The sequence below is a fragment of the Ochotona princeps genome, chromosome 12, assembly GCF_030435755.1.
Source record: "Ochotona princeps isolate mOchPri1 chromosome 12, mOchPri1.hap1, whole genome shotgun sequence".
Lineage (NCBI taxonomy): Eukaryota > Metazoa > Chordata > Mammalia > Lagomorpha > Ochotonidae > Ochotona > Ochotona princeps.
The window spans coordinates 53,091,718-53,154,976 of record NC_080843.1 but is presented as its reverse complement, the minus strand read 5'-3'; the positions used below and the strand labels follow the sequence as shown (position 1 = coordinate 53,154,976).

The 63,259-nt window shown below is 43.9% G+C and overlaps 3 protein-coding genes across 3 annotated transcripts in view; 1 reads left to right on the top strand and 2 right to left on the bottom strand.

Annotated features, from left to right (window-relative positions):
• The window catches only part of STOML3 (stomatin like 3), an 18,933-nt gene extending 18,684 nt beyond the window's left edge, over positions 1 to 249 (bottom strand). The window contains exon 1 of the mRNA XM_004577505.2: positions 126 to 249. Within this exon, the coding sequence (XP_004577562.1) occupies positions 126 to 177 (52 nt within the window). The 5' untranslated portion in view covers positions 178 to 249. The remainder of the gene's footprint in view (positions 1 to 125) is intronic.
• An 8,557-nt stretch (positions 250 to 8,806) lies between these two features.
• PROSER1 (proline and serine rich 1) lies at positions 8,807 to 34,995 on the bottom strand. Its single transcript, XM_004577504.2, has 13 exons — positions 34,826 to 34,995; positions 32,466 to 32,531; positions 30,739 to 30,807; positions 29,133 to 29,227; positions 25,642 to 25,735; positions 24,209 to 24,319; positions 22,670 to 22,753; positions 20,867 to 20,945; positions 20,259 to 20,354; positions 17,057 to 17,101; positions 12,048 to 13,824; positions 10,994 to 11,144; positions 8,807 to 10,446 (listed from the first exon to the last, which is right to left on the bottom strand). The coding sequence occupies exons 1-13, from the start codon at positions 34,868 to 34,870 to the stop codon at positions 10,324 to 10,326; spliced, it is 2,835 nt and encodes a 944-aa protein (XP_004577561.2). The 5' UTR covers positions 34,871 to 34,995; the 3' UTR covers positions 8,807 to 10,323.
• Positions 34,996 to 36,029: 1,034 nt separating this feature from the next.
• On the top strand, positions 36,030 to 48,079 carry NHLRC3 (NHL repeat containing 3). Its single transcript, XM_004577683.2, has 7 exons — positions 36,030 to 36,143; positions 36,471 to 36,623; positions 36,916 to 37,063; positions 38,978 to 39,178; positions 42,174 to 42,265; positions 46,777 to 46,889; positions 47,806 to 48,079. Exons 1-7 carry the CDS (start codon positions 36,060 to 36,062, stop codon positions 48,044 to 48,046), a joined length of 1,032 nt encoding a protein of 343 aa, XP_004577740.2. The 5' UTR covers positions 36,030 to 36,059; the 3' UTR covers positions 48,047 to 48,079.
• The last annotated feature ends 15,180 nt before the right edge of the window (positions 48,080 to 63,259 follow it).

Here is a 63,259-nt window from a genome sequence, read left to right as displayed (position 1 = left end):
AGCCTGAAGCTAAATGAAACTGAAGCCAGTCTCTGCAAAGTGAGCTCCTGCTTTCTCTCGGTGTATAATGTCACAGCTCCTGTCATGTGTATTAGCCAAGCTGAAGCCACGAGAAAGAAACTTACCCACTAAATTCTCTTTATCCTGCTTCTCAGGCGAAGACATGCCAGAATCCATCTCATTCTTCAGATTTTACACTGGGCAGATATTGATGAGTGAGGAGCCAGGTCTGGGCCCCTGGCGATAACCTCGGTGTGCCTGGACGGCAGGTGAGGAGTCAGACTGCCCGAGAAGAGTAGCACAAACTCCTCTCTGTCGTCAGCACCCCAAGGAGAAGTTGCCCTGGTGGAGGGAGCCTGACAACGTAAACAAAAGCCATTTCTTTCAGGAGCTCAGCCTGCTTTTATTTGTAGAGAGATTTAAGAAGAATACGAGCTTCTGGGGTGTTACTTCCAGTAGAATGTCACAGTGTGCATGTCTGTATCATTTCATTTAGAAAACGCTTCTTTCCACCTGCTGGCATTTGTTCTACGCAGTGAATTGCCCAACATGAAGGACATCTTCTGCGGGTATCAAGTTAGGAAAGTTAATCCAATTCCTTCTGCAAACTGGAGTTGAATGAGGTTTTGAAACATGAATCTGATTATGTTGCCATCTTGCTTAAAACAGTTCAGGATTCTCAACTGTTGGCATGCGGAAGACTAAATACCCGCATGTCTTGCAAGATGTTGCTGGACTCTGCACCTGCCATTCCAGCCTCACTCACCTGACAGCCTTCTTATTCATATTTTCAGTTCCTGCAAAGCTGTGTCTTCTTGCCCCAGGGCCTTTGCACAAGTTAGCATAGGCACAGTTATTTGTTTTGTGTCCATTTCCTCCCTCTAGTGAAGGAATTGGCAAGCATGGTGGGCAACTTCAGTCCACCACCTGTTTTATTTTGTTTTGTTCAACCAAGTGTTACTGGCTCCCAGCCAGGTCTATCTGTTTCAGAATTGTCTAAGCTCATATTTGCACTATACCTGCAAAGGGGAGCACTTGTGACAGACTCCATAACTCAGGAAGCTTAGAGTATTTACTGTTTTCCCTTTTGCAAAAAAGCCTTGCTGACCTTGCCTTCCACTGTAGGTTTCCATGAGGGAAATGACAGTGAGGTACTGCTCCATCGGCAGCATTTCGCACAAACGCAAGCCAAAAGTAGATTTTTCAACAGATACCTGTCAGATCAATGACTAAATAATGTGTCAATGACATCAGCTGATGAAGTTCTTTCTGAAATGTCTTGTCCCAAGCAAATCTGAGCCCACTACAATAATGTAAACATTAATTTTTCTGGTGTTCTGTATTCTATCAAAATACCAGTAATATTTTTTCTTCGTACGGAAACTAAACAACACAGAATGAATGGTTTTCTCCCTGGTTATCTTCAGTCTCCTCATTTTTCTTCTCTCAACCATCTAATTTTCTTTTTGGCAACTACATCTAAAAGTTTCCTAGGTTCGGATGAGCATTTGGCCTAGCAGGTTAGGACCCAGGTCCCACACTGGAGTCCCCGGGTCTGATGACCAGGCTCTGGCTTCTGATCCCTGCATCCTGCTCATGTGGACCCTGGGACTCAGTGAACAGGTTCCTGCCACCCCTTTGTGGCATGTGGATTGAGTTCTGTCCTCCTCATTTAGGACCCTGGCAATGGTGGGCATTTGGGAAGCGAAACAGCAAAGCTACCCATGTCTATCTCTGTCTCTCTCTAACCCTCAAATAAATCAGTAGATACAGAATTTCTTTGTTATAAATACAAAGAAATAACAAATCTTAAAAAAAAAAAATAAAAGCTCCCAGCTTTTGGGTTACTTTTATCAAGTACTTGATAATCTTAATTGCCTATTTCACAAACTTAAGTTGTTATAATGAGCATAGCAGCTAGGTACACTTTGTAATTACAGGGATTCAAGCGGAAGGGCAGCAGGGGACTAGAAACACAGAGAAAACATGTGCCTGCGTGCATGTACACTTGGTCTGCTCTGTTTTCCTCAGCCTTTCTTGCTTGTACAAGGTTCAAAATGGAAATGGTGTCAGGTGCACAGGATGCAGGAAAGGGGACTACCAAACTCCATTGTCTGTAATTTCCCTAGTGCTAATAACAAAAGTACTCAGAATGACTGGCTTTAATACATGTTAACTATTGGGGCCAGGCATGGTAGCCTAGTGGCTAAAATCATTGCCTTGCATGCACTAGGATCTTCCATGGGCACCGGTTCTAATCCCTATAGCCCTGCTTCCCAACCAGCTCCCTGCTTGTGGCCTGGGAAAGCAGTTGAGGATGGCCCAAAGCCTTGGGATCCTGCACCCACGTGGGAGACCCAGAAGCTCCTGGCTTCGGATTGGCTCAGCTGTAGCCATTGTGGCCAGCTGAGGAGTAAACTAGTGGATGGAAGAGCTTTCTGTCTCTCCTTCTCTCTGTAAATCTGCCTTCTCAATACAAATAAATCTTCGAAAAAACAGTAAAATGAAATGTTAACTATTAAGATTGTGCAAGGGAGCTGAGCCACTGTTTCTCAGGACTGTGTTCCTCTCTGTGGGAATGTTGGGTTCATTTTCACAGAACATCTTCTCCCCGGTTTCATGCGAATGCACGATCATTAGAGTGAGCCCATGTGTGTATTTTTGCCATTTCCCTTTTCTGTCAGGTGTGACCCTCAGCAGGGGACAGATGCAACAACTTGAGGCCCATTCCTGGCTCTGCGCAGTCAGCAGATGCCACCTGTTTCTCCCGTGTCCTCACCTCTCACAGAAGGAGCAACCAGAAAACTTTCTGATTCAATCATTTTTCACAGCAAGCTCATACAGTCTCTGCCTGCAACAGGAAGCCCCTTTCCCTGCAATGGGACACCTGCCCACAGCCACGCAGCACTCCAAGATGCCGCAAGTGTTGGCACACATACTTGGACTCCTGGGATGCTTGGTTTCAGTGTGGCTTTGCCACGGCTGTTACAGGCATTTGAGAAATGGACCAATGCATGTAAGCACTCCAGCTATCTCTTACCCTGCTTCTGCCGCTCAAGTAAACAGAGAAAACAGATTTAACGTGTTTGGGGGCTGGTGTTGCGTTGTAGTTGGGGAAAACCACTGCCTGCAATACTGGCAATTCATATGGGCACCATCTGGGGTCCCTGCTCCTGCACAGTGTGCCTAGGCAAGGGAGACCTGGGGGAGGCTCCCAGCTCTGTTGCAACCATGTGAGGAGTGAACCAGCAGACGTGTGTGTGTGTGACCCTCTACGTAATTCTGCCTTTCGAATGAATGAACACATCTTTTTAGAAAATGTGTTTTGGAGGAGCCATTGTTGTAGCACAGTAGGTTAAGCTACTGATGGACACCATCATCCAATGTTGGAGCACTGGTTTGAATTCTGGCTGTGTCACCTCTGATCCAGCTGCCTGCTAACACACCAAGAGTGAACAGTGGATGGCCTAAGTCCTAGGGCCCCTACCACCCACATGAGAGACCTGGATGGAATTCTTGGCTCCTGGTTTCAACTGAGTCCAGCCATTGCAGGCCTTGGGGAGTGAATCATCAGACAGACCCTTTTCTGTTTCTGACACGTCTCCAAATAAATAAATCTTTTTTTTTTTTCTAATGTGTTTTGAAGGTGCTAGTTTAGCTTATTTCTAAATACATTTGTATCCTGTTAGCCAAATGCCGCTGTGCTGGCAAGGCCAGCCACTAAGGTGGCATGGTTCAAAACAACAAGAACAGTAATTGCTCCCTCGGGGTGACTGACAGGATGCTCGAGGGTGCAAGGCTCTGCTCATCCCTTTGGAAGATGACTAAGCACCTGTTTTTCTTCTTCCCGCAAAATGTTGCAAATAACTCAGCCTAGAAAGCAAGAATGGTGTCAAGAACTAATGAGCAGCTGTGGCTTCTGCTGAGGGACCTTCCGAAATGAGCCAGGAGCCCCTTTCCAAGTTTCTTTCTGCTTTGTAAAATGTAAATGATTGGGCTGGTGTGATGGCTCAATGGCTAAATTCTCCTCTGGCAAGGGTCAGGATCCTATCTGGGCACTGGTTCATGTCCCAGCTGCTCCATTTCCCATCCAGCTCCCTGCTTGTGACCTGGGAAAGCAGTATAGGTTCCCCAAAGTCAGGTGGGAGACCCAAAAGAAGCTAAACTCCTGGCTCCTGCCTTCAGATTGGCTCAGCTCGATGTTGTGGTTACTGGGGGAGTGATCCAGCGGATGGAAGATCTGTTTCTCCTCTCTGTAAATCTGCGTTTCCAATAAGTAAATCTTCTAAAAATTGTAAATGATTAGGCCCAGATGATAATTGTTCATCCCCCAGAGGCCACACTTACAGACTTTCCTCCCCTCCATCAAGATGAGAAAACGGCTGTAAGGTGCTTTATGTTTCTGCATGTCTCTGTGTGTTCATTCTACCCATTCCTGCGCTAGTGAAAGTTCTCAATGAGGACAACTTTCGAAAACTTATTTCGTTTCTGCTCTTGACACACAAGTTGCCCATTCTTCGCTACATGTTCTTTCTTGACTGTTCATCTCAGAGCCACTTTTCTTGTTGCTTCTGAAATTTCACTAACTACTTGGAAGGCAGAGTGACAGAGTGAGAGAAAGCAAGGTCAGGCTGAAGCCAGGAGCCACTCCACTCAAATCGCCTGCATGGGTGGCAGGGACCCCGGAACTCAGCTATCCAATGTTCTACCTCCTGGCAGCTTAGTTGGAAAGACAGGTGGGACTGGCCCCAGACACTTCACCCTGGAATTTGAGGACCCCAAGTGACCCAGGGGCTCGCCATGCTTTTTCTTCAAGTGGAAATTATTCTGATTTCTTTACCTTCTTACAGCAAACACCCACTCTTTTCATCCTCATTTATTCAATTCTCAAATTCCCATATCCTGAACAACTAGTCCTCAGATAACTCCACAAATTAACTGACCTAGATCTCCCCAGAATACTAAGTATTTCCAGCTAACAGCTGGTCAAACATCCCTACCCAGATTCTCCTCAATTAAACAGACAATTAGAAAGCTATGTATTGACTTAAAGATCTGGTTGTTGTGAAACTTTCGATGATATGTGTGGAATATAATTTAACATGGATTTACTGAGGAAAATAAACGCCAGGAACAGAGGACATGGTCTGGATTCAATCATCACCATTGGAGATGCTTGCTCAGGTCTCATCCATTTATTTCCAGACACAACCATGGCTTGTTGATTATTCCCTCATCTTTATCACGTGCATTTGTAAACAAAATAGTATTTCGCTTTACTTCCTTTCTAACCTGTGTAAACATACTCCCACGTTCTTCCTCTGTGATTGCTTTTATCTTCCCGTATTACGTCTCTTGGGCCCATGTGGACTTAGATTCCCCTGAATTTTAAGGAAGCTGGACAACAATCACAAGCTTAGAATTCATGTTGCACACAAATGTCTTCTGCTCGCTTTTTGGGCCTTTTTTCTTACAGAATTACACACACGGTCCCTGACTTCTCATGGTTGGTTTTACAACATTCTTGAGTTTACAGATGTTTCCCTGGACTAGTGAGATGGGCTTTCACATTCCCTTGGGTTGCAGGTAGTGGGTAGTGGCAGTGAGCCACAGTTGCCAGTAACAGCTTTACTGGGGAAACACCCGAGTCCCTGCATGGTATTGGTAAGCTGCACTACTGGCAGTTTAATGATGTTAAATAATTTTTAGCTTAAATTGTTTTCAACTTATGATGGGTTTACTGGGGCATAATCCTAGCTTAAGTTGAGGACAATCTATATACACAGATGCACATAAGCATAAATTCATTTAATATATAATGTATGTTTGAGGTGTATGACATTGTTTCTTAGTCATCACAAATCTTTTTACCTTTTTAGATGATGCGTTTGACATCAAGTACATACACAGGGAAGAACTGTCCTCGTCTCCCCCAAACTGCCTTTCAAAAACAAATAAGCAAATACAGGTTTCATGTTCGGTAAAGGAGTTCCCTCTACTTTATTTTCTGTCATGACAAGTTTTGGCTGCCTTTCATCTTTGGTCATTCACATAAACTTGAGAATAAGGTTATAAGCTTGCTGAAAACTGTTGGATTTTACTTGGACTTGCACTGAATTTTGTCTGAGATTTGCTACCTTGAGGGTGTCCCATTAGCAGCCTTGATCACTGTGGAGGTTCCAGTTAAGCTGGTTTTGTGTAAAGACTCTCAAAGTTCTAAACGGTTCTGTATATTATTAATCTGTTGTTGATTTCAAGCTTCTGTCACTATGAAAAACATCAAAAATATTGTCTGCTCTTGCTCACTTCTGAAAACGCAAGTGGCCTTTGACTATGGTGTCCCTATAAACCCAAGATGTAAATCCGAGTGGCACCGTTTTATAGGCTTCCTTCTATCATTTACTGTGTTCTCTACCTCCCAACACCAGCAAGGATGTCTAGCACGATGCAGAATTATCTGTGTCTTCAGCTTGATTCTAAAAGGATGATTTTAACATTTCACAATTAAGAACAATGTGACAAGACCTTTTACAAATTCTCCTTCATTTCTTAGGTTGCTAAGTTATGTTTCTCTTCATCATTATGGTGGCAGCATGTAGTGAAATGCTTTTAAAGACTGAGAAAAAGCTTGGATTTGTAATGTTACTTTATCCTACTATTATATCCAACTGGATTAAGGTACACCACCTTTTAAAAAATGCTGTATTGCTAGTAATTTATGATGCTAATCTCTCGAAAGAAGTTTGCTTGTATTTTTTAAATTTCTCAGCTTCTTGCCTAAGTTTTGGATCAGGATTCTGCTGGTCTTACTTAGAATGACTTGAACTGTGCCTGTTTTTCTCTTGGAAGTTGCCAGGCCCTTGAATAATTCAATCCTCTAAGGCTGTTAAAATGAATCCGAAGTCTTTGGAACCTGTGGCATTCTACCCATTTACAAGGATTATGATTAGAAACATAGTTAATTTCTTAACATGCACTGCCTCTTTCCTACTTACCGATGTGTTTCTGCCAAATAAGAGCTATAGATTGCCACTGGTGGTTGGCTTGTACTGTGACATTTTATCAAACATATTTAAATGACAAACAAAAAAACTGGTATTGTAACGCTCCATCTGAATGCAAGGACCTGAGGAACACCTGAATTTTGGTCAGTCTTCCTAAGTCACTTGCTAATATTTTCTGATACTGAATTTTTTACCTGACCTAATTGGACAAGATCTACCAATACATTGTATCACCTTTTACAAACAAAAACATTAAAAGTCTGACTAGCTGGGCCCGGCATGGTAGCCTAGTGGCTAAAGTTCTCATTTTGCACGTGCCAGAATCCCATATGGGCGCTGGTTCTAATCCCAGCTACCCCACTTCCCATCCAGCTCCCTGCTTGTGGCCTGGGATAGCAGTCGAGGACAGCCCAAAGCCTTGAGACCCTACACCTGCATGGGAGACCTGGAAAAGGCTCTGGGCTCCTGGCTTCAGGTTGGCTCAGCTCCAGCAGTTGTGGCTGCTTGGAGAGTGAATCATTGGACAGAAGATCTTCCTCTCTGTCTCAACTCCTCTCTGTGTATCTGACTTTGCAATAAAAATAAAACAAATCTTAAAAAGTTTGACTTGCATGGGGACAATAGAAGGGAAAAAATAAAAACAAGGTTTGACTTGCAATTTGCAGTACAGTGTTGATACCAACATTTTACAAATACACAGACTAAAGCATCCTGTATATCAAGTAGTGAGGCTTAAAATTTAAGTCCAAGAAATCGTATGAATTAACAGCTTTTACAAATCCTACTGAGGCAGCAGGCCTTCATTAAAGGGGCTACAGAGAAACATCTCTAGCCTTCCCATAATGCCAATCATCACAGTCCTCACTTATGGATTTCTGCTATGATAATACGGTTTACTACTCTCCTTCCTAACTTCATCTGCATTTCAGATCACACTGCATGAGTAGTATAGGCTATTCTGCCATGCTTTGTGCTTTTATAGAGATTTCAAGTCTCATTCAGTGTTTCTGAACTCTATCAAACCGTACGGCAATCCCCTTCTCCCACCACATCTGGCTTCACCAATGTTTTTATAGCATCTGGTAACACAAAATGTCTTCTACTCAGCAAGTGCTTGGCTCAAATGTCACTCTTGTGATTTAGATCTTAAGATGTTAAATTCCTTACTATAGCTCAGGTTACTGGGACTTACCTCAAAGGGTTATGAAACAGACATAAAACCAGTTTCCTGTTATTAGTGGAAGTATCCCCAAAATGTGCTGTACTCTTCCTGCATTTGCATCTTTGATTGCCCAATGTATCCACGAGGCTTGGAACGCACGTACAGGATGGAAAGGATGTCGTTTTTCTGCTCAGTGTTCAAAGGAGAGCAGAATCTAAGCACAGTAGCACCACACTGACTAGACTACACATTCAGGACCGGCACTGGGGCACGGGTTTAAACTAAGGAACTGTGCATACCACACATGGAGTACTGGGCCTAAGTCCCAGCTAGCTGGCACTTCTCGATCCGGCTATCTGCTAGCAAGTTTGGGAGGCAGTCAATGATGGCCCAAGTGCTTGGGTTCCTGACCCTCACGTGGGACACCAGGATAGAGTTCCTGGCTCCTGGTTTCAGTGTGGTTATTCCTGGCTATTGTGGGCTTTTAGGCATTAAAACAGTGGGAACATCTCTCTGTTTTCTCATTCTGTCACTCTGCCTTTCAAAATAAGAAATGATAAATACAGACAGATACTCATCCATCAACAATTTTCTGAATTAACAATATATACATACATAAACACCACAATACAATCTGAAAAAGTTTTATGAGCACAGACTTGAGGAAAAAAAATGACAACTTCTAAATACTGCTATCAGATTACTCATTGGGAACATTCCGTGCCTGACGATAATCAAAGGCATACACCAGTCCATTTCAAGTGCTGAACGTGAATTTTGCATAAGATATTAAATGACTGAACAACAGGTTTAAATTAAGCTTTGTAAATTTTGACAAAAAATATTTAATATATTAACTCTGGCCCATATGAAAAGCATTTCATTAAACACTTATAAAATATTTGTCATATCCATAAAGTTTATTTTTAAAAACTGTTAAAAACTAACCATACAGGAATATTTATTAATATACTTAAAAAGTTTGTTCCCCGTATTGAAGGAAAATACATTTTCAACATCTTCTAGACACCATCTTTACAAAAGTAGAACTTCTAGATGCTGAAATGTACTACAGTAGATCCTATAGTTTACACTTTAATCACTGAATTGGAATTTATTCTTCCTGTCTCTCCCCCCTCCCCTAATGTGGCAGTTATTACTCTTAAGTTAATGACATTCAATCATATTGTACTACCACAGATCCTTAAATACAGTACACACTGCATATGTATTTACTAACAGAGCGAGTCTTCTCCATTTGTTGTCGCATAATTATTTCAGATAAGCATTTGATTTTAAGTACAAATAGAAATACAACATCCCATGACTGTAAACATTCACCAAGAGCTTCCAAAGTGAGATGAGTAACAGAGGCGACCCAGGAGTCAGTCCAGTGTCCCTCAGTCATTTGGATACTGCTGAGACGGCTAACGGGAACACCGAGTTGAAGGCAAATTATCATAAGCCTTCCTCGTACGTCTGTAAGAAAGTAATACTCTCTATATTTTGAGTCAAAAACACCTGAAAGTCATTCTAACATCCACGTTAAGCACCGTTTTCACTTACCTGAAATATATTGTGTTATATTCAGCAGTATATATGATTCTTAACACTAGAAATTAAAAAACAATGGTGGGTCTCCAGTTCCTTTTGTAAGCTACAGAAGGAGTACTGAGTTCCCACTGATGCTAACAGGAGTCACTCAGGCATACCAAGGGTGGGACCTCCCCGAGGGCCATGTGCAACCCCAAAGCTTGAGGCACGGCTATTACTTCTGTCAGCAGCTGCTATACAAGCAGATTTAAGGCTGAATTCGGCTTAGAGTTCATTCTTCTCATTAACGGTCTTTCTATGTAGATCACGTACACAATCAAAAATTTCCTAAAGGGAGGTGTACAGTCCCCAAATGCTTCTGAAGTATTACTCCCCTTACAGTTGAATCATTGTCAGCGTATTTACATATGGAGATGTTCTTACTTAAAGCCATTTTTAAAAATGCATTTGGGATTTGAAAACTCTTGTCCTAATTTCGCCAGGACTGGCATCCTTGTCATTTTCTAACTTGTGGCCAATTTCACATTTCTCAGATTCTTCACTGCAGTTGTGGGGCAATTGTGATGCTGAACAGAAGCAGGAAAAAAAAAATCAAAAACATATTCACTGCCACCCACTTTGAGACAGGCCTGTTTGTAAAGAAAACGGCGTTCCTGGTGTGGACGGGTAACTCGGGAAGCCCTCGGGCTGAGTGGGATAGGTCTCCAGGGCCGCGGCAGAGTGCACCTGCAGGAGGAAGCGCACGGTTAGCACAGCACATGCCGGAGCCGCTCTGCACCTGCTTCCGTCTGCCTCACACACTGGACAATCCCAGCAGCCAAGGAAGAGGACACCTGGGAGAGACCCAGTCTGCTCGCTCTCCTGCCTTTTCAGAAATGTTCCAACTGCCTCAGTGGAGGAAATGTACAGGAATACCACTAAAATACTGAACATTCTTGCAAAGAAAAAGTCTGCTGGCTTTCCAGAGATAACTTTCTGCCACGGTTCACAACTTTGGAAGTTAAAATTTAATTGTGGTTCCATTTTAATGAGTCAGCTTTTCCAAGCTGAGATTTTTTAAAAGAATTGATATGCAAGAAAAAAAAAATCACACAGATGATAATATCCTGCTACTCGCTACTCTTCTGAAAGGAAACAAACATTATCTGCAAATCTGGGGAGAACTAATCATCAATCCTCCAGACACTGTGACAAGAGCCATTTATTACTGCAGTGGCACTGCAGTACTACTGCGACCCGAGCTTGTGCCATGGCAGCAGACACCGCCTCTTACCTGCTGTAGCAATGCTGACTGTGCTGCAGCATTGTGCTGTAACTCTTGCAAGGATGACTGCGAAGGATTCTGGGAAAACCCAGGGATTCCTGGGAGGGACAGAAGGCCCGGGAAAACAGAACTGCCTGCAGCTTGAAGTCCAGATGATAAACTGAAAGAATCAATAGAACAGCAGGTCACAGGAAGTGTCAGACTTGCAAGCGACTGCTGCTGCATCTGCAATGTTAAGGGCAAAGTAAGACGTAGAACCTATTTCTTTTTTGGAAGGAACCATGAAAGTCCAGCCACTCATTGATTTGAAACTTATTTTTCTACTGTAACGCGGGCAATTCCCAATGAAGTCTATGTTTTGCATACAGTTATGCATAGCACAGGAAAGCCTCAGTCAGCAACAGGCTGCAGGGTCATGGTGGTCCAGCACGCTCCACCTTCCAGTAGCCACCTTGCTTTGTAAGTGTGCTATGATTCTGAACAGCACATTATCTAATGATACATCTCTTAGGACATATCCCTGTGGTCGAGAGACGCATGACGGGCCAACGCTGTGCAACAGTGTTAGTCAAACTGCCACCTGCAAAGCCAACATTCCCTAAGAGTGCCAAGTCCTGGTTGCTGCCAATGTTCCTTAGAAGACAGGAGAGAACAGTCCAGGAACCTAGGTCTCTTATCACCCGTGTGCAAGAGGCAGATGGAGTTCTAGGCTCCTGGCTTTGCAGCCATTTGGGGAGTGAACCAGTGGATGGAGGTCTCTATATGACTGTATCAGTCTTTGTAATTCTGCTTCTCAAATAAATAATCCAACCTTTTACAAAACAACTATTTTAAAAACAGAGAGATGAATTATCGTTAAGATTTTCTACTATGTTATAAGCAAGTTAAATGGCCAAATACAATTACTACGATAACACACACTCACATTTTATATATTTATCTTAGTATCTTTCATGAGCTTAAAAAAAATGCACCACCACATTTATCTGAAAGGCTTTAAATAAAACTATACACTACAAATTACAAGAAAAGATTCCATCCTACTTGCAAACTATTCACATACCCAGCTTGTGCAACGAGCGCAGAGTTGAAATTGGAACTGAACGCTGAAGCGAATCCTGGGAGGACAGGGGATGGGGATGGCGCAGTGGCAGCAACAGGTAATGGGGTGACAGCTGCAACCGTGGAGGGTGCCTGCAGCCCAGGGAACGAGGGGAGGGCTGGGGTGACACTTGGGGCACTAGAGACAGAAAAGCCAGGGTAGGAGGGGTTTGAAGATGACAGAGGCCCTTGGGTGACTGAAAAGAGTGAGGGGACAGCAGTGGACAAGTTGAGGGGGAAAGCAGCTGCCGATGCTGGTGCTGCAGCAGAAAGCCCCGAGAGCACAGCTGCTGTGGAGCTGGGATGAGGGGCGGAGGCGGAGGGGGCAGGGGCCGATGAGGTGCCTATTAGTGACCCAGGAAGAGACGCTGATGGGGTAAGAGATGGGTTACCAGTTAAAGGAAAATTATTGGTTAAAGAAGTGAACGGTGGAAGAGCAGTAAACACTGGAGCAATAGGAGCAGAGGAACCGTGTGGTGGGAGAGAAATGGAGGAGAGGGGGTTGGAACCATTTAAAGGAGCACTCAAAGTGGAGAGCCCTGATAATGTGGGGTTAAGGCAAGAGGACAGACTGATGGGCACTGATGTCGAGGGGTATGCACGGCCCAAGGTGCCTGACAAACCTAAAGTGCCATGAGTGGGATTCATGGGATGAGACGGGCCTTTGAAGGCCGAGGGAGTAGGACTCGTGGGCTCAGTTTTGATCATAACTGGGATTGCGGTGACAGCAGGTGTGGATGGAAGGTGCAGTTCTGAAGGACCTGAGTGGGGACCATGTAAAAGGGCGGCAGAGGAACCGCAGCTCACTGGGACAGATGCTGAAGATGCAGGAGTAGCCAATGGAGACTGGACAGGCAAAGTAGGGGGAGCTGAAGTGGAGTTAGCCGCAGGAGACGACAGGCTTGGGAACATGGCCAACCCTGGAGTAGAAGACCTCTGGGGAGCAGGCATGGCGGAGGGGGCATAGCACTTGTTAGGGGCTGAGGCAGCAGCACCAGAGCTGGCATTAGTACGAGAAGACAGTGAAGCCAGCCCGCTTGTCACGGCAGAGGATAAAGCAGAGGGGTTCATTAAGCTGGAGTCATTTGATGTCAAAAAGCCTTTTAAAGCAGACAGGAGAGGACTGTTTACACCAAGCTGACCAGCACCACTGGGAGCGGAACCGCCAGCAATGGTGGGAGTTGGGTTGGATACACCTTGCGATGTTGGTGTTAAAGGCAAAGGGAGACCTGCAAACACTGATGACAATGAAGGGTTGGGATTGCTGGTAGAAGTGGCAGTGGAGCTGGCTGAAAAGGAGAGGCTAGTGAAGGGAGCAGACGTGGAAGTAAAAGTTTCACTGGAATTAAGAGTAGCCCGAGGTGCAGATGTGGCTTGTGGGGCTGGGGTGGGGGTAGCAGAAGACCCTGGCAGTGGCACTAGGCTGGAAAAAACAGAAGGAACAGGAGCAGACGCTGTGCTGTGGCTGGCAGTAACAGGTGCAGGAGGCAGCGAGGGGGTTCGGATCACTGCAGGGCTTGGTGTTGATGGCTGAGGAGCAGGAAGAGCCGCGGAGACCTGTCCCGGGAACACGGGGAGGACAGTGTTGGGTATGTTCATTGCAGACATGCTGGCTGCTGCCGACGCTGCCGTGTGACTGCCTGCCTTGACGGGAGATGCAGTGGGGACAGGAGTTGCAGCAGGTGTGGAAGGATTAGAACCATGAGGAGAGAAGAGCTGATTCGCTGGAGTGGAAAACGCTACAGGAAGGAGAAAAAAGAACAAAAACCAAAACTTGTCTCCACGCTGAGATGTACAACTGAACTTCCATACATAAAATTTTTAAAATATTTTACAAACATCAAAGAAAATGAATGACATGCGCTCTTAACAATATCTAAACTGCTGAATACCCTTTCCCTTTTGCTACTCCAACAGTCCCAGGTGTCCTCTGGACCTGCCCACAACAGCCCTCCAATCCACAAGGAGGAAGCTCCGAAAAACCGAAGCCCACTTCCATGTTTTCCCTTGCTCTTAAGATGTAAATAATTTATTTTAGCTGTGAATAGTGCTGGTGTGCTGGCCTTCCCCACTTCCTGCAAACCAGATATTCAGAGTGAGAATCGCAAGCCAGACTCCTTCAGATCAGAACTTTCCTTTCAAAGGCACATATATAGGCCTTCTAAGATTCATGCCAATTTCCTCAAGACTGCTGCAAATTGAGGGGCCAGTATTGTGGCAGAGGAAGTTAAACTTGCAACCCCAGATGTTAGCATCCCATTCGGTGTTCCACTAACCAATTTAGCTCCCTGCTAATGTGCCTGAGAAAGCAGCCAGAGGCAGCCCAAGTTCCTGGGCTCCTGTTCCCATGTGGGAGGCGTGGATGAAGCCCTTGGCTCCTGGCTTTGGCCTGGCTCAACCCCAGTCCTTGTGGTCATCTGCGGAGTGAACCAACAGATGGAAGATTCTCTCTCTACGTAAATCTGCCTCTCAAATGAATTAAAAAAAAAATATGTAGACTATTAACTAGTGGTGTTTTATTTCTATGCATTTGACCACACTACACCTTATTAACCTACCTGGCCTCTTTTATTCATGAGCTCATCTTTGGGGGTCTTAACATCTAGCACAGATCACAGCACCTGTGTGTTTAGTTAAGTGCTATGTGGGATGCATCATGATGACCCAGTCAGGGATGCCTTCTCAACATTATTTTGAGCTGACTACAGTATATTTATTCTGATAAACTTTGCAAACGAACATAAGCAGCTTCATACAATTTGGGTTCCTTTATGACTGAATTTAGTGACTGCACCTATGGATCTAAGTAGGTAATGTTGTAAGGACAACTAGTATCCAATATTGTACTTGTATCAAATTGTTTCAGTTGGAAATAGCTTGTTACGTGATGAAAACCAACTGAAATAGGTTTCCATGGACTAAGACATTTTAAAATCCATGTATAATCAGGACTGGACATAACAAGGCTGCATGGTCAGTGAAATAATACATTATGCTAACCAGTTTCAGGGTGAGGGGAAGAGCAAACCAGTGAAAAGTCAGAGATAAGAAACAACATACAAATAACTTGCTCTATGTGAAAGTAGAAGAAAGCCGTATTGGGTTAAACATATTTTACAACTGTTTTAAAAACAAAAAAGGCAAGAAAGTTAACAAAGAGCACTTCATAAGTACTTAAACTGCAAATTCAAAACACTTTAAGTCTATACCATATTCACATTGTAAGCAGTGATTTAACGTCAACAAAACTATCATTTTAAATTCAGAGTACCCATGACAATGAATGTATACTATTTATTACTTAGATAAGAATTAGAGGTGATAGGTATTATACCTCATTTTTAAAATCTATAAATAATATATCAAAAATACATAACGTCCACAGTGGTTGGGGAAATGCTGAGAAATCACTATCAAATTTAACATAATTTGAAGTCTAATGACAAAAGCAAGGCAAAGCCAGGCTATCCCAGAGTTCTCTTATAGTAAACTTCATTCAAAATGTTTCCTATAGGGGCTCGGCGGCGTGGCCTAGTGGCTAAGGTCCTCGCCTTGATCCCATATGGCCGCTGGTTCTAATCCCGGCAGCTCCACTTCCTCTCTATCCCTCCTCCTCTCAGTATATCTGACTTTGTAATAAAAATAAATCTTTAAAAAAAAAAATGTTTCCTATAATAAAGCCAAAGTTATACACTCTGTGTGGCTGCAGTTAAAAATGGAACAAAACAAAAATCCTAAAACCCCCGGATGTGTGTTATGACAAGTATCACTTTCCTGTCACCTAATTTGGTTACTGACCATGTAATATAAACACGTTAGCACTCATTTTACTTATTCTCACAATGACCCAGAAAACTCCACTTTCAGGAACAGTAATCTGAGGCTGGTATGGCCAAGAAACTTCTTGAAACAAGAGCAGCAGTTAAGGAGAAGGGCCAAGGTTTGACCCTGTTGTCTTTCAGATACGTCCCTCACCACTGTCTTGGAGTGTCTTTCGTAGTGTTTTTCCACGTGGTTCAACAGGGGAGGGAGGGACTCATCATGTTAAAGTAAAACAGCACAGAAAAGATTCTATTTCCACCGATGGTACTAATGGCTCATAACCTGACTGCTTCCTCTGAAATAAAATTTATTGGTGAGGCTGAGTTCTTTAATTTTCTTTCCAGAGAAGTTAGATGATTTGCTCACGGTCACGAAACTAAGTGGTGCCAGCAGCAGAACACATGGCATGTCCTGTCAACTCACCTGCTGCTCTTGCCACCTCAGACGACCCCCTCCAAAACCCCACAGACCCCACTCCTGGAGGGTGGAACTCCTCCACTGAAACTCCTCTCCATGTCCCACAACAATTCGATTCATGTGTTCCTCTGCCGCCCAAGAACTGAAGCCAGAGTGTCTCACCCCAGGCACTTCCCTGGTAGCCCACAGAAGCTCAACCAGGGGAGACATGCGACACCCGGTGCGGCTGCCATCTGCAGGCCACACGTGGGCTGTGGCTATTCTCACTTGGATTTTTTGTTTTGGTGTCCTTTCCTCATTTCTACTTTAAGTTACAGCTAACAATGCTTATTGAAATAACTACATCTAAGTGTAGAGATGGACAGAGTATCTGGTATAAAAAGGGGGGTTATATCATCCTGTATATTGCTACTGAAAAAGAATAAGGCTTTTATGTCAGAATGTAAAGTGAATGAGGATATAAAGCAACAACACTCAGATTCCATCACAAGTTCTACAAACGTAATAGAAGGTCCCAAGCTTAATTTTAAACCAGTTAGTACTGCAGTTTGTATTGTGTGAACAAAACCTATTACTCTTACGTCACACTTAGTAAATATTAACTAATCACACACTTTAAGCAAGAACTTCTAAAACAGAGACTAAACACACACAACTCAACCTGCGCTCAATGAGCGAGCGAGGAGAACCACAGCTGACTTCCACTAGTTCAGCATCAACTCCGGTACTTACTCTGATTCTGTGTAGGTTTTGACTGACTGGAAAGGTCTTCATTTTCTGTATAAACATAAACAAAAACTGATTTGCAAGCTTTAAGCAAATTACTACCCTATCATAAGATATGGTTTCAAACAAAGAAAAACTCGGAATATAAATATTTATACACACATCATATTAACAAGCATAGTGCACAGAGGAAAGAAAGGAAATAATAAATGGCCCGTCATGACGGCTTAGCCAGCCAATCCAGTTTGAGTTCCAGCTGCTCCACTTCTGATCCACGTCCCAACTTGTGGTTTGGGAAATAGCAGAGAATGGTTCAGCCACTTGGGCCCCTGCACCCATGTGGGAGACCCGGAAGAAGCTCCTGGCACCTGGTTTTGGATTGGCTCAGCTCTGGCTACTGTGGCCATTTGGAGAGATAACCAGCAGATGTAAAATCTCTTTCTTCCTCTCTACATCTTGCCTTCTCTCTGCAAATCTGACTTTCAAATAAAAGTAAAATAAAACTTACAGAAAAGTAAATAAATGAAAACCCTAGCTACTTGAAAATAAAGAATATTGCAAGCGATTTCTCTTCTCCTCCTTCCAAGCCTGTACATCCTCATCAGGTTTTAAATACTGTTATTTTCTAAACACCCTTCAGAACACTTTCTGGATGGATGTGGGCTTGAGTGTGTGCCACCAAGTCAAAAGGACAGCCTGTGGCTTGAGTGCAGAAGGGACCCAGCTGGCTGAGTCAACCACCAGCCACCCTGGGTACCACTGCCTGAAGAGTGGGAAGACTGGGAAATGGGAAGTAGTGACTGGGTAAAAAAATGCTGAACACCTGCCATTCAAGTGGTTCAATCTCATCAATCAAGTGGATCACCCAAATCAACATAAAGGGACTTTGCATACAGCTCTGAGAAGAAGTACACCAGGGGCTGGCACGGAGAGCTAGCAGAGTCAAGGCTGACCTTGGCAGTGGGACGCACTCTGCTCTCCACTCCCACAGGGAAGGAGCAGTCCTGCCTACTAGCCAAGCATCCAGTGGGGAAAGCACAACCAATCATGTCTAAAACTACCATGCAGCACCCTAGAAATCAGCCCTGAGAAGAACTCGCACACCCTGGTGTGGTGAGCAAAGCCAAGACTGCAGCTTGGTAAGGAACTTGCTTACTTGGCCATGTAGCAACAAGTAACAACCACAACAATAAAAATTCATTTGAAGACAGAAAAGGGACTTTTAAAATACATAATGTAAGTTGAGAACACAAGACACAGAACACTCTGGAGAAACAGAATAGAGATGGCCAATAACTTTTGGATACACAAATGTCATTTCAAGTTAGTAAATACACAAAATTAGCAAAGATTAGAGGAAAGCACTACTAGGAACTGAACAACTCTGTAGCTGAAAACAAGAAAACGACAGGTCTCACACAAGCTCAAAAATAAATAAGATATTTAACCAAAAAAAGAAAAGGAAAAGAAAGGAGGAAGGAAGGGTAGGCCAAACATACAAAAAGGCAAATATAGGAAATTTAATCAATAGGAAATAAGAGAGCCAGGAAAGGATTGATGAAAATACAACTAAAGGAATGAAACCCACAAAATTGTCCTAAGCTTTGAAGACCCGAGCTTTCAAATCCAAAGAGCTCACAGAGACACAAGAGAAGTCAATGAAAAGACAGATGTCTAGGTATCCTGGTGAGATTCCTAAAATCTAAAGCTGAATACTTTCTCAATAAGCCGTCACAGACAGACCAAGTGTCCAACAACAAAAAGAAAATGAACTGAAGTAGAGCTTCTTAAATTAACACACGGGGCTTTTCTGAACAAGTGTTCTTCAAAAGACATTTTCCATTGAAAGACAATAAGATTAAACATATCATGACAAAGAACCAAAGAGCAAAAGAAAAAGCAATAAACAAATAAGTCACAGTTTTAAAGAAAAGCAAAATATCAGAAGAATAAAAAGTGTAAAATATTCCAACAGAATTCCTGGAATGATGAAAAATAAAGTATAGAAACAAAACTGTATATTATAGAGTAAGTTTATAATTCTTTATTCACCAAGAATCATTAAGAGCATGGAAGTAATCACTAGCAATACTAACAGTTTCTAAGTTTGAATGGGAATGTGAAAATAACTTTTTAAAATAAAATGGCATTTGATCAATCTACTTAAGTCAATATAAGAAAAATGACAAACTGAACTAAAGCAACAGTACAAGTATAGGGCTGGCACAATGGCTCAGCTGACCAATCCTTTACCTCCAAGTGCTAGTATCCTACATAAGCACAAGTTCCAGTTCCAGCTGCTCCACTCGCCACCCAGCTCCCTGCCTGTGGCCTGGAAGGGCAGAGGAGGACAGCACAGGCCTTGGGATTCTGCGCCTTCAAGGGAGACCTGAACAAGAAGGCTCTGGTTCCTGGCTCCTTGGCTTTCTGTTGGCTCAGCAACTGTCACTGCAGCCACTTGGGGAATGAACCAGTAGACAGATCTTTCTCTCTGTGTCTCTTTTTCTCTATGAATTTGCCTTTCCAGTAAAAATAAAAAATAAATCTTTAAAAAAAAGTACTCTGGGTATCCCAAGTTACAAAAAACTACTGCACTGTCACTCTGCCATTTCAGAGTATTCATTACTAGTTTGTTTTTTATTGTTGTTTCAACTTAGTTCGTTGTGATGGCAGCTGTGCGCCTGCATCAACAACCTTTAGCAGCCCTGTATGCAAGACGTTCCCACTGGTTTTCATGGGACCACTTTGGCTACTCTCCTGTAAGTTTCTACTGCTCCTGATTCTCACGGCACTCACCCTTCTATCTTACCTCTCAGAACCCAAGATGCCATTGCTGTAAACCACGTGGCAACACCACGTGGTTTAATTTTGAAAAAATTGCATAATTCAGAATCAGTGAAGAGAGTCCTGAAACTGTCTTCTCCCTCCCTGGATGTATTTCTCACTGGGCTGTAAGCTCTGCCAACAGGACACTTTGTTCTCCTTTGTATCAGAACACAGTGCAGGATGGTTCTCTAACACAAGCTGAATATGCTGGGGAAAGTCCATACAGGTACAAGTCTTTCAAGATTACGAAAACTGCCCAAGGTCACCAAATATTCACACGCAGAACTATCAGGACATACCATGCCAAATAATTGTCTCAAAGTGTACATTTGGGTAGGAATAAGACATCTAATTTTATCATCCAATAAAAATGTGACTTTACCTGTTCCTGCTGGATTAGGAGTATAAGGAGGTGGAGGGGGCACTCCTGGAGCTATGACATTGGCCAATGGGACCAGACCTGCATTGTTAAAAGCACCTAAAAGGAAAACAACAAACAAACAGAAAAACACAATTTAATGAGTTTGTGTCCAGACTCCAAAAGAACAAATGCAGTTATCCAATTTATTTAAAATTTAGACTTTAATTATACATGAAGGCTTGGTCTACTGAAAATAGAAAACAAACGAGTCCATTGAGGAATGGTACATTTTACTGCATGCTCATTCTAAGTGTAAGCCCACTGAAGAGCAAGGCAGACAGAACCTGCCAGACCTATTTGTATTTTCTGTCAAACATACATACTTGATTATAAAAGTTCTCTACCATTTATCTATCATGAAGCACACATCCCCAACACCCTGCTGCAGCACTGCTGGGGAGGACACGAGTGGCCGACTCCTGGTAAAACTAAAGCAGCGACTCATGCATGTTGCAGGCTTCCAAGGCACAGACCAGCACTTAGTTTCAATTTAATAAATAAACAACAAAGGAGAAAAACAGGTTAAAAAAAAAAAGAAACACAAAAACAAAACACCCACAACTCCTTACTTGGTGCAATAGTTGCATGTGGCCGGCACGGGGGTATTGGATAAGGAACAGGTTTATGTGGATTGTATGTTGAAGGAGGCTGGAAAAGGACAGAAACAATAACCATTAACAACAATTCTCATGGCAAAGTGCATGTTGCCTAAAAATGACCCCAGCGTATCAAATACTACTAAACTAAGAGCTGGTTCAAATTGGAAAAATTTCTTTAATAAACATGGTTCCTATGAGATTCCAAAGGCGGATCCTGACAAAGGTGCTATGAATATCTACTTCTAATTTGAGTCTCAATCATCCCAAATAAATGATTAGACCTTATCCCAAATAGCAGACACATGACACAGCTGTGGTTAAGCCAAAAATTCCTATCTGCTCCTACATATCTAAGATGAGAAACACTTCACATTGTGAATTCTCAGCTATTCAAGAACCCTCGACGGGCACAGCTCCAAGTCCTGAGGCACTCATTCTGTCAGGCCCACCTCGCTTCCACCTTGGAGAGATGCATTAGCATTCAGCATTCTAACAACTTTGTAAAAACCAACTGAATTGATAGAGGTGACGCTCTGCTGGCTCTACCTTCAAACCTGAGAGGGCCTCCCTAAGAGGCCGTTGAACTTGACTGGACAGTGGGATGCTGGACTCTGTATGGAGTGAGCCTGTAATTAGGGAATCCCAACGGAACCTGAGCTGTGGTTATGCATCATCGTGAGGGAATTCACCATGGGGGAAGGGTTTGGGGTGAAGGGGGGAGAATCCCAGTACCTATGAAATTGTGTCATGTAATACAATGTAATTAATGAATAAAAAAAAAAAACCAACTGAATTAAAAATCTAAATTTCACTTTCGGTTCTTTCAACTTTCTGTCTAAAAGGTAACAAAAGAACATTCAAAAAGTGATCTTTGGAAGTTGAAAGAATCCCACACTAAGCCACCTGAGAGAAGAGGGCATAGCTCTTGGGGGTGGGGGCAGGGATCTGGACTCTGGCCCTCATGATGGTGGTCCTGCCTGAAGTGCCAGCTCCATGCAAGGACTGTTCTCCCTGAGTGGCCAGACAGTGGCCATGGGGACAGGCAGGTTGCAAGGTGGCTGTGCACAGGCCCCAGAACTTCAACAGCCCTCAACCCAAAGGACCCTCATTACAATCACTCCCCACAACAGTACTCGGTGCCCCCTGGCTCCATTCCTGTTTCGCTAACACACAGTTTGACAAATCACATCTCCATTCCAGCAAACTCTCCTCACTATCTGAACTGAAAAGCTCAATGTGGCTAAAGAGGAAAAATTTGACTGGTATCATCTTATTCATTTACTCAAAGCACTGGAGGATCTCTCACTCATTCATGAATTTGAGAGATGAAAGACAAGCACAAGAGAGGGCCTGTTTGCACTCTCCCAGAGTTCCTAAATGTTGGAAGTTAGGAACCACACCACGTCCCCAAGCTACCTGTGCTATCACCTGCTGCCTCCCAGGGACTGCAGCAGCAAGTAGCTGGACTGGAAGCGTAGACAGCACTTGAACCCAGATATTCCTATAGGAGGAGTAGTTGTCACAAGCCAAATATTAACTATTAGGACAAATGCTTGTCCGGTCTCATTTTAAAAACCTTAACCCCTAAAGGGCTCTTGAAAGTGTTTATTACCTATATAATATTTCCCTAAACTATTCACCCTTCCACTCTTTCAGAATTTCTAATGTACCTTAAACTTGGCAGTACAGAAAGTGAACTTTTGCTTTGAATAAATGTAGAACCCTATCTAGTTGGACTTGAAACTTGCTTCATTATTTGTTTTCTACACATACAGGTTTGGATGGTCCGAGAATCCACGCAGCTATTCCTTTGCCTTCACTGGTACACTCTTCACCATCTTTTTTCAAAGGGGTTCCCTAGTTAAAAAGAAAAAAAAAAAAAGAAAGATTAAAAAACCAAAAACTAAATCAACAACTTCATTATGATACGGAGCAGAAAAGCACTTTCCTTGGGAGAAATCCATAGACTTGGATCTCAAAACCAGTCAAGCAGCTATGCCCTGGCTGGCTCTACGATTCTGACAGGGAGGGCTCAGTCCCCCCCAGCTATGCAGCCCTTGTAACATGTGCAGAGGTCCTCAAGGGGAAGCAAGCAGGCAGCACACAGACGGGAACACGGTACAGGATAAAGTTCATTCTAATATTTTCCTTCACAAAATGGGAGAAATCAGAAATAGACTTCTAGTGCCACAGCAGGCATGATGCTCAAAGAATTAAGAGAATACCTGAAGACAAAATCACTCATGAAAACAAATGCAAAAACATTGCTATTAAATGTGACAATTTCTGTTATCAAGGGTTCTGCTATCAAGGGCGGATGTGACCTCGCTTACCGGCTCTAATACAGAGTACGTCCAGGTGACTACCGTGTCTATCCCCGGTAGTGCATATCCTAAATGGTTTAGACTGGAACAGAAGCCAAGTTCCAAATAGCGCCCACACAGCCTCACTCTACTTGCCCTTGTGTGGTCTCTTCCAGAATGACTACGATACAGGAAAAATGATGACACTTGGCTTCTGAGGCCAGGCCAGAGGCTGCCTGGGGCTCCCACTTGCTATCTCTCGTATGGTTTGCTCCTGGGAAGCCAGCACCATGAGAATATTTGAGCAGCTCCATGGAAGCCACTATAGCAAGGAACAGAGGCCTCCTGTCAACAAGCAGTGCCAACCTGCAAGGCATGTAACAAGCCACACGGGAAACCTAAGTGGACTCCTACCAAGCTCTCCGATGAGTGGGACCTGACAAGAATAACCCGGCTGGGCTACTCCCAGAATCCCAACTCACAGAAACCACACGGGCTGCCACAGATGTACTGTTTTCACTAAGTATGTGAAACACAACAGAAACAGAACATTCTTCGAGTACTTTCAAAGAGGTCCAAGGAACACTGGGTGATAAAAAAACAAGCTTCTTTCTTATATGATTCCTCAGTACTTTTACTATGCAATATCACTTCCAGGAAGGAAACTGCATAGAGTGTCCCAAAGTCCTAACCACGAAGCTGTCTGAAAAACACCGAGATCGGGCTCACAGTAATCAGTACATCTGAAGTACACTGAAAGACAGACTAAAATAAAATTAGCCTTCTTATTTGTTTGCCTGCTTCTATAGATATTATACAAATAATTTAACGAAGTGTATGCACAATTTATCCATTACTGGTAAACTGAAAAATGAAGTTGCTGATATAATAAAATTCTGTTTTTTGTAGAAGCAATATCAACTGAATATTTTCTGAACACCACTAGATTATGCTACATTTCACACTTAGTCACATGAATTTTCAAATACAGCCATGAAAGTGCACTTACCGGGAAAATACCATTTATGCGGCTCGGTCTGCCTTTGGGATAAGGATTTCCTGGGATGGTTCCACAAGAGGATATCATAGCATGAGGGGCTTTGCAGCCCCCCTTAAAAGCCTGCAATTAAAAAAAGCAATAGTAAAAAAAAAAAAAAAAGTCAAATGAAACGCACAAGATCCTGGAGATCCTAGCTAAAAAGCATGAATTAAGGAACAGCATCACATTCAAGCTGTTCACACAACAAACATCATTCACCACGATGAACGTGACCAAAAGAGACACAAATAAAACCACTTTAAGTGAAATAACATGGCAATGTTATCGATGTTGCAACTAATAAACTTATAATATTGCAATGGACAATGGGTTTTGTAAATTGTGTGTAAAAACATCTATATTTAATCTGTTCCATTTCATCAACCACCAAGAAACAACACATTCCAGAAACACTAAAACCAAGCTGACGGCACAGGCAAGGCAAGGGGGAAATACGACTCATGGAGTGTACAACCTAATCAGGAAAACACAAACAAGCAACAGGACACCGAGCATCCCACCAGCCACACCTTTGAAAAAACAAGAGCTATGTGGATACAAACGTTCATAATTTTACGTAATTATGGCATAAAATAAGTGTTAAGGATTTTAGTTGTGGCTGCTTATTACTGCATTCTCAGCCCCCAAAATGATCTCTCACATTTACTGAAGTATTACTCAGTCAATATTTATTAAAGGAATAAAAACCCCGTATTAGACACATATATCCCAATGGCTCTATGAGAATACCTAATTATACATAAATGTATATGGCTATATTTTACAAGTATGTATGATATTCTATATTTGGTTGCAGTTGTAACTCATATTGGTTTTATAAATCCATTACAACAAATACAATTATATTATCTCAAGGCTGAAGTCCATCTCGGTTTTTGGCCATAGTAAGGAGCTAAGAGTCAAATCTATACCCCGCCTGAGCAGGCTTCTAATGGTTACAGTTTCCAATCATCACAATCCTAGGAATCACCCTTCAAATGACAAATCAAGGTTTCTAGACTTGAACAAGCACTGGTCTTCCCGGGCTTTTGCAGTTTAACAAACTGAAATTCAGCCTTAATACTCATCTATTATGAATTTAGTTAACACAGCCTGATAATCAAATCTGAAATGTCAGATTCCAAAGGGTCTAAGTTAAACAACAAAGTTTGGAGCCATGGCAGCAAAGTTCTCCAGCGGACCAAGCCATCAGTCTGCCGTGGCCTGCAGGCTTCTCTCTGAGCCACCTCTGCCCCTCCCCACGCTCCCTTCAACCAGCTCCCCTGTCACTCCACGGCCGTGAGCAGCATCCCAGCCAACCATAAGAGTCACCAGTGGAAGACAGGCCTGTTGTCCTCTCCGCCATTCTGAAAGACACCTGCAGGGCACTGTTCCCGAAGTACCTGTTCAAGTACTCTCTTGCACCGTTTCTTTTCAGACATGTTTATCCTGAATAAATCTTCAATGGGACGAGAGTTTTGAGCATCGACGATGTTTCTGCCAAGGAAATAAAATTTAGCTTTTCATGTACAGACTTGGACCTACATACTGAGCTCTACAATTTTTCTCATTACACAAACATCTAGCGAACACAGGGAGAAAATGTGATTTTTTACTTCTAACAGCTCAATTTAAACAATGTTTATAAAAAAGCAATATATGAAAAACCCAACGCCAGCATCATACTGAATGGAGAAAAACTGGAACCCTTCCCACTGAGATCTGGAACAAGACAGGGATGTCCACTTTCTCCACTACTATTCAACATAGTCCTAGAGGTACTCGCTGAGGCCATAAGACAAGAAAAAGAAATCAGAGGAATCCAAATGGGAAACGAAGAAGTCAAGCTCTCACTATACGCAAATGATATGATTCTTTATGTAGAAGAGCCAAGAGACTCAATACAGAGACTGCTAGAACTTTTACGAGAGTTTGGTAGAGTGGCAGGATACAAAATTAATGAACAAAAATCAACAGCCATAGTGTATGCAAACAGCCCCAAGATGGAAAAAGATTTAACCAGCAAGATACCATTCAAAATAACAGAGAAAAGTATGAAATATCTGGGAATAAATCTAACCAAAAATGTAGGAGACTTATTTGAAGAAAACTACAAACTACTTAAAAAAGAAATTGAACAAGACCTCAAAAGATGGAGAAACATCCCATGCTCCTGGATAGGTAAAATCAGTATCATTAAAATGTCTATACTGCCAAAAGCAATATATACATTCAATGCAATCCCAATCAAATTGCCCAAAACATTCTTCATGGAACTGGAAACAATGATCCAAAGGTTCATCTGGAAACACAAAAAACCACGGATAGCTAGAACCATCCTGAAGAACAGGAAGTTAGCAGGGGGAATCACAGTTCCGGACCTCTGGACATACTATAGGGTAGTGGTTATCAAAACAGCCTGGTACTGGCACAAAGATAGAGAGGAAGATCAATGGAGCAGAATAGAAACACCAGAAGGGAACCCACACAGATACAGCCAAATAATCTTTGACAAAAAGACAAACGACAATCCAGGCAAATGGGAATGTCTGTTCAATAAATGCTGTTGGGACAACTGGTTAATAGCCTGCAGAAACCAAAAGATAGACCCACATCTCTCACCATACACTAAGATCAAATCTAAATGGATAACAGATCTAAACCTACATCCAGAAACCTTCAAACTTTTGGAAGAAAATGTTGGAAATACTCTGCAAGTTCTAGGGGTAGGTCCTGACTTTCTAAAAAGGACACCAAAGGCAATAGAAATCAAGACCAGAATAAACAAACGGGACCTCATCAAACTAAGAAGCTTCTGTACAGCCAGGGAAATAATCAACAAAGTAAAAAAGCAACCCACAGAATGGGAGAAGATCTTCACGCACTGCATAGGTGATAGAGGGCTAATCTCCAGAATATACAAAGAGCTACAAAACAACCAAAATGTCAAAACAAACAAGCCATTCAAGAAATGGGCAGACACTTCACAAAGGAACAAACCCAAATGGCAAATAAACATATGAAAAAATGCTCAAGTTCCCTGGCAATAAGGGAAATCCAAATTAAAACATCAATGAGGTACCACCTAACGCCAGTAAGACTGGCCCATATGAATAAAAGCACAAACAACACTTGTTGGCGAGGTTGGGGGGGGGGGGAGCAAAGGGAACCCTACTCCACTGCTGGTGGGGCTACAGGCTGGTACAGCCTCTATGGAAATCAGTATGGAGAACATTCAAACAACTCAAAATCAACATACCGTATGATCCAGCAATAGCACTCCTAGGAATATATCCAGAACACTTGTTTTATGAGAAACCAACATGCACTCCTATGTTCATAGCAGCACAATCAGTAATTGCAAAAACATGGAAGCAGCCAAAATGCCCATCAGCAGAGGATTGGATAAGAAAGCTATGGCTCATCTACTCCATGGAATACTACTCAGCTATTAAAAAAAACAAAATGCAGTTCTTTGTGGCCAAATGGGCCAAACTGGAAACCATAATGCTAAGGGAAATGAGCCAATCCCAAAAGGTTAAATACCACATGTTTGCCTTAATTTAAGATGATATGATGTTATATATAACATGTTATGTTATGTATGTTATATGTTGTGTATAAACTAAAATTGAAATGTCAATGAGGTGGTCACAGAAGATGGTTAAGATCTCGCATTTACTTCTAACATATTGGTCACTCATTACTATGTCAATTAATTCCATAATGATGTAAATTTTTGCTGATGGTATGTTAGAGCTTTTAATTGATCGGGATGATACTCTGCTGGCTCTGTCTTCAGACCAGAGAGGATACACCTAAGAAGCCGTTGAACTTGACTGGACAATAAGATGCTGGACTCTATGTCTGGTATATGCTTGCAATGGGGGAATCTCAACTGAACTTGAACTGTGGTTATGCAACAAGGTGGAGGAATCCACCATGGTGGGAGGGTTTGGGGAGGGGTGGGGAGAACCCAAGTACCTATGAAACTGTGTCACATAATACAATGTAATTAATGAATTAAAAATAATAAATAAATAAATTTAATTAAAAAGATGACAAAATAAATGAGGTTTGACGAATCTATTACTGTAATAAAGTAGTAGCACACACACACACACACATATATATATATACAGTATTAAAAATCAGTATTTTGAGATTATTGGAAAAGACACATACACTTGCTTCAGTGAGCATTAGGACAGCTGCAGCAACAGAACCAATCTGGGTTAAATGCAAAAAAAATCATAACTGATCTAAAAACAAACTTTTGCCTTATGTTCCAATTCTGTCTTTGTGGACAGAATATAGGAGGGACTTACAAAATGCAAGCACTATATTCAACCCAGGCACTTCTGTATTACACAGGACAAGGGAGTCACTTCCTTCCCTTTTCTCCGAGTTCACATTCACCAGGTTGATTTATCAAACACCCTGGTAGGCGCTCCCCATACCCAGTGGTATTTAGAGTTCCTATATGCCACTTACTAGCTGGGATTCTTATTTTTAAAACAGAGAGGGAAAAAAAGGCTCAGAAAGTATAAGTAACTTGCCAAAAAATACCTGTAAGAGGCAGAATCTCTAACTCTTAAACTGCTATCTTTAACCAGGTTCTATACCTTTCAATGTATTCAGGCAAAGCAAACTACTGAGATGCAGAAATCAAATTAAATGATTAACCTTGAAGAGCCACACAATTTCATAAGCCAGAACCATATTTGTATTAAATACAATGGATATTTATTTATTTGAAGACATCAGAAGTCATTACCATGATTTCATAAACTATTTCATTACAGTTCTATTTACTCTGATATATTATTGAGTTAAGACAGCTTAAAGAAAAAGCTTCCAATTTTTTCTCTAATGAAATAAAAAAGACACTTACGAAGCCAACAGCTCCAGAGCAACCAGCTTGTCCTTACTGAAGGTGAAACAATTGAGTATATTGACGACTTCTGGTGGATGAACAGCCACCATTTTCTATTAAAATAAAACATAATTTTATTTTCAACATGTGAAGGTTCTTAGTGCCAGAAATTGCCTAATTGCCTTTTCCTTTTTTGATAAGTTTAGTAAATGTCCTAAACATAAACATCATAGGAAAAAATGTTTTCAAAGAAAAAACCTACTTCCTCAAAAGACAGCACTCGAATGGACATTCTAAAGATACATGAGTTACATTTCTATACTAAATGTCACCATTTAAGATAATTAGGTTCTCCTATTACTTTTAAAAAATGTTTATTTAAAAAATTTTTTAAAGATTTTTATTATTTATTTTTATTGGAAAGTCAGATATATACAGAGGAGGAACAGAGAGGAAGATCTTCCATCTGATGATTCACTCCCCAAGTGACCACAACGGCCGGTGCTGCACCGATCCGAAGCCAGGAACCAGGAACCTCCTCCAGGTCTCAATGCGGGTACAGTATCCCAAGGCTTTGGGCCGTCCTGACTGCTTTCCCAGGCCAAAAGCAGGGAGCTGGATGGGAAGCGGGGCTGCCAGGATTAGAACTGGCGCCGTATGGAATCCTGGCGCGTTCAAGGCAAGGACTTTAGCCGCTAGGCCACCGCGCAGGGCCCAAAAGATTTATTTTCAATTATTTAAAAGGCACAGAGACATCTTGCATCTGCTCGTTTCCTCCCCAAAGGGCCTCAACAGGCAGGCCTGGATCAGGCCAAAGCCAGGAGCCAGCACTTTCTTCTGGGTCTCCTACGTAGGCACAGAGACCAAGCGCTCGGGTCACCTCTTCCTTCACAGGTGTACCAGAAGGGAATGGGACTGGAAGAGCAGCTGCAGGTTCTCCAACCCGCATCCTAAGGGGATGCTGCCATTACAAAGTTAAGCCACATTATGCCACAACATCAGCCCCTGCTTATTTTTTTATTTTGAAGGAAGAGTGAGACTGATCTCCCACCTGCTGGTTTTTTCCCCAGACGCTTGCAGCAGCCAGGTGACTGACCAACACACAGGTACCTGAGCCAGCACAGCTCTCTCTGGCATGCAGCACAGGACGAGGCAGGAAGCCAAGCCCAGAAACCCGGTCCCCAAGGAGCACTCTAACACAGGACAGCAGCACCGGCCCCCAAGCTCTGTCCAAAATCACCTTCCGCAGTGCGCTCCTCACACGCACACACACACACACACACGAGTTTACAAGTCATATAATCTTCTGAGCAGTTACATTATAAGGTGATATTTACATCTACAGGAGACTAAATTGCTAAAGGAAGTAAATAGTATTACATTCCTGTAAGGGGAATCGGTACGTCCGAGACGAGCACTTCCCAAAGAGGCAATGCTTGGTGCTAGGTGGCGTCACACAGGAAGGTTTTGGGTTTTAAACCATAGCTATCGAATACTTAAGCGTAATAAAATTTAGGGTTAGCTTTCCTAAGGGACACAAATCATAACTTGAGATGAATTATGGAAAACAGGGGAAATTAAAATTACGTAAATTTTAAGTTCTAAAGAAAAGTAAGTTACTCACATGCTGTAATGCTTTCATTGCCTTCAGCTGAGGCTCAGCCCAAGAAAAATACCTCAGCAAATCCACCACCTGAAAGCAGAGAATCACGTGAGCTCGAGTGACAGTGTGTTGGCACACACATCTCCAGGATTTCAGCGCGTGGGATTCTGTGCAACACGGGCCAGCTAAATGAGTGTATGACGAGACTCTAAACACGCTAACAACGGAGCATACGGGGCTACACAAGTTTAAATCACATGAAATCCAATAAAATCTTAAAAGCTGTTCCTCAGTGGCACAAGCCACACCTCAGTTATTCAACAGCCACATGCCGTGCTGTCTGCAGAGCAAGCAGTGCGCCTGCAGAACGCTACTGCCACCATGGCAAGATGTGTGGGGCTGCTCTGCGCTAGAGCCAGGAAAACCCACGCTACAGGAGAAAGATGGCAACCTTATTAAAATAATAACAAGCTGAAAAGTACTATATCCATTTGGTCAATGGGACAACTCTAACCACTAATGAAGAAATGAAAAAGCTTACTCAGCTACAGGGTGTGGCTTAACATGGTTCCACTGACTTCTTCCCTTCCCCTTGACCCGGGAAGGCCTAAGATGGCCAAGAGCACACCCTGCAGATGTAAGGATCTGTACCACAAACTACCACCAGCGGCCTTGGCGCAGGGCCCCCTTTAGAGGTCAGATACCCGGGCTGTCCGCGGCGCCCACCATCAGCCGCAAACTTTCACCCAGGGAGGGAGGCCATGTGACATGGGCCAAAAACAAAGGCCAGCAGAGAGGGGGTCAAGCCTGCACCCCAAGGCTTCAGTGTGATCATCTGTCTCAGAGGACACTTCACAGAGAAAAATAAGAATGACGAGAGAAGGCTGGTGGGAGCCATTAAATCCAGGTTCGTTTATTATTTTACTGTGAGTTCCTGAAATGTGGTAATGTTCAAATTATTCCACAAAGCGAGGTTAGAAAACAAAATTCACATAAAACAGTTATTTAACAAACAAGCCTGGCTTTTATAGAAACAAACAAACAAAAAAAACCCAAAAAAACCAGTTTGTATTTCTGTAAACGTTTGAAGACCTGCCTCACAAATACAGATCTCAAAAGTTCTTGCCCCACAGCAACAAATTTCTCATTCCACCTTTACAGGTTTCTTTGAAGTTCGTTATATTAGCTGGCTTACACGTCGTGTGTACATGTTTGTGTGTCTGTACGTGTAAACAATTATTTTAAGTTTTAAAAATTTTGAGTGAAATCTTTCACCAGAGTATCATGCTTAATATGCTTTAATCTATGTATTAGATACTACACCCTTTGCTTTTCGTGTAATTTTTATTTAGGAGCCTCATGAAATACATTCATTATTTGTCCAGATTTTCTTCTTCATTATGTCCTGAAGTTTGTCATCACTCTCCCATAACACTGTATACACTCCAGTGAGCTTACTATTGGAAGGTCATAAATTATCAGTATAACACCCAGTATGCAAAACACTTAAATACTTCGACAACGATTTGAAAATCATGTTAGAATTTGATATTGTGGTCAAAGTGTGCAGGTTTGTAAAACACAGCTGAGTTATAAACTCTGCAAGATATTTTATCAAAATGGAAAGCTTCTAATGTTTTGGAATAAATATGGCAAAAGGTAAAAGAAATCCGATGTTTCATAAGCAAGCTGGCTTGAAGCAGAACTCTGCTGTTAAAAGAAGACTATGTTAAACAAATGGGGCCTACCTGTTCACTGGAGAAGTACCCGTGCACATACTCAATTGCCTTTAATTTGTACTCTGTCAGAACAGCCTGGAAAAACACAGAAGCACAGTGTTACCGCCTGGAGGCAGCCCAGCAGCACGCTCGGTGGGCCTGCTGCAGTGGCACCCTTCAGCAGGCAGCGAGGGTCACCCAGTGACCAGCCCTTCTCCCCTCCCAAGGTCCCCCTGGAAGGGACCCCAACAGGAAGATGACCCGGTCCTCCCTAGTCCCTCCTACCAAGAAAGAGAGTAAGACTGGAACCAACAGCATTCCACATTAGTAGGAATTATATACCGAATCCTGGTGAATGTAATTACAGTTTGGAAACGCTGCAGATCCAAGCAATCTGTCACTGTTAAAATTAAATGTGGGGCCCAGCGTGGCAGCCTGGTGGCTAAAGTCCTTGCCTTGCATGCACCAAGATCCCATTTGGACAACAGTTCTAATCCCGGCAGCCCCGCTTCCCATCCAGCTTCCTGCCTGTGGCCGGGGAAAGCAGTCAGGATGACCCAAAGCGTTGGGACCCTGCACCCATGTGGGAGACCAGGAAGAAGCTCCTGGCTTCAGACTGGCTCAGCTCTGGCCATTGCGGCCACTTGGGGAGTGAATCATCGGACGGAAGATCTTCCTCTCTGTCTCTCATCTTTATATCTGACTTTCCAATAAAAATAAATACGCCTTTAAAAAAGACTGAATGTATGGGTGATCAAGCACTGATTACATAACGAGCACCTGCTGTATGTTCTGACAGAGGGGCAGGAATAACCATGTCCAGCAGAGGCTCTCAGCACTTCTACGGGGCCACAACCCAAGCAGCCGAGTCCTAAACTTACGGCCTGGCTGCTTTGGAGAAGCGTTTTAACTGCCCTGGAAGTGCCCTCACTCACCACCCACCTCACACAGTGCCCAGAGCCTCTGCACAGCCCACAGACACACCTGGCACATGACAGGTGCTCGATGCCACAGTCCCTTTCCTCACATGGAATCCATCAAGAGGAAGCTGGCAGTCATGACACCGCTGTCCAACACCGCCAGGAGGAAATGACATGAGCAGAAAACACGAAGGACTGGAGACTTTCAGGGGGCTCCGTAGTCGAGCTTCCAGGGCAGATGTGAGACTGGATAATAAGTACAGTCTTGCGTTTGCTCATTACCATCAACATCCACCACAGCCAACAACAAGCTTCTCCATCAAGCCCTCCACTGCGTTGGCACCAGTGACCTCTCAATGAGAGGCCCAGCTGCAGCCGCAGGCATGTGGGCGCAGCCTGGGGTCTGCACACTGGTGTCCCCCATGAGCTGACTGGCAACTCAGGGAGGAGCTGTTACAAGATCGGACCGGGGAGAGTGTTTAGAGCCAACTCAGTCAGTTTCCCGGAACGAATGGACATACTATTACCTAGCATTTGAAAAAAAAACAAACTCAAAATTCCTTTGCCCTTTCGTTAGTCTTCACACATGCCTCCGGTTTAAACTGATGGCTAATTTTTCTACAGGCCAATCATGACAACCAGCCAAAGAGATCACACGATTAAAAAAAAAACCTACCTGTACACCACCTAAGAGCAATTCCTGAGATCAAGAACGACACTCAGATGATGGAATGTTCTTAATCGTTTGGCAAAGTCAACAAAAGACATTGTGATTGTCCATCTCCAGAAAATCCCTTACTTCCTCCCCGCCAGCACAGACAATGCAACTTCTTGGATATGCAAATTGAACCCCTTTGCCTTCCCAAAGTAGAAATCTCCAGCTCAATTCCACCAGCAGTGGGAGGCTCATTAACACACTGTGCCAAATTCTCAGTACACCTCCCTCAAACCTTAATAGAACAAATCGCATCTGCAGAGCAAGAAACTCCTTCAAGTGAGAACATGCAGGTCATCAAATACAACCAATGGAACCGCCACTTGATTTTTTTTTTCCTGGCAAAGAATAAAGTAAAACAGCCAGGCCAGGCACAACTTTACAAATAACCTGATCCACTGAAATAAGCATCAGAGCACGTGGTGTCAAAAGTGTTCATTTTTTTTTCCCGGTCTGGCAAAGGCATGGCAGCTACGGAATTGCAAGGAACTCAGAAGCGTCAGAAAGCCACTCCAAAATCTGCCGCTGCCTGGTTCATCCCCGCTGGGCAGGATGCACGATTTCCACACCAGTTTCTCCAGTTCAGCATGAACTTGTATCGAGAAACGCATCCACGGGACAAGTGCCTACACTAACTCGTGAACATGCAAACCAACTTGGCAGTGTTCTGCACAAGCGCCACACAGCCCCTCTACAAGAACACGGCCAGAATGTTAGCACCTCACGGGAGCCTCCGACGAACCCAGGGTCGTTACCTTTCTAATTTCATCCAGCACCGTTTCGAAGGACTTTTTGTCCATCTTTCCGACTTGGTGGAGGTGTTGAGGTTACAACTGCAATCGCCAAGGGTTCATTCTCCGGTCTGCTCAGCCGAGAGTCAAAATGTTTACAGCAGAGCAAGAAAAAACCACGCCGGGAGCAGGAAGAAGGTGGCGAAGAGGTAGAGTATGGCCAAGTTGGCTAAAATTTCTCAAAACTGAGACTTTAAAAGAAAAAACTTTTTAAATTCAAAACAAAATCAAATCCACTCCCGGCAGATTCTCAAGCCAGCTCGGGAGCTGCGGCGGGCAGAGCCGAGCCCCGTGCCCCTGCGCGCCCTGCAGCTCACGGCCCAGCCCGGCCGCAGGATGCCCGTGCAGCCCCGGGGCGGAGCAGGCACCTGCGCCCGGACCAGCGCCTCGGCCTCAGCGGCGCCCGGACGGCGCACTCCCCCGGCCTCGGAGCCCGACTCCCGAGCGCTCGCAGCCCGGGCGGCAGGCGGCCCGGCCGGCTCTTTGTTAGCAGCGGCCGCGGGGTTCCGGGAGCGGGCCGGCGGCCAGGCAGCTGCGGGAGCCGGGCGAAGGGGGCCGCGGCCTGGGCGAAGGGGGCTCCAGCACACCGCCGCTGTCCGCCGCGCCAGGCGCCCTGCCCGGTCACCCCCCTCGGCCCCCACCAGCTCCCGGGGACCTTCTCCACAGCCCGTCGCGCCGCAGCTACCTCAAGCCTGCGCCACCAGCTTGGACCGCTCTTAGCTTGAAGCCGCCGGGAGAGAGGTCCTGGTGTGGGAACATAGGTGTCCCGAGCAGATGCCTGATTGCTTCAGTAGTCCATGTGGCTGAAGTCCTTCTCAGAGGCCGGAAGTCATTTTGGGAGCGTCACGACGCGTTACAGATCGACTTTTCTGGTGCGGTGTTTTGATGGTTCGACCTAATTGGGACAGGATGCTCTGATAGCGGCTAAGGCATTTCGGTGGGCTGCCCTATATGGGCAGGGAAGCGGTGTCCTCGGCTTGGCCCAGGCCCCAGAGAATGGGGAGGCGTGGTCACTGCTGGGGGCTCCGGGGCGCCTGACTTGGGGCGGGGACGCTGAGTGGACATCTGCGGGGCGCCGGGCAGGGAGTCGGGGCAGCCGGACCGGGCCGGGCCGGGTCGGGTCGGGTCGGCACAGGGACGGGACGGGGCAGGGGCGCGGGAAGCTTCTCCGGAGTCCGCGGCCACCTGCCCTCCCGTCATGGCCAGATTCTGGGTCTACGCAGCCGGGGCCGGCGCCTTGCTGTCCTTGTTGATTCTGCATTTTCATCTGTGTGGCTCTCCGGTGAGTTGCGCGGGGAGGGTCCCGTGGGTGGACGCCGCCGTCCCGGGCTGCAGGGAGGAGCTGGGCTCGGACCCGTCCTCCGTCCGCCCGTCTGCTGGCGTGCACACAGTGGGATGCTCCTGCAGCCTCCAGGAGCAGGCGTGTCTTTGGGTCGTTTGGGTGTTGGGTGCTGGCTGCTGGCGAAGAATCCAGCCAAGTGCTTGTCTGAAGCATGCTAAAACCGAACCGAACCGAACCAGACCAAACCCTCAGTACCCCCACCCCGCATCCCTCTGTCTTTCTTGCCTGGAGCGAAAGCGGATTCTTAACTTTCTCGATTTACTTAAGGTTTTAAGAAAAATCTCTTTCAAAATTAACTGGAACACAGAGCAAGTGCTTTACCGGCTGGATGTGGGTTGGCCCAGGAATTCAGAATACTTTACTGGCACAACGTTTTGTGTCGCAGCGGACTCCCTGAACGGATTGGTGTACGTGGCCCAGGTAAGCCCAGCGGGGAGGCTTTCAGGCGTGTACACACACACACACACACACACACAACCCCAGCCTTGTGGGTTCACAGCGCTCATTTTGCAGCTTATTTTTTTTGGGGGGGGGTTGTTTTCAAGTGACTAGATTTGTTTTTTGCGGGATATTATTAGGTTTGTGAAGGTGGTATTTTTAAACATTATTCAGTGTGTCAGTTAACCCGTGGTTTTTGTTTCTTTGTGCCCAACTCGCGGTGCCTCTTCCTTCCCACCAGCCCTCTCTAAGCAGTGGTTTTGTGTCCCTTCAGAGAGGGGATAACGTCCCAAAGGTGTTAGTGTTCACAGAGGATGGATATTTGCTGCGAGCCTGGAATCACACAGTTGACACCCCTCACGGTATCTTTGCAGCCAGTACACCCCAGGAGCAGTCGGTCTGGATCACGGATGTAGGAAGTGGTATGTGGAGCTGTCTGTTCAGTTGCCTCCTTGCTGGGATCAACTCCACCCTGTCCTTGGCTTGTGGGCTTTCCAATCGCAGTTCTCCAGTCTAACGGTCGTTTGTTTCCTAAGCCATGACCTAACTTGTCTGTAAAAAAACGCAGACAGGCAGCCTGTCAGGCGTCCCCCTAAAGCCTCCTTCCCTCTCTTCAGAGAAGTCTCTGCAGCTTCTGGAGCTCAGAAACAGGGCTTGGAACCCACGGCTGTCATCTCCCTTGTCTTTCAGGAGAGGTCGGGACATTGTGGCCCCAAGCAGAACACATTTGCATCTTATGTGGGTATTTGCATTTTTTGGTAATTCCACAGGTGTGAGATCTTCCCACCATCAAGTATTTGTAGTAGAAAATGCTGAAAATTGGGTCAGCACAAGTGAACTATGGAAAAAAGTGTTCCAAGCGGGCACTTCACCCGTGCTTGGGACTTGACACAAGCCGTACCCACAGACCAGCCGGCCTCTCGGGGTACTCGGCATGGAAGCAGAGTAGTCACGGCAGGATTTCTGCTCTTCTCTGGCCGGTTTCGTTCCAGATTCAAGGGACATTCTGGCTAATTTCGCTACCCCTTGATAGGACCAATGAGGTCTCAAATAAGAAGCAAATGGACTTAGGGGTCTCAGTAGTGCCGTCAGGACGTGTGTTCTCCCAACCCAAGTGATCTCTGAGTCCCATTTATTGCAAGCTTTGTTATCCACGGAATGGTTGCAGTTAAAAACATAGGTTGTTTCTGAGTACATTGCAGGTCTGCAGTGAAAGCTGAGCATTTTAATTGCTGTGTTTATCAGCTCCCGGGGCTCAAGTCCTTGAGTTTAGTTTGCTCCATTCTTGTAACCTTTTTACAGGCTTCACAGATGGTCTGTAGCTTCTTGCCGGGGCAGACTGTTTTCCACCCCACACATCTGCACAGCTTCTGTACGTCTTCCCTTTTTCCAAAGACATTAATGCCCTCTGATGAAAACAAGTCTGCAAATCAGCGAATTAAAAAACAATCTACATTGTTTGCTGCTCCTCTGTCCCCTCTGCCAATACCCCAGAGGCTTCGGGATTTATATTCTCACTAATATTGTGTTCTCTTATTGCTGCAAACTCTGCTTAGCTCAAGCTTCTACAGCAAACACAAACGTAAATACCTTTCTCAAGCTAGGATCGTAATTCAGGCCGATTCACTTTCTTTCTGGTAAGCCCTGTGTTTTCTTCTTGGCCTGTTGAATACTCAGTCTGCCGGGCCTTCAAGTTGACTTGTATTCATTGCTTTATGGTTTTTCCCATTAAACAATTTTCTACTTTTTTTTTCTGCTTTATGTGTTTGCTTTCAAAATCATTGTAATACAAAGTCATTTAATGCAGTTGGCAAAACTAAGGTGCAAGTGATTTGGCAAGAATTTCCTTCCTAGGAAAGAAAAGTTCCTGAGTTAAATTTTCAGTTTGTTTCCAGTAAGAGACAGTATGGTTACAAAAAGTTTTGTGTTGACCTACCGACATTTCAGATGTGAATGTGAAGGATTAGACAAAAGTTTTAGCTAAAACTCTTTGTTTAGACAGCTTGTTCTTGATTTTTTAAATCAGTCATATTTATCCAAGGTCGCAAGAGGAAGAAGAAAGCCATGTGCCAATTTGTTGGCATGAGTTTTCTGTGAAAGATGTTAATTTCCTTTATTTGAATTTAGAGTCGGCTTATTTTGGGGTGACGGACTAATTCATGAGCACGTTTGCCTGTAATGTAAGACATTCCTGCGACTTGCCAGTTGTATTTAATAGTCTGAGCCTGCCCATTTTGGATTACTGTTCGTTTCTGTCAGATTTTTCTCTCAGTTTATTTAAAGAACATGAATGTGCAATGGGTTTGTTTATAAAACGTGTGTGCCTGTCTTTGCAGGATCCTACGGCCATACTGTTAAGAAATACAACTCCTTTGGTGATCTTGTTCAAGTCTTGGGTACTCCCGGGAAGAAGGGCACTGGTTTGAATCCCCTGCAGTTTGATAACCCCGCAGAACTCTATGTAGAGGACACCAGGGATATTTACATTGTGGATGGTGATGGAGGACTGAATAACAGGTTGATCAAGCTGTCCCAAGGTGCGTGACTTCATTTTGTGTAAAACCACAAGACTGACATTTCTCGGATTTGGTTTGCTCCCTGGTATGAGGGTAGCAGTGGTACATGTGAGCGTGCATGTCTAGGGCAAAGCGTGACCCCGGGAGAAAGCCAGCAAGCAGATGGGTGAGGATGGCAAGAGTGAGTGATGGTCAGCTGGCCTGCCTGTTGTTCCCTGGGAGCAGGCACTTCTTCCCAAGGCACTGAAGGCTGTGTGGAAATTGAGGCTGCCCTCAGGGTGTAAGCGGGCATGCTACACACCCAGCGGAGTGGTTAGAGACCTAGAATCCCAGGGGTCACGGGCTGTTCCAGGCCAACAACAATGAAGTGCAATTTATGATATTGATTCTTCAGGCAGAACAGGAATTAGAAGGAAGAACGAAACTGACTGGAGAAATAGGACAGGATATGACAAAGGCACTGGTTTTTCTGCTGACCTGTTTTTGATGCAAGGAGAGGTGATTGGGCAGAGCATTGTGGGGGCTTTCTCTTGCAACATCTGCAGGGGTCAATGGCAGGAAAGTAGCTGAAAATGCACTTTTTCAACAATAGAAAGTAAAATTTGAAGTGACTCTGAGAGCTTATGGGAGGGGTTTTTAAGCCTTGTATTTTGCCGTGAAGTACCTGAGATGCTTCTAGCAGAACTACGTTATAGAAGCAGAATGTTTACAGAGTAGCACTCTGCGGGGATGTGTTTTGAGCAAACTCTGTCATGGGAAGGATGTGGCAAGTTTGTCACTTAGTGACTGGATTCAGTTGGTAGCAGTCAGTGTAGGATAGAATAAATCAGTAATCCAGACAGTATTATGAAAGAAACCACCAAGTGTAAGACTCAGATTCAGTATGGGGGCATTAGTTTGCTGTGGCTCCTGTAACAGGTTGAACCAGAGGCCAGCTCCAGCTGAGTTCGGAGGTTGAGGAGGGGTGTAGCATCGGCAAATGGAGACACAGACACGGTCACTCGGTGCCCTCTGCCAACAGCTCAAAGAGCTGTCTTGTTTACTTACTCAGACACATCACACACCTCTGCACAAACATTTACTTGTTCTATTTTTACTTCAAAAGTAAGCAGACATGCACAGACATTTGATTCTTCTGTTTTTTACTTCATGGTTAAGCAGGTGCTCTTAAAGATAATTCTGCAAAATACTATAATCATTTTATTTCAAAGCAAGCCATTATGCATTCTAAAGTAGTAGCCAGTGGGCAACAGCCAGGACTCCAAGGCCGAGGCACATGTGGTTACCTACTAATCAGTAATACATTCCTACTACATTTCTATTTCTACAACTTATCTATCACTTAATGTGAAAAATATGTCCCAAGGGAAAAACATAAAGAGTCCAGGACAAAAGGTTCAAACATCAAATCCCTCTACAACTACAGACTCTACAACTCCACAATCAGTCAAACAATAATTAAAAGCATATCTCTATAATATTCATAAAAGCATCCTTTAATTCCTCCAGCTAAAAATTAGAAAAGCAGCTAAAACAGATACACTTTCTATGCTCCAGAGAAATTGCCAAGACAGGCTAGCCTTCATGGTCACAGTAACTGTGTTTATTGCCATAGCAGTTTCAGCTCATTCTCCCATCTCTTTCATTATTTTTTAGGATACTTATCATGCCCTTTCCCAGAAGGCATGCTACAAGTCTGGGCCAGATTCCAGGCCAATGGGTAGGCACACTCACCAAGACATTATCAGCGACATTAACTCCCAAGCTCACATCAGTTGCAAAACCATGTCACGGGGACAAACAACAATGTCTCAGTAGATTACAGAATTCTTAGTGGGGTGCTTGAGTGTCCATGCAAAAAGCGGGTGAGACTGTGTTGAGGTGGCTGGAGAGACATCCGCTGGGCCTTGCCATACAGTTGGAAGCTCTGGCGGCCCTGCCAGCAGGGGAGCTGTTCTCGTCACACCTTTGTGTCATCCACACCCACTGCACAGACCCCGCAAGGTTGTAACAGATGCAGTGTCTTTAACAGCAGGTATTCATTCTCAGTTTTGGAATAGGCAAAGTCGGGATGTGTGTGTTAGGCATCGCTTCTTCCACGGGCTCCAGAGGAAAATCATTTGGCATCATTAGCTTTCGGGGCTCAGGCATTCCTTGACAAGTGATGGCATAACTCCGCCCTGCCTGGCCTTGCTGCGGCCCCTTCTCTGGGGGCCCTGTGTCTCACACCTCCTGCTCCTCACTCTTGCAGGGATTGCCCAGTAAGGTGCACGGCTACAAGGGACACAACTCAGGGAAAACATCTGCAGCGCCACCATTCAGCCCCTTGCTGGGAGTATTCAAGGATACAGACAATCCAAACGGAATGTGACTGCTCAGTCCTGTTGGGACAACCACAGACAGTTGGGATGAAAACCAGTTTGAAGAGAAAATGACATAGACCCTAAACAGTGCTTTGAAGCAATCATGAAAACTTCCAGTGAAAATTAAAGAAATAGATAATTTGCTTGAGGCAGAAAAGGACTTTTTTTTTCTCTTTTTAAAGATTTGTTTATTTTTATTGGAAAGGCGGATTAACAGAGAAGGGGAAAACAGAGAGAAAAGATCTTCCATCTACTGGCTCACTCCCCGAATGGCTGCAGTGGCCAGAGCTGAGCCAGTAGCCAAGAGCCTCTTCTGGGTCTCCCACATGGGTGCAGGCTCCTAAGGCTTTGAGCCATCCTCCACTGCTTCCTCAGGCCACAAATGGAGCTGGGTGGGAAGTAGAGCAACCAAGACACTAACAGGCAGCCACATGGGATGCCGGCACTTGCAGCCAAGGTTTTAGCCAAATGAGCCATCATGTCGGCCCCAGAAGGACTTTTTTAAAAAGTGTAATGATTAGGCAAATGAAAATTTTAGTTAAGTTGACCTGGGATAGAATTTAATAAATTTTCTCAGCTGTCTTCAAATACAACATGTAAATGCCCTGGACCTTCTACATGTCTCTCTGACCATCTATTTTTGCCATTTTTAGATTTCAGCATCCTATGGCTGCGAGGAGAAAATGGCTCCGAGCCTGCCAAGTTCAACATACCTCACAGTGTCACAGTTGATTCCACTGGCCGGGTAAAAATACAGTGTCATTGTGTGGGCTGTGTGTCTGAGTATGTGTTGGGGTGCGGGGGCAGGGGAGCTGTGTATCTGTGTGTGGTTTGCACGTTCGTTTCTGAGTTTGTACAGACAGATCATGGAGTAGGTGTGTCGGGCAGTTCCCCTGGAGTTGGGTGTGCACATACCCATAAACGGTTCCAGTCCTGTAGTCAGAGGGTTTCCTAAGTACTCAGAAATGATGAACTAGGTTTCCTGTATCTCTTAAAGGTCAGGAGAAACAAATAATGGATTCAGATGTAAAGTTTCCTGGGTGTAGGAGAGGCTAATTTGGAGACGTGGAAGAGGGAGCCAGGAGACTGGTTCTGTGGAGCAGAAACTTTCGTTCAGGAAGTTTCGGTCAGTTTCTCTTTGTTGTGCTGTCACCTCCTTTGCCTTTAAATACCTTCTCAGCATAGATGCCACATCTTTAGGGTTATCTTCCCAAAACCCAGTGCCCAGAAAAAATGCTTACACAACTTTGTTCTTGTTTTCTTTTAGTGGCTTTCACTTCGCCCCTCTAGTAACTGTCACGTCCATCTCCCTTACAGTGTGGAGGCTGAATGAACTCACAGACCAAATCTCTTCCACCTCATATGCTAGTGCCTAACAGTCTGCATCATAAGTGTTCATTAAGTGTCTGAATAGACACCTTGATGCTTAATGGAGAGGATACATGCCAGTAGACATCTTAATGCTTTTCTACTTCTGATTCCAGCAAGCGGTGTTGTAATTGTGATTGGGCCTCCTTTGTTGATGATGATGAAAGTGTTTAATAATTAAATCCATTGTCTCTCCCTTCTATTAATGAGCTAACTAACCTGTGACCTTTGCATGTAAATTGGAAACTAGAAATTTTAGAATGCTGATTTTACATGTTACTTCCCGGAGCTTGATTGATTACTGCCACTTGGGACTGCAATGAAGATTGAACTTCTGATCTTATAAAAGTTAGACACAAATTTATTCACAACAGTAAGGAATATCTTTCTAAGAGGTCTGAGAGATTCTTTATGGGAGTTCACAGATATCGCAGAGTGATAAAAAAAATGAAGATGTTAATTTCTGTGTACCTGTGTTTTGTGTTTTGTTTTGTTGTTTAAAGATTTGCTTATTTTTATTGGAAAGGCGGATTTATAGAGCAAAGAAGAAACAGAGAGAAAAGTCTTCCGTCCACTGGTTTACTCCCCAAGTGACCACAGTGGCCAAAGCTGAGCTGATTTGAAGCCAGGAGCCAGGAACCTCCTCCAGGTCTCCCACAAGGGTGCAGGGTCCCAAAGCTTTGGGCCGTCCTCGACTGCTTTCCCAGGCCACAAGCAGGGAGCTGGGTCGGAAGTGGAGCAGCCAGGTTGTGAATCGGTACCCATTTGGGATCCTGGCGCTTTGCAAGGCGAGTATTTAGCCACTGGGCCATCATTCTGGGCCCATATTTGTGTTTTTATAAAAACAATGTTGTCTGTATTTTACATGACTAGTTCATTCAGTCATCACCACCATATGTGAGAAGTTAATTTATTTAAGAGTTAAGGACATCTTATTGTTCCTTAAACAGGATTCCCACTAATCAAAGACCAATTGAGTGTTGACTAGGATTGGCAATGCCAGCCATCATCATTGATTTCTAGGATATCAACTGTTTTTTTTTCTGTCTTTGGTCATCTGCCCAAGACAGCAATCTTTAAGGAAACCTGTCCTTAGTGAAGAAATATGGATTAGGAAGAGACTGAGAAATTGCCTTAAGTACTTGGTAGTAGCAGTAGCATTTCTGAAATTTAGCAGAATGAGCCTTGTTTCTGATTGGAAAGGAATTCAGTGGCTGGCAACATTCGCATACCCTGATGAAGATATAGATAGAGTTACCCAGAAGAAATAGTTACTGATTCCAGAAACTTGACAAATCCTAAGGACTTGAAGAGTGGGGTAAGAGACATCAGGAAGGTTGGCCCGCCTCTCCACTTAGTTCATTATTTCCTGTCTCTGCCACCCCGGCAATTGTCATCAAAATTCCTTTCACGTTGTTTATGACAGAAGTTGCATACATACAATACTTGGAATGTCATTTATTTTGAGTCAAACTTATTTTAAAACAGTAGTTCCTTAATAGCTCGTTTTGGCCCGTTAACAGACCTCAAGGAAACCTGTTGGGACTGACTGGCATTGTCGTACAGTGAGTTAAGCTACCAACTTGTGGAGCTGGCATCCCATATTAGAATCCTGGGCCGAATCCTGACTTCTATACTTCCAGTCCAGCTCCTGCTTTTGTGTCCGGAAAGGCAGGGTGATATGGACTAAGGACTGGGGCCCCTGTCACCCACGGGGGTGACCAGGATGGAGCTCCTGAGGTCTTTGCGTCCTCTTGCCTCGGACCTGGTTGTTGGGGCCATTTGGGTAATGAATTGGCAGATGAAATATTTCTAACTTGCTGTCTCTTCCTCTGTGTTAGTGGCTCTGCTTTTCTAAAAAATAAATCTTTAAGTCACTTAAGATGTTATCAGATGTCCCAACTGTCCTAAGTGGTTCAGCATTTTGAATACAGTGTGGTAATGGCATGTTTAGGTTTGCTGATGCTGTAATTTCGACAAATGCCTCATTCTAAAGAGTAAGGCTGTGCCCGGTACAGTAGCCTAGTGACTAAAATCCTCGCTGTGCACATGCTTAGGATCCCATATGGGCGCTGGTTCGTATCCCAGCTGTTCCGCTTCCCATGCAGCTCCCTGCCTTTGACCTGAGAAAGCAGTAGAGGATGACCCATAAACCTTGGGACCCTGTACCCACGTAAGAGATCCAGAAGAAGCTCCTGGCTCCTGGCCTCAGATCGACTCAGCTCCAGCTGTTGCAGCTACTTGTGGAGTGAACTAACAGATGGAAGATCTTTGTGTATCTCCTTTTCTGTATATTTATGCCTTTCCAACGAATAAATAAATAAATTTTTTTTTACCATATATTCTCTTTTATATAAAACCATACTATGCAAAATACAAAACAGATAGATACACAGTTACACAAGTATACACATGTATTCCCATGGTGAACACCCCGGGAAGCGAAGATACACCACAGCGTGCATCTCTGCTCCTGAGTGGAAGGAGCTCTCCCGACGAAATGTTAAATGTACTTTGACAGTTTGATATTTGATTTTCTGCAATTGCCTACTACAATTTCTTTTTTTTTTTAATTTTTTAAATTAAATTTATTCATTAATTACGTTGTGTTGTAATTACATAGAATCCGGAATTCTCCCCCCACCCTCCCCCCATGGTGGGTTCCTCCACCTTGTTGCATAACCATAGTTCAAGTTCAGTTGAAATTCCCTCTTTGCAAGTATATGCCAAACATAGAGTCCAACATCAAGTCCAGTCAAGTCCAACTACTTATTGGGGAGACCCTCTCTGGTCTGAGGGCAGAGACAGCAGAGTATCATCCCGATCAATTAAAAGCTCCAACATACCATCTGCAACAATTAACATCGTTATGGAATTAATTGACATAGTATTGAGCAGTCAACATGTTAAAAATAAATGCGATTTCTTAACCACTTTCTGTGACCCCCCATTCACATTTCAATTTTAGTTTATATACGACAAATGACATAACATCCATAACATAACATGTTATGCTTAACATCATATCATCTTAAATTAAGGCAAACGTGGTATCTAACCTTTGGGATTGGTTCATTTCCCTTAGCAGAATAAATAAATAAATCTTAAAAAAAAAATGAGTAAAGCTGCTACACCCCAAGGTGGGGTTGGACCGACTCAGTGGCACCGTACTTGGGAAAGGGTGTGCTGTTAGCAGTAAGTGCTGCTCCTGCTTTCAGTAGGGGCACTGTTCCCTGCGTTATGGTGGGGTACTCCTGTTAGCTGCTCACGTGTGTAGTATGGGGCAGTGTAGGCTTTTGGTTAAGACTGCCAGCCATTTATATGGCAGCTTCCCCACTTGTAACGCACTTCAGATGCAGCATTAACCTCTCTGAGCGTTAGTTCTTCCACATCTTGAAAAGGGCTATTTAATGCCTTCTTCTTTGGGATCCTGTGAGTTCTATAATGTGTTTTATTTCCAGTGTACAAAAACTGGCAACCTAAGGAAGCAGATAAGGAAAACCAAGGAACAACAAATCCACAGTGCTATAGACTAATTTACTGGGTGGAGTTTGGTCTCCATACCCCAGAAGTGGCCCATGACTAATTAAATACACTTGAACTTTCTCAAGAATTCCATCCTAGGCATTGGACACGGGGCATTTCAGGGTCCTGCCTGGCAAGCCAGGCTTGACCTATCTGTTAGTTTGGTTTGCTCCACACCACTGCTGGGATGAATTCCTGAGTTCCTAAAGGACAGGGTGGTGGCTGGGACCAGAATGGCTGCTGCTGTGTCACGTTCAATCCTTGCCAGTGTGGAAACATAGCATAGCATTCAGTCTACTCTGTTTTTCTGCCTTCTTATATTGTGGATCTTTGCCAGTCGAACATTTTTGTTTTGTTTCTCAGGTATGGGTTGCTGACCGAGGAAATAAAAGAGTCCAAGTGTTTGACAAAGAGACTGGGGAGTGGCTGGGAACATGGGATAATTGTTTCCTCCAAGAAGGCCCTTCTGCACTCAGGTAATGGCTTCTTTTTTATCTTGAAATGATATTTTAGTCCGTTTGTGTTTCTCCCCCTGAAGAGCCAGCTGGTACTCTAAAATAGTTTTTACTCATTTGAAGCAGGAGAAAATGGAAGGAAATGGGAAATTTCATATCTGGTATTTTCTAATCCCAGAGAAAGTGGAAACAAACTCTATGTTCGGTAATCAGGAAAAAAGATGTATATTAATCTTCATCATTGAGATACATTTGAGATTTTTTTTTTTGGAAACTTTTTTTTTTTAAAGATTTATTCATTTCATTACAGCCAGATATACACAGAGGAGGAGAGACAGAGAGGAAGATCTTTCCGTCCGATGTTTCACTCCCCAAGTGAGCCGCAACGGGCCGGTGCGCGCCGATCCGAAGCCGGGAACCAGGAACCCCTTCCGGGTCTCCCACGCGGGTGCAGTGTCCCAAAGCATTGGGCCGTCCTCGACTGCTTTCCCAGGCCACAAGCAGGGAGCTGGATGGGAAGTGGAGCTGCCGGGATTAGAACTGGTGCCCATATGGGATCCCGGGGCTTTCAAGGCGAGGACTTTAGCCGCTAGGCCACGCCGCCGGGCCCTTTTTGGAAACTTTTTAAACACATGAAAATCACATCCAAGTCTGAGTGTGTGATATGAGCCCCAGCCTGATACAACTTGCCTGCTAGTTTTATAGTTAGTGTCATACTGCGTCGTTGATATTTTTCTTATTTAAAGACTGAAGCTAATCTTTGGCCATTTGTATCAGCTATAGATCACTTACTCCCTCAAACAAGTTTAGATCAAACTTAACTTCACCTAAACCCTTTAGCAAGGAGGAGCCTCTGTGTTCAACACAGTAGGGAATAACATTGCTGACTGATGTGGATTTTACGTGAATTTATTATGTAAAATTTCTTTCTCCTCAGATTTACACCTGATGAAAAGTACTTGATTATGGCCCAGCTGAATCTTAGCAGGCTCCTCGTTGTGGCAGCACCCCCAGCAGGAGACATTGGCCAGTGTTCTGTGATCAGCACAATCCAACTGGCAGATCAGGTGTTGCCACATCTCCTAGAAGTCGATAAGAGGACTGGGGCAATCTATGTAGCGGAAATTGGAGCAAAACAAGTGCAAAAGTATATGCCTTGGAGTGGCTATGTTCTTTGATTTTGATCATTTTTTTTTAACTGTGGATATTTCTTTTTCTTTTTCTTTTTTTTTTTTAACTTCACATTCTTATTATAAAATGCATAGTATTTAATTTCTATCCTGTAAGGAAACCTAAAATTGGCACTTTATTTTTCAACTTTAATAACTTGTTGAGTATAACTTTTTTTTTTTTTAATTAATATTTAGCATTATGTGACAGTTTCATAGGCTTTGGGAATCCCCCTCCCCCTCCCCCTCCCCTCCCCCCTGGTGGATTCCTCCACCTTGATGCAGCATTACAGTTCAAATTCAATCAAGATTCTTTCCTTGCAAACATATATTAAGCATGGAGTCCAGCTACTTATTGTCCAGATGGGTTGAACAGTTTCTTGGGGAGACCATTTCTGGTCCGAAGTCAGAGCTGGTATAATATCATCACAGTCAATTAAGAGTCCCAATATAACATCAGCAGCAATTTGCAATATTATGGAATTGACATAGTTTTGAGTAACCAGTATGTTAAAAAAAAAAAAAACAACAACAAAAAAACAAAAAACAAAGAACAAAATAACAAAAAACAAGTCCTAACCACAACCTATGATTAGCTCATTGACATCTCAATTTTAGTTTATATACAGGACCGGACCGGCTGCTATATACCTTGAAAAGGCTATAGAGTACCATTCAGCTGTCTCATGTCTATTTCATTTAGTATTTAGCCATTTGTTGTGTTGAAGTATAATTTTGTTGATCTTGGCAGATTTTGGGATAATCCAGATTGGCTTGTAACTCTAACAAGATATTTGTCGACATTTAATGTGCAGAACATTTTTTTTTTTTTTTGGGGGGGGTGTGCAGGAAAATCCTCAACACCATGGTGAGGAGTGACTAATCTTTGTGTCCCACCCAGCAAGGCATGAGCCAATCCATGCCAGCTCTTTCCTGTCAGATTTCAAGCTCTACTTTCTGTTGTTTGTCTATTTATTTTAGGGTTTTTTTTTTTTTTTTTTTTTTTAGTTTGTATGATTGTTTGCTGTGAGGGGTTTTCGAAGCGATCCCGATGGTCACTGCGAGGGAGGGCAGGGGTCCAGAGGTGGAGCCAGGCTCGGACCAGAGAAAGCTCTCCTCCCTGGTCCCGAAGGACATTAATTGTTCTTCTGTGTCTGCTGACCGCTCAGGGCTTCTGGTTGTCTTTCCGATGACGTTGGTTTCTGCGCGGTAGTGTTTGGACTTCTTCCATCCCCTGCGGAAGCTCCGGTTGGGGGTGGGTGACCTCAGAGTACTCAGCCTCCGAGGGCATCCAATTCCCTGTGGCCTTCTTGGCAGTTGGGATGTAGTCCTTGTTGCTCGTATTAGTAGTTTGTGTTGAAGATCTGGGAGTCTTCGTGGTTGGGATCCAAGCTTCCTCCTTACCACCTGCTCCACTCTGGAGTGCCCCCCTGCTCCACGCACATGACCTCCTGTTAAGAGGTTGTCAGGATCGCACCCGATTCCCCCCTCATGCATTGGTATAGTAGTTTTATTGTTGTTTAGTGCCGCTTTGAGTCTGTTGTCTATGAATTACCAGATTTGACCTTGATAAGCTATATTGTACTTTTTTTTCTCTCACTCTTTTTATGGTCTTGAAAGATTTCCCTGCACTCCCTCCCCATTACCGGTTAACATAGCGTATTGAGGGTATAGTAGGTTTTACAGTTTTTTGATGTAGATCTTAAATATTCTGACATTAATTGTTGGTTTATAGATTATATCGCGTTATCTTATTGCATTGGATACAGGTTGTTAGAGATTGCACTAATATTACAATATACAGGTACTATCTTCCAAGTTGTCATCTTTTCATCTCAGATTAAGGCGAACATGTGGTATTTAACCTTTTGGGATTGGAATCCATCATGCTAAGAAAAATAACTGTGGATATTTCAAGTGATGGTTTAGGGTCTGAAATTTATTAAGTAGCTTATAAATAACATTCAAGGACAGAAATTTGTTTACATTTACTAATCTAAAATTAGATTTGTTTTTATGTTTAATGATCATGTTTTAGTTTTCATTCTTGGAACTCAGTCTTACTTCCAGGTGCGTAGGGTTAGGAAAGAATTTGGAAAGGTGTTGAGCTTAGCAGTTAAGACTCCCACATCCCATATGCTAGGACTTGGGTTCAGTTGCTGGCTGCAGCTCTTGGATTCGGCTCCCTGCCATTGCAAGACCTGAGAGCCACAGGGATGACTCGGGTAACTGCACTCCTGCTACTGCTGTAGGAAAACTTGAGTTCATTTTTGGTGCCCAGGCGTGGCCCTGTGCCCAGCCCTGGCTGTTGCAGGCATCTGGGAAGTGAGCCCAGAAGGTGGCTGCTCTCTCCCTGCTTCTCTCTTCCGTCTCCAAGCGTCTGTCTGTCTCTGCTTTTGTTTTCTCTCTCTTCCTGCCTGTTAAATGAGTTTAATAAGAAGTAGGGGAGGGAGCAGCTTTTGTGAGGTCAGAATGAAGGACTTGGATTGTAAATTAGTTCTTCTGATAGACTAGTCCTCCCCCCCAACAGGTAAAACAACTGGAACAAGATGACTTATTGATTGTCCTGTAAATAACTTGTTCAACTGATAAACGAATCAGATGGGCAGTTAACTAATTTGCATATCCACAGAGTGCTAAGTCCTAAAAACTCTGAAATGGAGAAGCAGGTAGTGTGCCCTCTGCGCAGCCTGCAGTGCACTGGGGCGAGCCGCAGGCAGGCAGGAAGAGGCTAGTGAGGAGGACACGAGGTCGCAGTGGGAGTTTTCAGAGGAGGAGCAGTCAGGGAGGCTTTGTAGGACATTGGACTTGGACTTGAAAACCAAAGAGGCAGTTTTCAGAAAAGAGGACATGGTATCCAAATGGGGGAGGTCTAAAAAAGCTATCAGCTGCTTGTGGAATTTGCTTGGGCTGTTAAGTTTGTTTTGGAGCTGCACTTGGTTTTTGTCCTTCACTTGTAGAGTACTTGACAGAAACGTAACATGTGGGGATGAAATGATGCTGCACCAGCACTTTACCGGAAGGAGTTCTTGGAGATAAATGAAATGACTTTTCAAGATCCAGTGAAGGCAGGTCCCCCCCTTAGTGCTTCTCTCATGTTTTAGTCGGTTTATTTCTAACGTTTGTCTACTTCCGTGGGGTTTCAGGGAATTACGTGCATGGGGACGTGTCACGTTGGACTGTTGCTCCTGAATAGTTCTGGGCTTTTTCTGCGTCTCTTTCCCCTTCTGAGCTGAAGACTGGCTTCCGAACTAAGACCGTGTTTTTCCAGTCATTCTAGTTTCCTCTAGAAATGGTGGAACCTTGCCATGGTGTGACCTTTCAGATCATTCTTCCCCTTTTCTTTACGCCAGTGTTTTATGAATATTGTGTAGCAGTTAATCAGTCTGGACTGACTTTGCTCTTCACTTACAGGTGGCAGGAGTCTGCTATTCAGACTTGAAACAAGTTGGTTCCCATCTCAGTGTCGTTAGGAAGGGAAACCCAGCGACAGTGAACCCTTTTCCTGTGTTCTTATCGTAAATGTGCTGCAGGCAGGCTTGGGGTTTTTTTAGTTCTTTTTTCCGCATCCTGGGAACATGTGATGTTTATAGCTTTGTGGGTAGTGTAAGGCCAAGACCTGCAGTCAGTCCCTGTGTGCTCCTTGAAGCCAGGGGCACCACAGGTCTCAGCAGGAACATAACGTCCCTGCCAGCTTGCTGCTTACCTGGTTGAAGTACTGGGTTGGCCTTAGCTTCACATTTATGGCTTTCAACAAAACATGTGTTTTGTATGCTTTATGCAGTTTAGCTGCGTGGACAACTGATTTGGGTAAAAGAAAATAAATTGAGGGTTTATTTGTTAGTAAGCCAGGACAAGAAGTGCAAAATTTCTGTGAAGGAATGTAGGTTAGTTAAAATGATTTTGTCATTTTTGTGTTGCTTAATTTCAGTTTGTTTTATAACAGGGTTGTATAAAACTTTCTGAAAATATTTTTTCTGCATATTGTATATATTTATTTCATATCAATTGACTAAATTAATGAAAGATGTTGTATTTTCAAAAAAGTTATATTTTCTATTCCCCCCCCCAAAATGTACAAATTAAAATTCTGGAGCGAAAAGGCAGTGTTATCTAGTTCTCCAATTAAAGATTATAGTTGTTGTTATGAAAGCAGTTGTAACTTGTTATTCCATTAAAGAATTTCAACAGTCATGAGTCACACCTGGTGCTGAGAGAATATCCCCATCTCATACCTCCGTAAAATGAAAGTTGTTATTCGTTGGATTGTCAGGTGGTGTTTGGAAAATGTGCACAGTGTGCCTGCCTTTGAGCTGGTGGGTGGGTATACATGACAGTAATTGCTAACTAATTGTATTTCAGTAATAGAAGCAGAGCCTTTGTAAGTCTGTTCTTGGGGTTGGAGGAGGAAGGAGCCTCAAAATTAAAAATCAAAGAGCACAGGTATCTGCTTACCTGTCACCGCTTCATGATGAAGTATGTATGATGGAATTTTTGAGGAAACTTAGATTTCTTCTGAGTAAACAAAGGGGACATGTCATTTATGCTCAGGTCACTTGACAGGTTGAAAGAATGCCAGAGTTTGAATCCCAGTTCCATGAACTATTCCAGCTTCTTACTGATAACACATCCTAAAAAGGAAGCAAATGGGTCTAGTAATTGGATCTTGCCACCCATGTGGGAGAATTCCCAGCTCCTGGGTTTGGTCAGGGTCAGCCAGGCTGTTGCAGTGCAGGGGAGTGAGCCAGTGGATGGAAAATCCCTGTTGTTCTCCTTTTCAAATAACAGCAGATAAGCAAAACACTGCTGCAAGCAATGTGGCTGTGAGGCCTAAACAGCCCTTTACTGGTTTTTAAGCTGAGACCAAGAGAAGTTAGAAAGCAGCGTCAATGTTGGAACTCTCAGACCCAGGGCAGGTTCAGATGACAGTTTGAGCCCTGCCTATTTAAGAATCTCCAATCCAGTTCCGTGCCAGTGTCCTGAGAAAACAATAGGCTGGCCAGATTATTTGGGACTGTGTCACCCACATGGGAGATCCGGATGAAGCTCCTGGCTTCTGGCGTCAACAATAAGTATCAGGACAGCAGACTTACGGAGGCACTGAAGCAAGTATTTCTCTGCTCTAGATGGGATAGCAGGCTGCTGAAGTCACTGCCTTTCAGTGGCTCCTGGGGCACTTGAGTTGTATTGCATTCTTGATGCTGAAGGGGGCAGTAGAGTTCTGCTTATGATAAGCATTTTTTTAAATCCTAGGGACAATTAACTTTCTTTGTACTTTTTAAAAAAACTACTCAGCATACTTTAATTTTCTTCCTCTTTTTTTTGCATCTTGCTCATATTCTGAAGAAATTGACTTTGACACATTTTCCAAATGTTTTTGGAAATTCTTGTCACTTGATTGAACTTTCCTACATTTTTTTCAGTAATCCAAAGAAGCAGGAGTCAATAGCTCATTTTACCAGATGGGGAACCGTTTCTGGATGTGTGAGAACAGAAAGCACATTCTTAATAGCGGGGAATTATCGCCCCCCACCAACACCCCCACAAGTGCACGGACTCGCTCGCTCTCTTTTTGACAGTTTTCTTTTGTCAGTGATTATTTTATAGGTAAGGAAAATAGGTCATTTGCAGAAAAACCAAGTCATGTCTCCACTAAGCATTTATCCAATGAGTCTGTACATTTATGTAATAAAATAGTCCTGTAATGCTAAATGACATGCAGGTGCTACTTTTGTTTGTAAGAAACAAATAGAATTTGAGCAATGAGGAATAGCAATTCTGGAAGTCTTTTTAAAAGATTTATTTATTTTCATTTGAAAGGCAGATTTACAAAGAGAGGAGAGATGGAGAGAGGTCTTCTATCCACTGGCTCGCAAGTGGCTGCAATAGCCAGAGCTGAGCTGATCTGAAGCTAGGAGCCAGGAGCTTCTGGGTCTCCCACATGGGTGGCAAGGCCCCAAGGACTTGGGCCATCCTCTGCTGCTTTCCCAGGCCGGAGTGGAATGCTAGGTCGAAAGTGGAGCAGCAGGACACAAACCAGGTTCCATATGAGATGCTGGCGCTGGAAAGCAAAGTATTTGCTTCCCATGCCACCAGCCTGGCCCCAATTCTGAAAACTTTTATCACTTACATTGTAACAAGTGAGATAAGTGAGATAAGGTTGATATGATTTAATGCTGCTTCTGTGTAATTCCTACAAAAAAAGACAAACTTTATAATGTATCAAGTAAGTGCATCTTAAGTAGCTTGAGTCTTTTCAGTAAGTTTAAAAAAAAAATAAAATTGCAGGTGTCACAAGTTGGTATTGTAAACTTGCTTCTTGGTTTTCAGCATGATTTCTAAGAAAAAAAATTTTACCACCACAGCGGAGTTCTCAGATATGTACTTAAGAAGGATTGATTACTGTCATTCTTTTTTTAAAAAAAGATTTATTCATTTTATTACAGCCAGATATACACAGAGGAGGAGAGACAGAGAGGAAGATCTTCCGTCTAATGATTCACTCCCCAAGTGAGCTGCAACGGGCCCATGCGCGCCGATCCGAAGCCAGGAACCTGGAACCTCTTCCGAGTCTCCCATGCGGGTGCAGTGTCCCAATGCTTTGGGCCGTCCTCAACTGCTTTCCCAGGCCACAAGCAGGGAGCTGGATGGGAAGTGGAGCTGCCGGGATTAGAACCAGCGCCCATATGGGATCCCGGGGCTTTTAAGGTGAGGACTCTAGCCGCTAGGCCACGCCGCCGGGCCTGATTACTGTCATTCTTACAGAAATATTTTTACTATAAACAAATTAATATACACATTGTCATAGTCACCAGTTAAACACTTTGTGACATTTTTTTTCTTCTCAGTGATTGGAAAAACAATTTAAAACCAATTTGATGCTGACTGTATTTAATTAAAATACTCATTTATATTTAAAGGGCTTAGAACTAATTCTAGGTATGTGTGTTTTTGATCAACATTTTTGAAACCCAATTCGTTTTGTAAGGTTCCCATATTTGTACATGAAGTTCTGTACGTGTCTGTAAGTATAGGTATGAACTTAAAGGGCATGATGCCCGAATCAGAGCAGTTGGATGGTAACAGTTAGTTTATACTTAACGTGGCTTAATGCAAGGCCTAAACGTAAATTCAAAAGCTCAGGGGAGAAAACCTAGCTTGAAAATATAAGTATTTTAAAAAATATTTGGAAGGGCCTGGTATAGTAGCCTAGCGGCTAAAGTCCTTGCCTTGCATGCACTGCGATCCTATACGGGCACAGGTTCTAAGCCTGGCAGCTCCCTGCTTGTGGCCTGGGAAAGCAGTCGAGGACGGCCTAAAGCCTTGAGACCCTGCACCAGCATGGGAGACCTGGAAGAGGCTTCTGGCTCCTGGCTTCAGGTCGGCTCAACTCCAGCTGTTGGGGCCATTTGGGGAGTGAATCATTAGATGGAAGATCTTCTTCTCTGTCCTCTCTGTGTATGTGACTTTCTAAAAAAGATTTTTTTAAGTATTTGGAAGATTAATTGTTCTAAAATATTATAAGCCTTATTAAGAAAATGCTTGTTGCCAGTTTATGAAACATTAATATATACTTAGGTTCCTGGGCAAGATGTCCTATACAGTTGGTAAGCAGATGGACACGGCTCAATTTCCTCTTGGATGCTGCATTTTAAACAAACTCTCCAAGCAGACCATTTAATGCAAGTAACTAAAGTAACATGGTGCTCAGAAAATAATTTCTGAATCCTTCTGAAAGTGTCCTTGCAGTAGAATGAACAGACTTATGAGCTTTTCCAGAAACAAGACAGTTGGCTCAGCCCAGTAAGGGAACCCTGTGACAGAGCTGCTTAGCAGCAGAGTGGGTCATACCGATACTGGGTGTGTTAGATGTGATGGTTTGGAGTTCAGAGTCCTTAGGTCAGGTGGTCTGAATTCTGTGTGGGCATTGCTGCTCACCCATTTTTGAGCTGCTGTGAATCATTTATTCCTCATTTGTGAAATGGAAATGGCAGTTTTTTCCTTGAGGGATAATTGTGAATATAAACAAGATCATACATACCAAGTGCTAACTCGAGTCCTTGACGCACGGTACACAGGAAGAGATGTGGAAAGATTATTATTCATTTTTTTAAGCCAGAGAACAGTCTTTGGGGTAGTGTCACAGGCTGACTGAGGATAAACCAAGATGAATGCTCTCCTATAATCCTGTGTTTAGTTATACTATCGAATATTAAAGTCTCTTTTATTTATTGCTCTTATAAATCTCTCAGAATTTAGCTCCTGTGGCCTTTCTTCTTTAACAAACTGAGATTTCTATGTTAAAATCATCCTATGCGATTACTTGGTATTTTTCTCCTAGAGTAGGATTTTTCCCCATGTCTAATTAATTGACATTTCCCCATGTCTAATTAATTTTACAGGGTAAAAATATCAATTTTTTTTAGTTTATGTAAACATTTTTAAAATTTTAGTTTTGATGATGCTTACATAGTTGATTAAGGTGGGAAGGGCCCAGGATCAGGGGAAAATGGGTGAAACCCTTGTTTTCACATTATCTTTTGCTTCTTGTATCTGGGAGAAAGGGAGAGACAAGGGGAGAAGACACACCAGCCTCCCAACAGCCTCAGTGCCCTGAGATGAGGAAATGGTCACCCAGTGTCACCCCAAAGTCCCTGAGGTGGAACATGCCTCAAGGGTTCTGCTCAAGTGGTTTGGATAGTTCTGAAATGCTGTCGGTCTTGCAGATGCAAGGGTGAAGAAATCCTGCCAAGACCCATTGGTTGACACAGTCACCTCCGAGCCTCCATTTGCTTAGCTATTTGCTGTCACACTTCACTGGGGTAATTGATCAGTTTGTTCTGCCCTCCTTCCTCTGCTATGGTACCAGGTGTCCTCCGCAGACTCCAATGGACTACCGGATCCTCCATGTGCCTGTGGGTATGCCATCCACTGCTCTGTCAAAGCCACTGAGAAGAAGGTCTAGTTTTGACAGATGCATTCCATTGTCAGATCACAGGTCCTGCCGCTCTCCCCATAGTTGCAGTTACGAGTTCAGTGGTTTAGTTGGGGGGACCCTCAAAGAAATCTCATCTGAAGTGATATCAGTCCTACCTCGTGTGTGCACCCACCTGTATGGGGTCCAGTTTGTTCTGTCACCCACATCAACTTGCTTCCAAACTGGTAGTTACAATTGCTTCATCAGATCTTTTTCCAGCCCTATTTTTCACATAAATCAATGGGTGCTGCGGCCCAGCCCAACCCTGCCCTCCACACATTCAGCCCTTAATACACCATTGGGAGCTGCAGCCCAGTCATAGTTGCTCCCAGTAACCCCCACTGGGCTGGCTCCCAGTCCTGGTTGCCGTGTCTGCCAGCATATGCAATGGACTGGTCTGGTCTGTCCTGCCTCCCATTCAGCTCTCATATACATAATTGGGCCTTGAAGCTTAACTCAACCCAACCGACTTCACCCTCCAGCCCACACTCTTGCCAGTGGGTTCACCGCCTATTTAGACAGGCCCGCCCCTGTCCTGGTTCTCATGCTCACCAGTGGGAGTTGCAGCCAAGCAGAGGGTTGCCCACAGTTTCCCTACTGGCCCCACGCCCAGACCCGGATCTTGCACTCTCCACGTGGCTCTTCAGTCTAGCTCAACAGGATCTCCACCCTCCCCCAAACCCCCATCCCGGCACTTGCCAGCTGATACTGCGTCAGAACCCAACCAGCCTTCCCTTATTCTGGCTCATTCCTGCACCAGTGGATAGCCAATTATCCCAGCCTAGCTTTCCCCCAATTCAGTTCACGTGCAGGCCAACAGGTATTGTAGCCCTGCCCAACCTGGTCTGCCCCCATTTCTAGCTCTCATACTTACCAGCAGGAGAGTCCCCACAGCTCCTGTACCAGGCTTATACCCCACCCCCCAACACCAGGTCTTGTGTGTGCTAGTGGACACCATGGCCCAATCTGGCATGTCCCATCTCTTCTTGGTATTTGCAAGTAGGTGCTGTAGTCTGGCCCAGCCCAGTCTGCCCCAATTTCAGCTAGCACTGGTGGGTGCTGCTGCCCAACCCAGCCCAGCCAGCCCCACGTTCTGGCCCTGATGTTTACTGGCTGGCATTGTGGCCCAACCCAGTCTTTCCCACACTCTATCCTGGTTCTCAGATTTGCCAGTGGACATTATGAACTGGCTCAGCCTGGCTCGCCCTCCAAACCACATGTATACCGGTAGGTACTATAACCTGGCCTGGTCTGAGCTGCAATTTGCCTTGGTTCTTGAGCTAGCCTGCAGGGACTGCATCCCGACAAAGAAGTTCCCCACGTTCTTCTATCAGCTCTCCTCCCAGTGGCAGCTCTTTTTTTTTTTTTTTTAAAAGATTTATTCATTTTATTATAGCCAGATATACACAGAGGAGGAGAGACAGAGAGGAAGATCTTCCGTCCGATGATTCACTCCCCAAGTGAGCCGCAACGGACCGATGCGCGCCAAGCCGAAGCCGGGAACCTGGAACCTCTTCCGGGTCTCCCACGCGGGTGCAGTGTCCCAATGCATTGGGCCGTCCTCAACTACTTTCCCAGGCCACAAGCAGGGAGCTGGATGGGAAGTGGAGCTGCCGGGATTAGAACCGGCGCCCATATGGGATCCCGGGGCTTTCAAGGTGAGGACTTTAGCCGCTAGACCACGCCGCCGGGCCCCCCAGTGGCAGCTCTTACACACACCAGTGGGTCCTTGGCCCAGGCTGACTTGGTCCACCTCCTGTCATGGCAGGAACAGTGCTCTTGCCCAACTGGCTCACATCCATTCTGGTTCTTGCTTTGGGGAGCTACAGCCCAGCCGTACCTGGTCCATACCTGGACACAGCTGTCATGTGGCTCAGCAGAAGCCAAGACCTAACCCAGCCCATCTTACACCTATCCTGGCTCTCATGAATATCAGTGTGTGCTGGAGTCCAGCCCAGTCTGGCACTTCCCAGATCCAGTCCACACCCATGTGGAGGGATACTGCAGTCGTGTCCAGCCCCTGGGCTCACCAGTGGGAATGATAACCCAGTCAGGGCATTCCCTTAGCTCCCTGACTGGACCTGTTCCCAACCACAGCTTTATGCGTGCCAGTGGTTGCTGTGACCCAGCTTGGAATAGTCCATCTCCCATCTTGGCCTTTGCCATTGGATGCTGTAGCCTGGCCTGACCTGACCTGCTCCCAGTGGCAGGTGCTACAGCCATGTCCTGCTCAATCTGCTCCCATCACTGACTCATATAAACTGGAAGATGTGATATCCCAGCCCAGCATGACCTGTAGTCCAGCCTGGCTCCTGCATTTGCCCGTGAATTAAGGTTGGCTTAGCCCTGCCCAGTCTACCTGCCTCCAGAACCATCCCACACACTTGCCGATGGGTAGAGCTACTCTGCTCAGCCTGCATCACCCGGGCATGAATCACATGTTGTCCAGTGGGAGCTATGGCCCACCAGGGCAGTTTCCCAAGTTCCCCCACCAGGCCCACCCCCAGAGATTCCACAGACCCTAGCATCCAGGGCCAGTGGATACTAGCCCCTTGGCCAGCATAGTTTACGCCCTTTGTCCTAGCCTATGTATGAGGTGGTGGATGTTGTGGCCTATACCGCCCCATACCCTATTTTTGGGTGTGCCTGCAGGTGCTACAGCCTGGACCAGCACAGCCTATTCCCACCCCAGTACCCATGAGTGTCAGAGGGTTAGCTAGTGTCATGACCTAGCCCGACATTGCCAGTCTCTGGTTCTGACTGTCACTAGTCAGTACTGTGATCTAGCTCTGTCAGGCAGCCCCCCAGCCCCAGCTTCAGTAAATGGTGTTCAGAGGTGATCAATGCTAACTACCCCAGCTGTGGTCCCCCATGATGGCTTGTGCTTTTGTCTGACTCTAACGTGTCCTCCAGTTTCCCCCTTTAAATTACTGCCCAATCACTTACCTGCAAGTACAGTTTTCTTATTGATGGAAGTGCCTCAGTATTCGTTCCTCACCTGACACACTCTCTCACCAGTACTCCGTCCCACCCATCTACCCATCCTTTTCCCCGGACAATCTGCTCTCCCTCCTCTGCTATGGTAGCGGATGTTCTCTGCAGGCCTGATGGATTGCCTTATCTTCTTTTTGCATCTGGCTATGCCATCGTTTGCTCCGTCTAAACCACCGAATCTCTGGTCTTCCACAGGGAACTGTCCATGAAAGTCCCTCAGAAGTCATTCCTCACCTGGAGGGGAGCCCTCAAATCTCTGTATGCCTCCACCTGTGCCATAACCCAGACCACCTGTGAGCCCGGACCCTCAAGCACACGGGGGGTGCTGCCTGGTGGCCCATGGGCTTCACCTGGCACCACTGGTGCCCCGGGCTGCTTAGGCCTGGGCAGGCAACCCCAGACCCACCAGACTGCTCCCCTGCTTGGGGCTCAGAGGCCCAATTCTTTCAATGTAGAGTTTACCTCAATAGATGAGACTTATTATAAACATTACTTAATCGACTGTTACAGATATTTGGATTTTCTAGGTATGTAAGCATGACTATAAAAATACATCTTTAAATAATAGTTTGTATTGTTTCATGTTTAAGCTTTTATTTAGCAGTTACACCATTGAAAACAATACTGAATGATGGGATAGGATATTCTTACGATTTTAATGGAAATGCCAGTAGCACACCAATTAATATTTACTGTTTAGCTTTGGTAATTTTCATAATTTTTTATCAAAATTTTGTAAGAACTAATCACTAAACTTCTTAAATTGGCCTTGACACTGATATACACAGTATGTTATACTAAGAGGATTTCTCTTGTGTTTGTTAATGGAAAAAAATTTTACTTGGTCCTAATACTGTGTTTAGAACTTTTTAAATCTTTAACCCAGAGGGCAGTAGAGATCTATTAATACAAAATGGTAATGTTCCATCCATTTCCAAAAGAAATTTAGGTTTTCTCACCATGAAATATTTATAGTATTTAAATGAGAAATGGTAATGTCAAAAATTATGTGGGAAGTAGAGGAAGGTACATATATTCAATCCTTGGATTAGCAATAATTATAGGAATTAAACATTTAAGTATTCCTTAGTTTTATCATGGCCATGGTAAAGAAGGAAGTATAGATATGATTCTTATTTGAAAAAATAGATCCATTCTTCAAAAATCTCTATCCCACAGAAGAGACACTGCTCATATTCCATAATTCTGTGTGCAGTGAGACAATCTGTAGCCCATGTGATTATTGAGCTTTTGAAATACGTATTATGTATCTGAGAAACCAAGTTTCTTACAATATTTAAGTAATGATAGTTGGCTGCTCGCTGATGTATGAGACAGCATAGAAGCTGACTATAGGATTTCATAATAACAATTTGTTTTCACAGAATCTTCTTTGTCACTTGCATAATTTTCCTTTTGCCAACCTTTTAGGTTTATGGATTTTCCACATTCAAATTCTTGGATTAGAAACTTGAAGTTGTAGTAGCTGTATGGTTTTTAGGGTTTTACTGTAAGGCTAATCGTTAGCCCCGCAGGATGGTCACAGACAGAAAGATCCAAGAATCTTCTCAAAGATAATGTTCAGATGAGAATCAAAGTAAGTTTCTGAATTATCATGACTATATAAAACAACACACATCTTTACATATACAACTCCTCCTGGACAAATCTCAACCAAGAAAAAATTTTTTAAATATTAATTTATTTTTATTGCAAAGTCAGATATATACAGAAAGGAGGAGAGACAGAGAGGAAAATCTTCCATCTGCTGACTCACTCCCCAAGTGACCACAACAGCCGGAGCTGCGCTGATCTGAAGCCAGGTGCCAGGAGCTCTTCCAGGTCTCCCACGCGGGTGCAGGGTCCCAAGGCTTTGGGCCGTCCTTGACTGTTTTCCCAGGCCACAAGCAGGGAGCTGGATGGGAAATGTGGCTGCCTGGGATCCTGGTGCGTTCAAAGCAAGGACTAGGCTAGGCCACCGTGCAGGACCCAACCAGGAAAATTTTGAGACTATGATATCTGACAACTACTCTAGCTCTACACTGAGTTCTAATTCTAAGTTAACACCCTATGGTGGTGCTGCCAGATTGAACTACAGAAACGTGTTACGGAACAAATTGACCTGTAAATGCATCATTAAGCATTTTTTTTGTTTGAACTTTAGAAATTATCAGTCCTCCCCTCCCTGTAGTGTGTTTCAATCTGTAATGTTTAATACCGGACTCCTTATTCATGAGAGTGATCCAAAACATTCAGTTGTCAGCTGAGGCCGCTCTGTGTACTGGGTTGGAAAGCCGACTTCCCAGTCTTGAGCAGGAGAACTTCTATTTATTTACCTTTTTTAAACACATACCTACACCAAGCACCAAAGTGTTTTTTAGTTTAAAGTTTTTGTTGGTTTGCTTTTTGGATGCTGTGGTTTAAAACCCATAAAATTTACCCTTTCAGTCATTTTAAGTGGACAATGAAATAATGCTGTGTTCACATTGTTACGTACAAATCTCTAGAACTTTCCGTCTTGCAGACCTGGAACTTCTGTCAAACAGTTTCTATGTCTTTCCCCTGCAGTCTCTGGTCACCACCATATTATTTTGTGATTTCATATTTTGTCCTTTTGGGTATTTCCTGTAAGTGGAATCATGCCGTGTTCATCATTTTGTGACTGATGCTTACTTTCACTTAGCATACTTTCTCGAGGTTCACCCATGTGCAATGTGTGACCCTGTTTCCTCATACCTACAAAAGCACATCATGGGAAATAATAAAGAGAAATGGCTATGAAGTATAGGATTCAGGCACCCCGCAGTGTCTCAGAAATAAAACCAAAACTCTTAAAATAGTTTATCTTTTAATTACATTTTTGTACAAACTTTTTGAAGTCTTCTCATGTTCATTGCCATTAAAATTTATACTGTGAGACATATTAAAGAGATATATCTGGCATTTAAAATAATACTAATTGGACAAAAAAGACTAGAAATTATAAATTTATGGCTGAATATCCAAAGCGATTTCCTTTTAAAGATAAATGAGCAAGACACTAATAACAATGGTGTTAATTAACAAAATAGTGTTAATATATAATATAGAAGTAAAATGAAAATATCACAAGCAATTAGAAAATGAAAACATACAGGAATATAGAAAATGACGTCATTCAAAGTAGCCTGACAATTTATAGTAGCTTATCGTATAGTTCAGTCAATCCAAACACAACATAAACCAGTGAAAGAACAGAAAGGGTATGTAAA

Bases quoted from the DNA above. Each gene is read 5' to 3' on its own strand.
- NHLRC3 (XM_004577683.2), top strand. From the start codon at position 36,060: ATGGCCAGATTCTGGGTCTACGCAGCCGGGGCCGGCGCCTTGCTGTCC. The intron at 36,624-36,915 runs GTAAGCCCAGCG...GTGTCCCTTCAG, and splicing joins GATTGGTGTACGTGGCCCAG to AGAGGGGATAACGTCCCAAA. The intron at 46,890-47,805 runs GTAATGGCTTCT...CTTTCTCCTCAG, and splicing joins GAAGGCCCTTCTGCACTCAG to ATTTACACCTGATGAAAAGT.
- PROSER1 (XM_004577504.2), bottom strand. From the start codon at position 34,870: ATGGACAAAAAGTCCTTCGAAACGGTGCTGGATGAAATTAGAAAG. The intron at 20,946-22,669 runs GTATGTGTAGAA...GTCCTTTTCCAG, and splicing joins TTCTCGGACCATCCAAACCT to CCTCCTTCAACATACAATCC. The intron at 10,447-10,993 runs GTAAGAGGCGGT...TTCCTCCTGCAG, and splicing joins AGTCAGCATTGCTACAGCAG to GTGCACTCTGCCGCGGCCCT.